We start from the raw sequence: 60,948 nt of genomic DNA, 5'->3' as shown, positions 1-60,948 counted from the left end.
TTACTGTGGGCTAGGTTGAATTGAGAAATTTCAGTTATGCTGTGCTATCAGACCTGTATGGGATAGGGTGATGTGGGATCACCCCCGGGTATGTGCATGGGAAGGTTACACAGCCATTTCTTGGCTTTTGGAACAACTCTCGGCACGTTCGAGGACGAACGTATTCCAGAAAATAAGACTCTAAATTACATTTCGTTTTTTCAGTTGTTTGCTGAGCTATTCAAAAGATTACAGTGATGCAAAATATATTATACAATTCGTAAATAGTTTGAACACTTGCCTCCAGACGTGGAGGACGCAGTACTGCAGATCAGACAACTTTATTTCGTTTGGAGTGAGTAAATATTGCACACAGCGGAAACAGATTGCTAGATTCATTTCAGTACCATGAATCCCTGACAAGCTCACCAGCACAACTTAGAAACAGAATCAATTTTGAAGAAAACAAAAAGCAAGAAGCGAATGAACATTTGTAACTAATGTAAAATATTCAGCAGGAAAATTGTGCTACAATTGTTCGCCAAGACCTTGATCTCATTGCAATAGCACTAGCATAATAGCAATTGCGTCTTTGTTTTCCCTCTTCCTAAAGGGTACAAAAGAATATGAAATTTTGTGAAGAAAAGAACCTTCTAATATAGACACTCCTCCATGGCTTAATACTAACCAGAATTTTATAATTTACAGACATTGGATAAAGGATAAAGCCAAGGACACAAGATGCAAAACATCACCAGATTTTGTCAACTCCATCTGCACTTTGATGTCATACCTGTGGAGGCTGGCCTGAAGAAGAGGAAAAGAGACCCTAGGAAAGCTTTAAATTGCTACAAGCAATGATATTTAATCAACATACAAGCACCTCATATTCAAATTTATACTAGTAGTAATAGATCACAATTAGTAAATTATTATTATGGATGTTATGATCCTTTACAGTATCCATTACTATTTTCATATGGTCAAGGGGGGTGGCATTGAGGAATTAAAAAAATTATGCCTGTAACTAGAGCTCATACACAAACTATTTCTTGTCAAAATGAAGAGTTACCAAATATTAGAAATGTAAGAGCAGGTGCTTCAAAGGAAAAAATGAAAAAGAGACAATGTTTCTATTCGTGAGTATTATTGTTACAAACTTCAAATGAGAAATAACGATAAAGATGATATTTTACACACAAGAAGACTATTTCAGCAATACTCTGTAGATGAGTATATAAAACTTGAAACACAAAGATTAGACTTTATGTCATTTAATCCAGACTTGTTCAAAGTCGATATGTTACAAGGGATTGTCGATGCTTTACGGCTTGGTGAGAGAGAAGCTGCTAACATTGGAAGGCAAAATTTCCTCCCTGTTATAATTATAGGTGGACCAAGAGATATGCGTCGACGATATATGGATGCTATAGCGTTAGTACAGCGATTTGGAAAACCTGATATATTTTTTACTATGACATGCAAACCATCCTGGTCAGAAATAAAAGAACATTTGTTGTCAACCGATGAAATTCAAAATAGACCTGACTTAATTAATAGAGTATTTAGAGCCAAAGTAGAAGAATTGAAAAAGGATATACTAAAACGAAACATATTTGGAAAAGTTGCTACTTTTATGTATACCGTGGAATTTCAAAAGCGAGGTCTTCCGCATGCTCATTTTCTTATCATATTGACTAACAAGTATAAATTACTGACACCTGACTCTTATGATAATATCATCAGTGCTGAAATACCCAATGAAGATATAAAACCAGATCTTTATTCACTTGTTCTTCAACATATAATGCATGGTCCCTGTGGAGAACTAAATTCTACGAATTCATGCATGAAAAAAAAGGATTGTTGTAAATCTAAATATCCAATATAGTACTTTGATCAAATGTCGAAGGTAAAAAACTCATACCCAATTTACAGGAGAAGAAATACCGGAGAAAAGGTAAAAGTTAGAGGATACTTTTTAGACAATTCTTAGGTTGTTCCCTATAATCCTTATTTACTTAATAAGTTCAATTGTCACATGAATGTTGAAATATGTTCAGATATCAAAGTCGTCAAGTATCTCTACAAATACATTCGTAAAGAGCATGACAAAATTATATTTTCTGTACACAATGTCACAACTATAGAAATAGATGAAATAAAAGAATATCGGTCAGCTAGATGGGTGTCCCCTCCTGAAGCTATGTGGCATTTATTTGATTTCTCTTTAAGTGAAATGAATCCAAGTGTTTACCATCTTTAGTTACATCTTGACGGACAATAATTTATTTCTTTTAAAAGCACTGCAAATATAGACACAATGGTAAACAACCCAATGATTAGAAAAACTATGTTAACTGGATTTTTTTATACGAATAAAACAAATGATGATGCTATTGAGATTAACTTGTTATATAAAGAATTCCCAGAACACTTTGTGTGTTCAGTAACTGAGAAAATGTGGAGTCGTCGCAAACTACAATGTACTATTGGACGTGTGGTAATGTGTCACCCTATTGAAGGAGAAAGATATTATCTTAGATTATTATTAATGAATATAAGAGGTCCAACATCATATGAAGATATACGAACAATGAATGGAGTATGTTGTGATACATTTAGAGAGGCAGCAGAGAAAAGAGGATTATTACATTCTGATAGTAATTTGATTGATTGCATGTCAGAGGCGGTGAGCTATCAGACCCCTTACCGTCTAAGACTCCTATTTTTCACACTATTGGTACATTGTTGTCCTACTAATCCAAAAGACTTATGGGAAAAGTTTGAAGATTCGATGTCAGAAGACTTTAAGATTTTGCCAAATCTTCCCGCGAAAGATATTCGACATAAAGTTTTGAGTCACATTAACGAAATTTTACATTCGATGGGACACAATGTTAATGAGTACAAACTTATTTCTGAAATTATCCAGACTTCTAGAGAAGCAAAAGAAGCAAGAGAAGTTCACTTTGAAAGAACAATTACTGTTTCTGACACTGATATATTGTTAGAAAAAAGGTTGAATGTTGAACAACGAAGAGCATGCAATGTAATTATTGGCAGAATATTTTCAAATAGAAGGCGAGCATTCTTTATTGACGGTCCTGGAGGAACAGGTAAAACTTTTTTATACCTTGCTTTGTTAGCTACCGTGCGATCTAAAGGATTCATTGTGCTAGCAACAACAAGCTCAGGTGTTGCAGCTTCTATCCTTCCTGAAGGACGAACTGCTCATTCACGTTTTAAAATTCCTATTGATATTGATCAAAACTTTAGTATTAACATTAGTAAACAAATGTCACTAGCATATTTAATTCGATATGCAAAACTAATCATATGGGATGAAGTATCAATGGTGAAGAGTAAGATGATTGAAGTCTTTAGTTTGCTTTTGAAAGATATTATGGATTCACATGCACTATTTGGTGGGAAAGTAATTGTGTTTGGAGGTGATTTTAGACAAACCCTTCATGTAGTTCGAAATGAAAAAAAGAAAGACTTTATCTGCGAAAGCTTGTTATATTGTAATATTTGGAATCGACTTGAAAAATTACAGTTATCTGAAAAAATACGTACCAAAACTGATCCCGCCTTTTGTAAATATTTGATGAGAATTGGAAATGGAACAGAAAAAGTCAATTGTGATAATAAAATTAAAATTCCAGATTCTATAGTTATTCCTTTTACATCTGAAGAAGAATCTTTAGATGAATTATTCAAGATCACATATCCAAATGTAAGTACATTCTTTTCTGATTCATCTTCAGTAACTTCTCATGTTATTTTAACAACAAAAAATGACTTTGTTGATGAGTTAAATGATATGCTCATTGCTAAATTTTCATTTACATCAAAGACATATGTTGCTATTGATGAAACTGTTGAATGCGCTGATCAAAGTCAGTTCGAAGATTTTCTGCATACTTTAAACCCTTCTGGCTTGCCTCCGTACAAGTTAACTCTAAAAAAACATTGTCCAGTTATATTACTGCAAAATCTGAATCCTTGTGAAGGGTTATGTAACGGCACACGATTAACATGTTGTGATTTTAAAACGCATATTGTAAGTGCTAAAATTGTCACGAGTGATTTTAAGGGTACACATGTATTTATTCCTAGAATACCACTGATATCGTCAAATGATGAAAAAGTCCCTATTTCATTCAAAAGATTACAGTTTCCTATACGATTATGTTTTGCAATGACTATAAATAAAGCACAATGTCAAATACTAGATTTTATTGGTATTTATTTACGTAAGCCTGTTTTTTCGCATGGTCAACTCTACGTTGCATTATCGAGAGCTAAAAGTTCAGAGTGTGTCAGATTGTTGATTCGACCACCTACATCAGATAATGATGATGACCATTCTACATATAATGTAGTTTACAATGAAGTTATTCGAAAAGCATTTTCATGAATTTAATAACCTAATAGAAAAGTAACATGCTTATGACATAAAAAAACAAAGATGTTACTTAAACTCTACAATACAGATTTGATGTAAACGATCAACGACATTTTGAAGTACGACACATGTATTTACTATCTCCTCCTTTGTATTTTGTTTTGAATAAATTTCTTTACTTCGCTTAAGTTTTATTTTTGTCTGAGAGAAGCACATTGTATTAAAAGACTATTCTGTAACATATTACTCAAATAAGCAATGTTGGGCTTATTCGACAACTCCATACTTTTATCTTCGACTGTTGCCTAAGTCAATCTTTATTTCAGGCGAACAACCCTTGCATAAAAAAAATAGATAGTGTGTGTGATAACTTCTTTGTCACCAATCTTTTAAAAAAAAATTTAACTCCAACTGTGTTTGAGTTATACTATAACACAACCAGTCCCAAGTCTGGTTAAAGGAACAGGATTTATTATTTATTAGATGTTAGTTCTCTAACTGCCTCATTTTCATTTCTTGATGATTTTATTTGTCTTGAATTTATTTTTCTCTGTTATATAATAGAGTTGCCTCTTATCCATCAAAGTCCTTTCCTGTTTAGTAGTAATAGCTTTACTACAAATTTTGCTAATTGCTGTTATTGTTTTCTTCTGCGTCTTGTAGTGAAATAGCTACATATACTACATTCTTTTTTTTTATAATGACTACATATACGACATTCTTAAGGGTGTACTTTTATTAGCAAACTAAACTGCATTGTAGGTGAAAGTATAGCACTGCTTAAATGAGTCAGCCAATATACATATTGAGTAACTGCAAAAAAATAATAATCTGCTCCTTCTTAGTATTATTCAGTTGTAAGGTACCTTTTGTTGATGCTAAATGCCAAGTAAATGTGTTGCCTTTTTATTACTTTATGCATCCTCTTGTAATTTTTGGTATTGTTGCCTAGAGATATACTTTCTATTTGTATTGATGTGTTTCATTATAGATCCTTCTCCCTTTCCATTCAAACACAACATCAAAGCAATAATCTGCATTCATATTATATACAGGTTTGATCGAAACTGATCCTGAAGGAGTACTTGAGGGTTTTGCTGAAGTAGTACGTATGGAACCTGAGAAGGCAGAGTGGTAAGGACTTGAAAATGTGTAAATCATCCCGTTATTCCTAGTAACTTTTTAGTGTGCTGCCCTGGGTGGTGTCTGGATAAAATTATTAACAAGTGTACTATATATTTGTGAAATCAGTTATATTCTCAGTGACTGGTGGATAGTGATGCGTATGTATCACACATATATAGGAAGCAGAATATCATTGGCATATTGAACCGACATTCAAATAAAAGTTATTTTTCTACTATAATAAACTATCAACCGGGAGAAGTGATAGTTCAAAAGGCTTGCAAATTCAGAGCCCGGCGTTGAAACTCACGTGGGGCCAAATTTCATCAAAGGCTGAAAAACAGAAGACATTAATTGAGAAGACACTGATGTTTTCGTCCATTCAAGACAAATATACATAAAAAAAATTATTCTTAAAGATATTCTGATCGCGTTAGAACTTCTGATTGATACACTTAGTAATATTATGAATTAAAATATTTAACACTTTTAATTTCACGTATTTCATAAGTACATCAATAGAAAATCGAAGATACAAGGTAATTTTCCAAACTGTCATTAATGGCTTCGTTTTCAGGCATACCATTTAACTATTGTGGTAGATTTAATCGTTTGTTTCTTTTCTCCTGCTACATTATATTGTCTTTGTTGTTTACCTTGATAATATTTGTGTGTTTACATACTAGAAAAGTGGAAATTGCTCTTGTATTTCTATTTATTGATCCTTATAGAGTGAAATTGAACCAGAAAATCATTTAGTAGCTGACTATTCTTTTCCTTACCCATTGTAGGTTGTTGTCACGACCCCAAATTTCCTCCGTAGGAGGTCGTGATGGCACCTAGTCTCTAAGACTAGGTAAGCCTATCAATGCGGAATAATCATAAATATCTGAAATAAATAAACTACAATTCAAATAATTACAACTCCCAAAATCCGGTAGAAATAAGTCACAAGCTTCTAAAAATTTATTCTCAATGTTTCTATGTATCAAGGTCTAAAGAAAAATAAGGAAGCAACATAAAATGATTGAAGGGGACTCCGGAGTCTGCAGATGCTGGCAGATATACCTCGAAATTTTCGTGCGCAGGTAACTCACTGACGTCTAGACTGGTAATATGTACCTGGATCTCCACAAAAAGATGTACAGAAGCGTAGTATGAGTACACCACAGCGATACCCAATAAGTGCCAAGCTTAACCTCAGTAGAGTAGTAACGATGTCAGGTCAGGCCCTACTGGAGAATAGATAATGACATGAAAAAATGTTTAAACAATTTAATAAGATAAAATGACTCTGGAAATGAATCAAATAGTATGTTACATTTAGTGACACCAAATAATTACAAATAATATCTCGTGGAATCAAAACAGAATTCCTTTCAACTATATGAAAATCACAACAATTAATCGAAGACAACTATGGCCATAAATCAATATCAACAAGGGCACTACTGAGGTACCACCTCGTAGTCCCAAATCATAAATAAATTCACAATATCTCATTTTCTTATATCACCGTGGGAGCCTTCACAATTTATTTAAAGAAAATATTTTTTCCGAAATAGCATCCCGCGTTTTAGCCACCCTTATTACACCGCATGACTTCTAGTAGTCACCCCTACTAGCCACGCGTATCAAGCCACCCTTATCTCACCGTATGCGTTTCAATACCCAGACCTTATACCATCGCATGCGTATCAATATCACAATATATCACAATTTGCACCTCAAGTGCCCAATATTTTAATTTTCCAAAAATAAATCATCAACAATATTTTTCAATAATAAAGAGCTCACGGCTCATACCAAAATAATCCAAAAATCTTACGAAATATTCAGGAATAAATAATTTAGGAAAATAATATTTCAAAATCTTTAATACGTTGCTTTAATATCAAATTTAGAAATGTCAAATACTTCATATTAATAATATTTAATTTAAAGAAAATCAACCTTCAAATAATGCACTGTATAAAAGAAACCAAGTTTCAATTAAACAGGTAAAATAATTAGCAGGAAAAGGTCAAGCAAATTTAAGGTATACAAATCAAATCAATAATGGAGAATATAATAAGATTTAATAATTTAATTAATATGCAATAGTGATCTTCATAATTTGAACACATAATCCTTCACATTTAGTCTGTGTACACACTCGTCATCTCGTGTACACGACTTTCATCACATTACATTTTATACCAATCCTAGGAGAATTTCTCCTACACAAGGTTAGACAAGTCACTTACCTCGACTTGCTCCAATTTAACCAAGTAATATGCATTTTCCATGATTTTTCGATTCCGGTCGACTCGTATCTAGTCATAAATAATTCGATACAGTCAACAAAAATTATAGAATTAATTCTATAAGAAAATACTATATTTTTCAATAAAAATCCGAAATAAACTCAAAAATGGATCTCGGAATCCGACGAAAGTTACGAAATATGAACGCCCATTCAACCACGAGCCTAATCATACAAAAATGACTAAATTCCAATAACAGTTCGACCCTCAAATCCTCAAATCTATCCAAGAGGGTTTTCGAATTTTTTTCAACTTAAATCACCAATTAATTGTTAAAAATAGTGATAGATTCGAGTAATCTAACAAAGATTGAGTTAAGAACACTTACCCCAACGTTTTCTCTGAATATTTCTCAAAAATTACCACAATCCGAGCTCCAAATCGTTAAAAATGGAAAATGTGACGAAGTCCCATTTTCTGAACTTAAACATTCTGTCCAGTGGTTTCTTCTTCGCGAACGCGGCCCTTGTCTCGCGTTCGCGAAGCACAAAAATGTGTTGTCCAACTTTTCTCTTTGCGAACGCGACCAACACTTCGCGAACGCGGAGCTTTACTAACTCAGACCTTCGCGAACGCGTCCCTTATCTCGCGAACGCATAGAACAAAAGACTGGGGTTCCCAGCTGCCTCGCTCTCCTTCGCAAACGCGACGCCACTCACGCGTTCGCGATGCACACACAAACCATACCTTCGCGTTCGCGTTCGCGTTCGCGTCCTCCCCTTCGCGAACGCGAAGAACAAAACCTCACACTCAGAAAATACTCTTCGCGAACGCATCCTGCTCCTCGCGTTCGCGATGCTTCCACTGACCACACCTTCGCGAACACGAAGAACAATCTTCTGCAACAAAAACCAGAAAAATCTGCTACTTCTCTAAGTCCAAAAATGACCCGTTGAGCATCCGAAACACACCTGAGGCCCCCGGGACCTCAACCAAACATACCAACAAGTCCTAAAAAATTATAAGAACTTAGTCGAATCTTCAAATCACATCCAACAACACTAAAAACACGAATCACACATAGATTCAAGCCTAATGAACTTTGAAACTTTCAATTTCTACAAACAACACCGGAACCTATCAAATCAAGTCCGATTGACCTCAAATTTTGTACGCAAGTCATAAATGACATAACGGAGCTATAAAAATTTTCAGAATAAGATTTCGACCCCGATATCAAAAAGTCAACCCCTCGGTCAAACTTCCCATAAATTTAACTTTCGGCATTTCAAGCCTAATTCTATTACGGACTTCCAAATAAAATTTCGATCATGCTCCTAAGTCCAAAATCACCATACAGAGCTGTTGGAATCATTAAAATTCTATTCCGGGGTCGTTTGCACATAATTCGATATCCGGTCACTATTTGAACTTAAACTTTAAAATTCTTTTCATCAAAATTCCATATCTCGGGCTAGGGACCTCAGAATTTGATTCCGGGCATACGCCCAAGTCCCAATTCACGATACGGACCTACCGGAACTGTCAAAACACTGATCCGAGTCCATTTGCTCAAAATGTTGACCAAAGTCAACTTAGTTGAGTTTTAAAGGTCTAATTCATATTTTAATCCATTTTCGCATAAAAACTTTCTGGAAAATTTTACGGACTGCGCAATGCGAGTAATGATAAATAGTATTTTTTTTCGAGGTCTTAGAACACAAAATTAATCATTAAATTTAAAGATGACATTTTGGGTCATCACATTCTCCACCTCTAAAACAAACGTTCATCCTCGAACGGAGTTAGAAAAAATACCTGAGCTGGTGAATAAGTGTGGATAACGGCTGCGCATATCATGCTCGGCCTCCCAAGTCGCCTCCTCGATCGGATGACCCCTCCACTGAACCTTCACAGAAGCAATGTTCTTTGACCTCAGCTTTCGAACCTGCCTATCTAAAATAGCCACTGGTTCCTCAACATAAGATAAATCCTTGTCCAACTGAACTGAAGTCTAACACATGAGACGGATCGCCGTGATATTTTCGAAGCAAAGAAACATGGAATACCGGATGAACCGCAGAGAGACTAGGTGGTAGCGCAAGTCTATAAGCCACCTCTCCAACTATTTCAAGAATCTCAAAAGGCCCAATATACCTAGGGTTCAACTTGCCCTTCTTCCCGAACCTCATCACACCCTTCATAGGCGAAACCCGGAGCAATACCCGCTCACCAACCATGAATGCAACATCACGAACCTTCTGATCCGCATAACTCTTCTGTCTAGATTGGGCTGTACGAAGTCGATCCTGAATCAACTTAACCTTTTCCAAGGCATCCTGAACCAAGTCTGTACCCAAAAGTCTAGCCTCGCCTGGTTCGAACCAACCCACTGGAGACCGGCACCACCTACCATATAAAGCCTCATACGGAGCCATCTGAATGCTTGACCGATAACGGTTGTTGTAAGCAAACTCTGCAAGTGGTAAGAACTGATCCCAAGCACCCCCAAAATCTATCACATACGCACGAAGCATATCCTCCAGTATCTGAATAGTGCGTTCGGACTGCCCGTCCGTCTGAGGGTGAAATGTTGTACTCAACTCTACCCGAGTACCCAACTCACGCTGTACTGCCCTCCAAAACTGTGAGGTAAACTGTGTGCCCCTGTCAGAGATGATAGATACCGGTACACCGTGAAATCTGACAATCTCGCGAATATATACCTGAGCCAGCTGCTCTGAAGAGTAAGTAGTAATCACAAGAATGAAATGAGCTGATTTGGTCAGCCTATCCATAATCACCCAAACTGCATCAAACTTCCGCTGAGTCCGTGGGAGCCCAACATCGAAATCCATAGTGATCCGCTCCTATTTCCATTCTGGAATCTCTAACTTCTGAAGTAATCCACCTGGTCGCTGATGCTCATATTTTACCTGTTGACAATTTAGACACTGAGATACATACCCCACTATGTCTTTCTTTATCCGCCTCCACCAATAGTGTTGTCTCAAGTCCTGATACATCTTTGCAACACCCGGATGAATGGAGTACCGTGAACTGTGAGTCTCCTGGAGAATCAACTTACGCAAGCCATCTACATTGGGTACATATAGCCTGCCCTGCATCCGTAGTACACCGTCATCTCCAATAGTGACTTCCTTGGCATCACCGCGCTGAATTGTATCCTTAAGGACAAGCAAATGAGGGTCATCATACTAACGCTCCCTGATACGATCATAAAGAGAAGACTGAGAAACAACACAAGCCAAAACTCGACTCAGCTCGGAAATATCCAACCTGACAAACTGGTTGGCCAAAGCCTGAACATCCAAGGCTAAAGGCCTCTCTGCTACCGGTAAATATGCTAAGCTGCCCAAATTCTCCGCCTTACGACTCAAGGCATCGGCCACCATATTGGCCTTCCCAGGATGATAGAGAATGGTGATATCATAATCCTTAAGCAACTTCAACCATCTCCGCTGCCGCAAATTAAGATCCTTCTGGTTAAACAGATGCTGTAAACTCCGATGATCGGTGTAGATCTCACAATGGACACTGTACAAATAATGCCGCCAAATTTTTAAGGCATGAACAATAGCTGCTAACTCCAGGTCATGTACAGGATAATTCTTCTCATGCACCTTTAACTGTCTGGACGCGTAGGCAATCACCCTACTGTCTTGCATCAATACTGCACCGAGACCAATACGCGATGCGTCACAATACACAGTATAAGATCATGTACATGTAGGTAATACCAATACTGGGGTTGTAGTCAAAGTTGTCTTGAGCTTTTAGAAGCTCTCCTCACATTCCTCGCTCCACATGAACGGAGCACCCTTCTGGGTCAATTTGGTCATAGATGCAGCAATAGAAGAGAAACCCTTTACAAATCGGCGGTAATACCCAGCCAAACCAAGGAAACTCCGGATTTCCGTAACTGAGGACGGTCTGGATCAACTTTGCACTGCTTCAATCTTCTTTGGATCTACCTTGATCCCCTCGCACGAAACTATATGACCCAAAAATCCCACTAAATCAAGCTAGAATTCACACTTTGAAAATTTTGCATATAACTTCTTTTCTCTCAAAATCTGGAGCACAGTCCTCAGGTGTTGTTCATGATCCTCCCGACTTCGAGAATACACCAGAATGTCGTCAATAAACACAATGATGAAAGAATCAAGATAGGGCTGAAATACACTATTCATTAAGTGCATAAATGCTGCTGGGGCATTGGTCAGCCCAAAAGACATCACAAGGAACTCGTAATGACCGTACCGAGTCCTGAAAGCAGTCTTCGGGATATCTGGCTCCCGAATCTTCAACTGATGATAGCCTGAACGCAAGTCAATTTTAGAGAATACCCTGGCACCCTGAAGCTGATCAAATAGGTCATCAATACGTGGCAATGGATACATGTTCTTCACTTTAACCTTGTTCAACTGGCGGTAATCAATACATATCTGCATAGAACCATCCTTTTCTTTACAAATAAGATAGGAGCACCCCAAGGCAATACACTAGGCCGAATGAAACCCTTATCAAGCAATTCCTGTAACTGTTCTTTTAATTCTTTCAACTCTGTTGGGGCCATACGGTATGGTGGAATAGAAATGGGCTGAGTACCCGGTAATAAATCAATACCAAAATCAATATCCCTGTCGGGTGGCATACTTAGAAAATCTACTGGAAATACATCAGGAAAATCCCTTACTACAGGAACTGACTCTACAGTAGGAGTATCAATACTAAAATCTCTCACATAGGCTAGATACGTATCACACCCCTTCTCAACTACTCGTTGAGTTTTAAGAAATGAAACAACCCTGCTAGGAACATGATCCGAGGTACCTCTCCACTCTAGCCGCGGTAGACCTGGCATAGCCAATGTCACCGTCTTGGCGTAACAATCAAGAATAGCGTGATAGGGGGACAACCAGTCCATGCCCAAAATAATATCGAAATCCACCATACTGAGCAATAATAAATCAGCTCTGGTCTCAAAACCACTGATAACAATTAAATACGACCGATACACACGGTCCACAATAATGGATTCAGCCACGGGTGTAGATACATAAATAGAAGGACTCAAGTAATCACGTGATACGCCCAAATACAGGGTAAAATAAGATGACACATAAGAATAAGTGGAGCCTGGATCAAATAAAACTGATGCATCTCTATGACAGACCGGAATAATACCTGTGATAACAAAATTGGATGCAACGGCATCTGTCCTAGCAGGAAGAGCATAATATCTAGCCTGGCCTCCCCCTCTAGGGCGACCTCTACCTGCCCAACCTCCACATCTAGCTGGTTGTGCAGGTGGAGTGGCAACTGGTGCAGTAATCATGGCCTGAGAAGCCTGAGGACCTTGTGGAATAGGTGGGGCCTGAGAAATTTGTGGAGGTGCACCCCTCCTAAATCTGGGGCAATCTCTCATAATATGATGAGTGTCACCACACTCAAAATAAGCCTCGGAGGACGTGGCTGCTGGGACTGGCTCGGGCCTGATTGACTAAACTGCCCACTGAAAGCACCCCGTACAGGAGGTACAGAAGACACTGGTGGTGCATAATATGGAACTTGAGGTCTGGGAGTAGTCGGAATACCACTGGAAGCTGGAAGTGCTGAATGAATAGGATGGCTCACATAACCTTTACCATGACGGGCTGCAAATGGGGCACGAGAATTATTATATGTGCCAGAATCTCGGGGTCTCTTAGCTTCCCTCTCTTCCCTCTCCCGAGTCTGCATACCTTCCAATCTCCTTGCAATTGACACCACCTGTTGGTATGTGATATCCATCTCTATCTCTCGGGCCATACTGTATCTGATACTAGGGTGAAGACCCTCAATAAATTTGCGAACCCGCTCTCGAACAATGGCAACTAAGGCTGGTGCATGCCTAGCCAAATCACTGAATCGGACTGCATATTCTGACACGGTCATAGAACCCTGGCGCAGCTGCTCAAACTCTGCGCGCCATGCATCCCTAAGACTCGGAGGAACATACTCCCTTAAAAATATATCTGAAAATTAAGTCCAAGTAAGTGAAGCTGCCCCAGCCGGACTATCCAATTCATATGCCCGCCACCACTGGTAGGCTGCTCCTCTAAACTGGAATGCCGTAAAAGAAACCCCACCGGAATCCACAATACCCATAGTACGAAGGATACGGTGACATTCCTGGCAGAAAACCCCGAGCATCCTCTGAAGCTAAACCGTTGAAAGTGGGAGGGTGGTACTTCTTATACCTCTCGAGCCTGAGCTGCCCCCTCTCTGAAACTGTTGTCCTAATCTCAGGCTGAACTGGGACATTTGGCTGCACTGGTATAACCTCTGGGGCATGGTCAACTTGGGCCCGTGGCTCTGGAGTACGGGCGGCGGGAGTCTGTGCTCCTCCCCCGACCTGAGATGTGGCAGGAGCAAGTGGAATTAACCATGCCTGAGCTAGAGTGACAAACATACTCAAAAACTGGGCAAGAGTCTCTTGAAGTGCAGGAGTAGTAATAGGCGTCTCAGGTGCCTGCTCTCCAACTGGAGCTACTGGTAGCTCTGGTACGGCGGCTCGTGCAGGTGCTCTGGCTGCACCATGTGGTCTTCCTCGGCCTCTGACTCGACCTCTGCCCCGTCCCTGGCCTCTTGCGGCTCCAACGGGGGGCGCGGGTGTCTGATCATCAGATCCAGTTGTGCGTGTCCTCACCATCTATGAGAGAATAGAAAGACAATTGTTTAGAACTTTGAAATCAACAAAGTTGCACGATAAGGAATCAAAGAAGTGAATATTTCCTAACAATTCCATAGCCTCCAGAAGATAAGTACGGATGTCTCCGTACCCATCCGCAAGACTCTACTAAACCTGCTTGTGACTCATAACACCTATGAACCTAGTGCTCTGATACCAACTTGTCACGACCTCAAATTCCCTCCGTAAGAGGTCGTGATGACACCTAGTCTCTAAGACTAGGTAAGCCTATCAATGCGGAATAATCATAAATATCTGAAATAAATAAACTACAATTCAAATAATTACAACTCCCAAAAACTTGATAGAAATAAGTCACAAGCTTCTAAAAATTTATTCTCAATGTTTCTATGTATCAAGGTCTAAAGAAAAATAAGGAAGCAACATAAAATGATAGAAGGGGACTACGGAGTCTGCGAACGCTGGCAAATATACCTCGAAGTCTCTGTGCGCAGGTAACTCACTAACGTCTAGACTGGTAAAATGTACTGGATCTGCACAAAAAGATGTGCAGAAGTGTAGTATGAGTACACCACAGCGATACCCAGTAAGTGCCAAGCCTAACCTCAGTAGAGTAGTGACGAGGTCAGGTCAGGCCCTACTGGAGAATAGATAATGACATGGGAAAATATTTAAACAATTTAATAAGATAAAATGACAGTGAAAATGAATCAAATAGTACGTTACATTTAATGACACCAAATAATTGAAAATAACATCTCGTGGAATCAAAACAGAATTCCTTTCAACTTTATGAAAATCACAACAATTAATCGAAGGCAACTATGACCATAAATCAATATCAACAAGGGCACTACCGAGGGACCGCCTCGTAGTCCCAAATCATAAATAAATTCACAATAACTCATTTCCTTATATCACCGCGGGAGCCTTCATAATTTATTTAAAGAAAATATTTTTTCTGACATAGCATCCTGCGTTTTAGCCACCCTTATCACACCGCATGACTTCTAGTAGTCACCCCTACTAGCCATGCGTATCAAGCCACCCTTATCTCACCGTGTGCGTTTCAATACCCAGATCTTATACCACCGCATGCGTATCAATATCATAATATATCATAATTTGTACCTCAAGTGCCCAATATTTCAATTTTCCAAAAATAAATCATCAACAATATTTTTTAATAATAAATAGCTCACGACTCATACCAAAATAATCCCAAAATCTTACGAAATATTCAGGAATAAATAATTCAGGAAAATAATATTTCAAAATCTTTAATACGTTGCTTCAATATCAAATTTAGAAATGTCAAATACTTCATATTAATAATATTTAATTTAAAGAAAATCAACCTTCAAATAATGCACAGTATAAAAGAAACCAAGTTTTAATTAAACAGATAAAACAATTAGCAGGAAAAGATCAAGCAAATTTAAGATATACAAATCAAATCAATAATGGAGAATATAACAAGATTTAATAATTTAATTAATATGCAACAGTGATCTTCATAATTTGAACACATAATCCTTCACATTTAGTCCGTGTACACACTCGTCACCTCGTGTACACGACTTTCATCACATTACAATTAATACCAATCCTAGGGAAATTTTCCCTACACAAGGTTAGACAAGTCACTTACCTCGACTTGCTCTAATTTAACCAAGTAATATGCTTTTTCCTCGATTTTTCGATTCCGGTCGACTCGTATCTAGTCATAAATAATTCGATACAGTCAATAAAAATTATAGAATTAATTCTATAAGAAAATATTACATTTTTCAATAAAAATTCGAAATTAACCCAAAAATACGAAATATGAACGCCCATTCAACCACGAGCCTAATCATACCAAAATGACTAAATTTCAATAAATGTTCGACCCTCAAATCCTCAAATCTATCCAAGAGGGTTTTCGAATTTTTTTCAACTTAAATCACCAATTAATTGTTAAAAACAGTGATAGATTCGGGTAATCTAACAAAGATTGAGTTAAGAACACTTACCCCAACGTTTTCTATGTAAATCTCTCAAAAATCGCCACAATCCGAGCTCCAAATCGTTAAAAATGGAAAGTCCCATTTTCTGAACTTAAACATTCTGTCCAATGGTTTCTTCTTTGCGAACGCGACCCTTGTCTCGCGTTCGCGAAGCACAAAAATATGCTGCCCAACTTTCATCTTCGCAAACGCGAAACTTTGCTAACTCAGACCTTCGCGAACGCGTCCCTTATCTCGCGAATGCGTAGAACAAAAGACTGGGGTTCCCAGCTGCCTCGCTCTCCTTGAAAGCGACGTCATTCACGCGTTCGCGATGCACACACAGACCATACCTTCGCGTTCGCGTCCTCCCCTTCGCGAACGCGAAGAACAAAACCTCACACTCAGAAAACACTCTTCGCGAACGCGTCCTACTCCTCGCGTTCGCGATGCTTCCACTGACCACACCTTCGCAAACGCGAGATCTTCTTCGCGAACGTGAAGAACAATCTTCTGCAACAAAAACCAAAAGAATCTGCTACTTCTCTAAGTTCAAAAATGACCCGTTGAGCATCTGAAACACACCCGAGGCCCCCGAGACCTCAACCAAACATACCAACAAGTCCTAAAACACCATACAAACTTAGTCGAATCTTCAAATCACATCCAACAACACTAAAAACACGAATCACATATAGATTCAAGCCTAATGAACTTTAAAACTTTCAATTTTTACAAACAATACCGGAACCTATCAAATCAAGTTCGATTGACTTCAAATTTTGTACGCAAGTCATAAATGATATAACGGAGCTATAAAAATTTTCAGAATTGGATTTCGACCCCGATATCAAAAAGTTAACCCCTCGGTCAAACTTCCCAAAAATTTAACTTTCGGCATTTCAAACCTAATTCCACCACGGACTTCCAAATAAAATTTCGATCACGCTCCTAAGTCCAAAATTACTGTACGGAGCTGTTAGAATCATCAAAATTCTATTCTGGGGTCGTTTGCATATAATTCGACATCCAGTCACTATTTGTACTTAAACTTTAAAATTTCTTTCATTAAAATTTTATATCTCGGGCTAGGGACCTCGGAATTTGATTTCGGGCATACGCCCAAGTCCCAATTCACGATACGGACCTACCGGAACTGTCAAAATACTGATCTGAGTCTGTTTGCTCAAAATGTTGATCAAAGTCAACTCAGTTGAGTTTTAAAGCTCTAATTCATATTTTAATCCATTTTTACATAAAAACTTTCAGGAAAATTTTATGGACTACGCACGCAAGTCGAGTAATGATAAATAGTAAAAACAATCGAGGTCTTAGAACACAGAATTAATCATTAAATTTAAAGATGATATTTTGAGTCATCACAGTTGTCTACCTGGAATGACTACTTACTCTGAAGATAATGGGTTTTTGAATACAAGGATGACTTAAAATTGTGATTTTAACAAATAGGTAAAGTTGTATTTGTCTGTTGACGCAGCAGATACTTTAGCTTGATTCAATAAATGGATTAATATTTCTCTATGCTTAAACCTTCAAATATGAAACACTTAGTGTCTAAGATAAGAGTTCTCATGACTTGCAGTTTTCACTATGAATGGATTTGAAGTTTCTTTGGTTGAGTGAAGTTATACAATTAAGTATTACAGATATTTTTAAAAACAGTATAATCTCCTTCACTTACACAAGATGAATCTCTCGAACCTTTCGCATTATGTGCACCCAGTCGTGACTAATTGATAACACGCAGAGAGATTTGAATATGATATTTACTTAGTATAAACAGAATTTAATCTGATGTGCAGGTTGTTTGGATGAAGTCTTAACTGCTCAAATTTATTTATAGGGTATTTTGAAGGGAATTGATAAGGGGGATGTTCTGAGTAGTGGAGCTCCGCACATTACTAAAGATAGAACATTAGATCGAAACTTTCAAGATAGTTGGTTTGTGCAACGGTTTTGATTCTCATCGTTGTTTTCTTCAAATGCTTAGGTAGCAGAGAAGATTTATCACCTGATGATTCAAGAGAAGAAAGTATTGACAATACCAAAAGTGGTTATTCGAATCTGTTTTCCTGCATATTACAGATACATTACCTTTAGATTTCATCTTTTGCAATTTCAAGATGATATTTCTTCTTTTAGGCTTCCACTGACTGTTCCATTGTATTTTCTTGTAAATGTGTTCTTCCTTCATATGAATATTCATGGAAACGACAAATTGGATACAACCTTGCCACTTTCTGTGCTCTCGGGTTTACGCAGTGTTTATTAGTTGGCACAAACCTTCATAATTTTTATAATGTCTATCCTCTTCTTCTGTGAACTTCATGAATTCATCTTAGTAGACTGCTGAAAGTGGAGAAAAGAATATATCTTATCTTTGGTAACAACACTAGCAGAATGTTAGATTTAGTTGCTACTTCTGCTATTTGTTTTGATAATTTCAATGGATATGAAAATGTTAGTAAATTTGTTAACGTGAAGTTTCACTCTAGTCGTTGGGCACGGGCATCATCTCACTAGTATATAATATAAGGCTCAACGCAATCCATAGAAGAGAGGTTGGTGGCGTGGCGAACTGTGGATAAGATATGTTATTACTAAACTACAAAATCTATATATCATTAAAATGAGAGGAAAAAGTTCTCTCCTTAAGCCAAGTGGCAGCCTAGAAAAATGCCACATGGCATAAGTAGTTAAAAATTAGTTATTTAGTTAGTAATTAGTTATTGGTTATTATTTTTTGAATTTAAATATCTATAAAATAAAAAAATATTTTATAATACAATATTTTATAATATAATAAAAAATTAAACAAAAGCTTTCCTTTCAAATTGGAGAGCATTTTCAAGTTGGAGTTCTTAAATTATTTTAAAATAAAATACTAAAATTACCATATAATAAAAAACTGCCAATTTAAAATATCTTTTTATTAAAAACAATTTTTGTTTTCTTTTAAATCAAAAGATTATTTATTCTGAAAATATTTTTGAGAATAATTGAATAAACTAAAAAATAAAAATATATGTATCTTCTATTTTATTATAAAAAGAAAGTAGCATACAAAAATTTAAATAAAGTAATATGCTACTAAAAGTTTTTATTATCAATGCAATAATACTAAATATTAAAAAATATATAATAAAAAAATACACAACAAAAAAGTTAATTGATTCCTATATAAGTCTTATTAATATAATAGAGATTTTATTCATTAAATTTCAGATAATATTATTCAGAACAATAGGATAAAATTTTAAATAAAAAAATATTTCAAGAGTAATAAAATATATATCTTCTATTATATTATAAAAATAAAGTAGTATACAAATATATTGAACAAAGTAATATGCTAATAAACGTTCCTATTAACAATGCAATAATACTAATTATTTGAAAATATAATAAAGAAAAATATAAAACAAAAAAGTTATTCAATGACTATACAACTCTCTTTAATATAATAGAATTTTTATTCATTAAAATTCAGATAATATTATTGAGAAAAATAGGATAAAATTTAAATACAAAAATATTTCAAAGTAATAAAATATATATATTTTATTATATTGCAAAAAGAAAGTAGTAGACAAAAATATTATATAAAGTAATATGCTAATAAAGATTTATATTAACAATGCAATTATATTAAATATTGGATAATATAATAAAAATAATACATAACAAAAATGTTATTCGATGACTATATAAGTCCCTTTAATTTAATAGAGATTTTATTCATTAAAATTCATATAATATTATTGACAACAACAGAATAAAATTTAAAATGAAAAATATTTCAAGATTAATAAAATATATATATCTTCTCTTATATTACAAAAAAAAAAAGCGTGCAGACAAAAATATTAATCAAAGTAATATGCTAATATAAATTTCTATTAACAATGTAAAAATACTAAACATTGGATAATAGAATAAAGCAAAATATAGAACAAAACAGTTATTCAATGATTATGTAAGTCCCTTTAATTGAATAACGATTTTGTTATTGGGTATATCACATTGACAAATAAGATAACAATTGAAATTTATTAAAGCAATACGATCTAATTTGTTCAAACAAACCCCATCACAATTTAATTAATATTTTTTAATATTGATCGCACATCGCGCGGGTACGCCTACTAGTGAATCTGTAAAAGTATAGAAGCATTTTGTCGAGTAACGTTAAGAAATACGAAATAAAAAAGAATTCCAAGGGAATGGCGTCGCCCAGACTCGAACCGGATTAGACTGACGTGATAACCAACTACACCACGACACCTTCTTCTGTGTGTTCTTGTGTATTACAATTATGTTCAATAATATTTCCTTTTTATTTTAGATGATAATGGACTTAAAACTAAATACCATATGCTATTTGTACAGACAGGGTTCTTCATCACTAACCTAAAGTTAGTCAATAAACAATAGAATTCAACAAGATAACAATAAAGACAAGAACGAAGAATTATATAGTAGTAGAATTTTAAGACGTGTGAGTATGACTTTTTAGCTGCCACACAACCACTGCATTATGATAGTGTTGTCCATTCAACTATTCACCATTGTTATTGCGATTTATAAGTCAAATGCACTTGTTTTTCTACAATAGAATACAAATTGAGTGTTTAATATGTGAAGATTATGTTCCCTATTGATGTTCTTTGAAAGCAATAATTTGAGCCTATTCATCTAAAAGACATTAAAGACCTTAGCTACTCAAAGGCAACTCAAGTGTCAATTCTAGATCATCTAATGCACTAAGTACAGAAAATTCAAATTTTTAAAATTCATAGTAGTTGGTTGAAAGAATAAAAGTGGACATTTAATTTACTACTAAGTGGGCGTTTGGACATAAGAACGGTAAGATTTCAAAATAGGTGAAAAAAAAAATTGAAGTGAAAATGGTATTTGAAATTTAGAGTTGTGTTTGGACATGAATATAATTTTGGGTTGTTTTTAAAGTTTTGTGAGTGATTTGAGTGAAAATTTTGAAAGCTTTTTGGAATTTTTTAAATTTCGAAAATTTTCAAAATGCATCTTCAAGTGAAAATTGGTAATTTTATGAACAAACGCTGATTTCGAAAAAAAATAAATTTTTTTTAGAAAAAGGGAAAAGTTTCTTTACGTATTAAGAGCAAAGGAACGTAAGCAGACCGGCAAATGACCATTTTATCTGTCCGACATTAACTACAACAGGGACTTTCTCCTACTTTCTGTTTTACCCATTAGTGTGACAGAAACAAAGACCAACCTAATGCAAAACGGCTATAAGTTACGGTGGGCGGATTTTACACTGTCACTATAATTTAACTGGATATAGCTCATTGCAATGACGAAGCTTGAAAGAAGTAGAAAAAATTCTTCGACAAAAGATATTCAATATATGTTATATACTTCTAAAATCTAATAATTTATTTATATATGTAGTATATTTTTTCGACGATATGTGGTCAATTAACCATCCTTAGGACAATGTAGCTTCGCCCCTGATTGTTATGATATTGAGAAGTTATCTATTGTTATAGGTCAAAGATGAAATAAAAAAACATACATATTGTCACTGCACAGAAGTTATGCAAAACATTAAAAAAGTATAATATTGCAATCGAAAAAATCATATACAGAGCCAAAGCTGGAATTTACCCAATGCAGGGTGAAAATAGTAAAGTCTTGATCAAGATTGAGAACATGTCTACGCCGAAGTACTTTCATGGTCCCAAAAACACCCTTATCTCTCCAAATTGTTAATTATGTGAGGCCCACAAATCTGATGTTTTAAATTACAAATAAAGATCTTCCTGGGAAAATGAAAGATATGCTTAAATAGGCTGGTGCCAGACTGCCAGTGATGAATTCAGTTCATGTTGGAGGGTTGAATCAATCAAAATCTCCCCAAAAAAATTATTAAATATAAATATATTTTGTTAAGGGTGATTGAAGGGCAGAGGCACTGATTTTTGTACCAAGTCATGCTCTTTTATAATTTTTAATTTAAGAAAATGATCTTTTTAAAAAAAAAAAATCTCCCACGTGTAAAAACGATGTAGAATTATAAAACTAAAAACAAATTTATAAAGAGCCAAAAAAATCAATTGACCGCCATTTTGGTTTACATTAATTTACAACCAAGAAAAATGGCAGTCCGGTGAACAAAACATCCCTAGTTACACAGAGTTCGGTGAATGGCCGCACCCAAAACTGATAAAATTGACAACACCCAATTTCATACAAGCTAACAAGAAAATAGAGTTAGAGCTATAACCAAGATATTGCATCTTTTTCCAGTTAAGATTTAGAACTGAACATAAATTGCTTAACATTAGCACCCTGGTTCCAACAAGGAAAATTCCTATGGTAAGACATTAAGGATATTTCATAATTAATTAGCTACATAAGTTAACATAATCAGATTTGATGAACAGTTATAGAATTAAACTGAAAACTTCAACTACAATTAGCTTAATATCTGTGCCGAAGACCACCACTGAATCCAGATGGATCTGCCCTAATAACAGGCATTCCAAGCCGGTCCAATCGACCAGAACCAGGATAAGCTTTACCAGTGAAGCTGGCATAAAAGGAACCCTTTTGTGAGTTGGTTCTTGACTCACTGTAACCGTGAATCGAATACCTTTTTATTGAGCTTGATCTCTCGTAATGAGGCCTTTGTTTCGGTGCACTCATTGAACGTACCTTGGCCTTGGCTGATTCGGTGTAAGACATGTAGTTAGGATGATCGGAGTATCCACTCAAGCAGCTTCTTGAACCGTCGCTCTTAGTTGGAGTAAACGGTCCTCTCTTTGAACTACCGCCTTTTGAAGAAGCCGAGTAAAACTGAGGGCTATTATCAGCAGTGCAGAAGCAGGCTTCCTCGAGTTCTTCATTGAACTTCAACGGGCTCAGGGGTTGATTTCCACAGGACGATGGACTGGGAACTGTTTGATGAGCTGTTGATTCCTTTGATGTTGTTAAGCTATAGCTGTATTGGTCAGAATTCAAGCTAAGATGTGAAGAGTGAAAAAGGTTCCTTTGTTTAGGCGTGGCATACGGTTTCCCAGTATCTATTTCGAGGATCTTGTCACTTTTTTCATCATCGAAAGAATTGGTTCTTGCAGAAGATCCTTGGGGTCTAATTCGTGCCTTTTCCGAATCAATCACCTTCCAATTTGATTTCAAGGTGTTCCTCTGCAATATTTTTACTTGACGTTAAGTCGTGAATAATAGAAATAGTTGCTGCATTTACCAAAACATAAAATACTCGGCCAATACCTTGAGCATAAATGTTTCGTCGTGCTTCATGCTCCTTTCTCGGATAACATGCTCGAATTTCTCAGGAGTTGTAGGACCCTACAAGTCATCGAACGTTTGATCAACCATAGGTATATCAGAACAAAGTAACACAGGTTAATTAGGACAAGATACACTGTTATGGAAAATTTACTTATGTTAATTACAAACATTATTATAATTAACTCATTTAAGAAAAATCCCCACATGAAATGCTTAGAGCTTTCACCAATATGTCAAAGAATGTTGGTGTCACATGACATGTTTATCCACTTTCCAAAAAGAGTGGCTTCTATATCAGGAAAAAAGGAGTGCCATCTTTTTACAATATAGATGAGAAAAAGGTGTGGGGACTGGAGTTGGATGTTTAAAGTATGAAGAATAGTCTTTATCAAAGTACAACTTCTAGAGTAGTATTAAAGACTGTAACTTTAGCATAGGAGGCTTTAAGAAAATAAGAATACTCAAATTTAAACAATTGGAGGGAAGGAAAATCTTTTCTCTTACAGCATGAAGAAACTGAACAGATTTGGTGCTCGAATGTGGGGATCCCGAGACCTGAGATCGCCCAGAACGAGCCCTCGACTGAGCTCTGATCATTGCTTGCATTTGCCGTAGATAATCAGCAGTTTGTTGCCTCACAATATGACCTCTCACCAATGCCTGAAGCTTCACAAGCCCCTTTAACGCTCGTAAAGCTCTCCTCGACTTCAAATTACAGATAAAAAAGATTAACTTCGTAAACTAATACTGTTTAAGTGAAATTAATTGGCAACGAAAGGTATAACAGTGACAAGACCTACTGTCAGGTGACACTAAATTCAGGTTGTACCAAAACTGAATATCAGTATCAAATGCACTAGTTTTAGATGATGTTTTATGGTATGGGCCACATAACACAAATGCATGAAATTTTCAAAGGTGATGGCGCCTTAAAACTTCATTTTCAAACCCCTGAACTACATTTCAGAAGATTAGGACATATGACTATTCACCAAACCTTCCAATAAAGAAAGAAAAGTAAACCATAAAAGCTTCTAACTTCAACTCTCTAAAGCCAAAGCAATGGTACGATAGAAAAGTTCTCTTCTATTTTTCCTCTATATATAATCCTCTTGGAAATGGAGGGAACAAAAATTCAGCTACTAGAAAAATTTAAAAATATACTATTTGTTTCTCATCATATTGGATTATCAACTAATTAACCAAGTGGTCCACAAAAACAGCTGAACTTTCATAATATTAAACCTTTGCCTCAGGGCACAGAAATTATGATGTTGAACTATACTGACATAAGTTACCTAACACTTACAATATTAATTGAGAGATATTAATACTAAGAACTTCTCATTGCCTACCAAAGGTAGAGAAAATTTCAGGTTCTAGTCATCATCTACAAGGGGCTAAAAATATCCAAAAATGGAAAGCAAATAAAAGAACAAGAAGTAAAACTCACCAAAACAAAGCATGTGTATTAATGGCTCAACCACACATGCATATTCCCATCAAGAGAAATTTTCTCTTTTTTACGATGATAACCAAAGAGAGTGATTGACCTTCTTGAGCCGAGGGTCATTCGAAAACAACCTCTCTACCTCCAAAAGGTAGGGGTAAGGCTTGCGTACACTTTACCCTCCTCAAACCCCACCCCATAATGTGGTATTACACTGAGTATATTGTTGTTGTTGTTAACCAAGAAAGTCATTGACATATGGTTCGAAAGTCGGTGGATGATGAACCCATCCATCTACCCTTCTCTGGTTAAATCACATGCTTTTGCATGCATGACTCAAACCCGTAACACTTTTACCACTAGACCAAAGTCTGGACGAACTTTGCACTAATTTTCCTATTCTAATTCTACATTTTACCTTTTGGTTTTATTATTTAATCTAGTTAACGTTCTCCATCATATAACAAATAAAAGAGTACTACATTACCAAATACATGCAACATTAACATCATAAAACAGTGCCTGTGACCTTAGCTGCTGGCTGTAACAGTAAACACCACAGTTGCACTAACGTACAAAAATATGATCAAAGTAAAAGAAAGAAAAGAAACAAGAGAGACAGACAGACTAGGAAACTACCCATCTTGGAATACACAAATTTGTTTCATTAATTTTTTGCAAAAAGTACACTTTAGCCCATTCCTTAAATTAAATGAATCTAGAAAACTACAAACTAACCACACTATTTCCATTATTAGATTTTCAGGTCCACACTGTTCGTACTTTCCCCTTCACCATGTTCTAACTCTTAACCCACCCACCCCCTTAATCCCCCTACCCCACAAAACAAATTAGGTTCCCTTTTTTAAAAGAAAAAAATATGCATAATAGAACACTGGAAACTACAATATATTGGTTACTGTTTAAGCTACGTCTGTCTGTTTATAACGGAATGACACATCAAAAGAGGACATCGGAAAACAACATTTGCTATACAACAGAACCTTCGGCACCCACAACTACGTCTTTACTCATAAAAAATTAATGAAGAACTTTTACGGTATTAGTTTATTCAAAAATTTATACTATTTGCATTAACTAGTAACCTTGAAAAATAAGGCATGTCCCACATGTTAAAAGAATTTTTTAGAGCTTAAAGTATATGTACTCATAGCTTAACCTTATTTGCAATATCATATGATTTATAAGATAATTATCAAGAAAACTTTATGCACTGATAGTGTTAAATAACACTGATGTAAAAGATTTATTACATTATTGATATAGTATATTTAAATCTATTTAAAATAGTTGCTAACCTATTATCATTATGCTAAACTACAATGACAATAATTTTTAAGAAGAAATTGTACAGCGTTCATGTATTAACTTTCTTTTTAAATTATTATTGTATAAAAGTTAAAACCAAATATATTATTATATAATAACTAACCAGATAAGCCCGGAAATGTGATTGTATGACGACGGCGGCCCAATCTTCTCGGCTGCCGGATTCTGCTCTACTTCTGTTAACAACCGCCGCAGAGGAGGCGGAGGAAGAGCTGACAGCAACACCATTCCACGTCATCACAGCAGCACCACCACCACTAGTACTGTTACTAGCAGCAGTACCTCTGCCGCTACTAGTGAGTTTCACAACCGCAGCGGCAGCTTGAGCGGCGGCGATAGCAGCTTCCGCCACAACAGCGGTTGCTTCCGCCACCGCAATCGCACGCTTAGTCGGATCAACACTGCCAATGGCGTCGGTTGAGACACCATAATTCGATTTATTATCAGCAGGTTTAATAAAAGAAGAATCTTTTTCTCTGTAAGATTTAACAAAGCTCCATTTTTTCTTAGTGGGTTTAGTTGGGTTTGGATTTGGATTATTTTGATTAGAAGAAGAAGATGATGGGTCGGTTTTTTTAAGGCCAAGAAGCCCTCTAAACCATTTGGATGCTTTGCCCATTTAGTTAAAATAAAAGTTTTGGGATTAAAAAGAACATTTTTCTTCTTTTCTTTGTTGTTGCAGAGAAATGGATGTGAAGAGAGTGAGTGAAAGGAGTGAGAGGGAAGAAGGAAGAGGAGACGTGGGAGAAGATGCGAGATTTGCGAGAAATAGAATAGGGGAGAAGTCAAAAATAATGTGCTAATACTGTGTACTTGTTCTACTTGGGATTAGAAGCTGTGTTAATTTATTGGGAACAGTGGAAGTAATATTTACTCCAATGCTGGGTACTGTATAATCGAATGACCAAATTGCCATGCTCAACTAGATATGCTAATAAACACTGTTAGGGGTCGTTTGGCATGAGGTATAAGAAGGTATAATGTTGGTATGAAAATTTAATCACTTTAATATTTTGTTTGGTTAGCAAATCCGGTATAAGTTATCCTGGGGTTAAAATTAGTATCAGGATAACTCATACCTTGTAGAGGGTGGGGTAAATAGTGACGGGATGACTTATACATTCTTCTTAGAAATTATACAATTGTCATTTTTAATACAACATACCAAATAGTGGATAAAAACAATACCAGAATAACTAATCTCAGCATAACTAATCTCAGTATAACTTATCCCAGCATAACTTATCCCGACATAAGCCGTATTCAAACCAAACGACCCCTTAAAGTAATAGTTTATATTTTTTTTATACATAACGGATGGCGAACAAGAAAATGGGAGAGGAAATTATAAGGTAAGAAATCGAATCTTCACAAATATGATAAAAATTTAAGTAACCAACCAACTAGATTATTAGAAAAATTCTTATAATCTAACTACGAATTGTGTAACTTGTTGAATATATAAAGATAGTTATACGCGTCGTATAATTCACCATTACTTCTTTTCATCCTTTCTTTAACTGATGGTTTATTAAAAATAGTTTATTTGCCCTTTTCAGGATAGTAGTAAGGTTGCGTACATTTTACCCTCTCCAAACCACACTTATGAAAATTCACTGGGTTTGTTGTTGTTGTGTGTGCGTAATGTAACCATGGGCGGATTCGACAGTTCATATATGGGTTCAATTGAACCCATAGCTTTTATCATAGACATGGATTTTTAGTATAAACTTGCTGAAAATTTTGAGCTATGAATCCACAACTCAAGCAATATATTAGTACAATCCAAATCTTGAACCCATAAAATTAAACTTCTGGATCCACCTCTGGTGTAACTTGATTGGTTGCAATAGATAAGCCTACCCTTGTTATACCAAGTCATTAAACCTAGAGTATAGGCACTAACCGACACCTTGATGTTTAAGTGACCTAACTGTATAGATCAAAATCTACCACTGAACATTTAGGGCAAAGAAGTATTGATGGAAGTATCAGCCGAGGTCGATCAGGAAACGACGAAGCTCGGGATCGGGACGCTTACAATGGTCGAGTACGAGATCCGCAAAAAGAATTGTAACGACTAGTTTTTAGAATAGAATAATAGAGAAAATATTCTGAAGAATATTCTCTACACATATACTATTAGGGTTTGCAAGGGGTATGTCCCATATAAAGAGGACAAAATATAAGGAAAAGAGATATGTAATATTGAGGTGATGAGAATAGATTTCGGAAAAAAGATTCTCTCTCTCTAGAAAATATATAAACATTACCTTTTCATCAAGATTCTTATTGGCATTATTCCATACTTTTCTATCAGATCCGAGAATAGTTCGAATATTCTAGACTTATCTGTCACTCATCTTTGTCAGGAGGAACAATCATCTAGTTCATTCTCCATTAGGTGAATCACCCCTCCTATTTACTTAAATGTCATTTATTGCTATTTATTGCTAGTTACTGCTCCATTATTGCTCATACTTTTTGAAATATTTAATGTTTTTTATTGTCAATCTCCTACTAGATATGTCCCACATTATCCACACTTTGAGGACCCGCATTTAGAGATATTATTATTAACTAGGTTTAACCCTTTATTATATAAATACAATAGTTTTAACCGAAAGTTATACTTTTTGGTCAAACAATTTGACCCCGTCTGTGGAGATTTCCTAGTTAAATTTTTAGTTTCCTCTAGATCTATAGCTAACACATATCGCTAATGTAAAAAAAGAAGAAGGGAGAAAACAAGAAAAAGATCCCATTTCTTTGTATGTGCAGATCTAATATGGCAGGTAACAGAGAAGAAAGAACGAGAATAATTAGTGATCTCCCAACTAACCTTATGAATATCATCAATGAGAGCTCTGGAGCAGTGGACGAGGATGCAACGCCCAATGCCTCCCCCAGGTGAAGTGGGTCACCCCCCTCCTCACTGTAGCATCACAAAATCTCTTAGTAAGGGAGCCTCCACATCCGTGGCATAGGAGACACCACCAACAGTAAAAAAGCTCCTTAAGTCTTGGCTAAATGACACGCTAACCGACATCCTCCATAAGCCCGTTCAGGACACAACTACAGAAAACGTGAGGACTTGCACTACACCACCAGCGGACGAGCAGTATGACCAAATTCCTCCTCATTTAAAGACATGTATTACTCACAATGTCGCTAATAGTGCAGGTGACGACACTCTCGCATCCATCCTAAAAAGGATGGGGGGGGGGGGGGAAATGCAGAATGAAAACAAAGTACTTAGGGACCAAATGAGAGAACACCAAGAAAGGGTCGATAAGATACCGGACACCCCTAAGCTCTTGCCGAAGAGAGATGCTGGTCGGTTTGTTGAGCAACCATATAGTGATGACGCCGTCCCACATGCCATACTAAAGACTTTTAAAATGCCGCCCTATCTGAAAATATACGATGGCATAACTGACCCCAAAGACCATGTGACTCACTACGTCACCGCCATAAAAGTCAATGATCTCGCCAAGGAACAAGTATCCTCCATTTTGTTAAAACAATTCGGCGAGACCCTCATGGGAGGAGCGTTAACATGGTATTCACAACTGTCTATGTGTTCCATTGAAACTTTCGAAGAAATGGCCGACAAGTTTGTAATGACCCATGTTGGGGCCAAGAAGGCCGAAGCAAGAGTAAATGACATATTTGCTATTAAACAGTCTCCGGGAGAGGGATTGAGGGACTTTATCGCCCGGTTCAACCGAGTAAGAATGACCTTGCCGAATGTATCGGAAGGGATATCGGTCGCAGCTTTTCAGAACGGGCTGAGCAGAAATGGTTTGAGGGAAACAAGAAAGTTACTAAATCAGCTTATGAAGCCCCCCCCCCCCAACTACTTGGGATGAAATACACAACGTATATTGTGCCGAGGTCCGAGCAGACGAGGACGACCTCAGTGGGCTGACTCATTGACTGACCTCGATACAAGCCGAATCCAGAAAAGATCGAAGAAATGATATCAGAAGGGACTTCGCAGCTCCGCGACCCAACAGGGAACGACATCTACCATATGTCAGAACCGCCATTGCATCCTCCTCCCGCAACGAAGAGGGCCCATCCCGATCAAGATCAGGGACTCACCGGAACGAGAGAGGTATGCCTATTTATTATCCGCTCATAATTTTTGTGGGTCACCTACAGAAATAGTCTACGCCTTGGAGAAGCTCAGACCAAAGGTGAAGTGGCCGCAAAAGATGAGGTCGGAATCGAGTACTAGATAGTCGGACGCCTTATGCGAGTTCCACCAAGAGCGCGGGCACAAAACCGAGGATTACATCGCCTTAAGACGGGAGGTCATAAATATGCTACGATAGGGACACCTCAAAGAGTTGCCGAGCGATCAAAAAAGTCTTCCCAAGGGTTGATAAGTGGGGATTTTGACGAATTATTAGCGCATTTTTGCTTTCGTTTTAGTCCAAAAGCGCTTAATTGTATTCCCGAAAACTAATAAAATATGCTTAATTGCAGGAATATTAGAAGATGAGCTCCAAATATGAAATCCACTTCAAGAAAGAATAATCTAAACTTAAGGACAAAAACATCACAAAAGCTCAAAGTGTGATCCGCAGAATACCATCTACAACCACATGTCATGAAGCAATTCCATCAGAGAAGATTGCAAGATGTGGACCGCACATGAAATTGTGCGGCCGCAGAAACTGTGTAAGAGCAAAAGTTAAGAGAACGTGCATTTCAAGTCAACAAAAGTGCGGATCACACAATTATTGTGCGGTCGCAGAAGAACAGTTATGCGGCTGCAACCACATTTGTGCGGACCGCAGAAGAGTAAGGTGCGTCCGTAGGCACATTTGTGTTGTCCACAGAAAGAGAGAAGTGCGGCCGCAGGTTTCAAATCCTGTCAGGCTGAAGCAGAGTGCGGACTGCACATGGAATTGTGCAACCGCAGAACCTCCGAAAGGGCATTTTTGTCCGAAAATTCCAACATTGTATAAATAGAAGAGTTTTACCTTTTTAGGTTAACTTTTGATATCAGCAGCCACACTAGACTGTTTCTTTTGCTCTTTTTAGTAGGTTTTGCTATTTTGAGCTTTTTGAATATTGATTTCATAATTTTAATTATCAATATGGGTTTAATTATCACTTATTCTTCTTTTTCTTCCACTTTAAGCATGAGTAGCTAGGATTTCACTAGGGTTGTGACCCAACCCTAGTGTGTAAACTTAATGGGTGTTTGATTTATTGCTTGTTTATGGTTTGGTGTTGATTATCTAGCCTAGTTCTTGCTTTTATTTGAATAATTAATGGTTGCAAACATTATTTCATGCATATTTGACTTGGTCTCTACTTGAGAAAGAGAGACTTAGTCTAGGAAAACTTGGCTAGCAAGAAATTGGGTCAATCGAGAGATTGATAAGCCCAATTAAAGGGTTGAACCTAGAGATAGTAAAATTCGACTTGAGCTTATTATCAACTGTTTTGTTCAATACATATTTGTACTTGAGAAATTCAAATTGGGCAAAATCACTCTCTGACCGAGAGGTAGTGAGTGGGTATTTAAGTGTTTATAGCTATAATACACCCTGACTAATAAAATAAGCTTTAAAGTTTACAACCCATTAGGCAAACGCCTAGGTGAAGGTCATAGCCCTAGGCCTTTTATATCATTTAAAAAATAACCAAAAACAATTTCCTAGTTTTATTTTTTTTTAAATTGCAATCACAGTTTAATTTATATTTTCAAACAAAACCAACTATTGCGGAAGTGAAAATTTAGATATACAAACTCACGCGCTAAGATATATATTACTAACATTCATTCACATAGCTCCCTGCGGAATTCGACCCCGACTCTTGTTGGGTATTACTATTGCATCGACCGTTTTTATATCCTAAAATAGAGGAGTGAAATTGGACGAGATCAATTTTTGGCGCCGTTGGCGGGGAGCTAAAAATGGTGTTAGCTATATATTTATGCGTGTTTTTGGATTATCTTCTTTTCCTTCCTTATTACTAACATGTAAGTATTGTAGGTGCAATCATGGCAAATAATAAGCTCGGAAACATAGTCGTGGGGGATGTGGACGTTGATGATGATGCAATGGATGAGGTCCCTCTTGAACCTCAAGCCAATAGACGAGGCCGACCGCCTCAAGACAATGTACCCGTTCCACCCCCACCTCTACCACGAGTCGCTCCACACCGGGTGTTGTCGAATGAAGGGTATGCAAGTGCTATAGTCCCACCCCGTATTAGGGCGGGCAACTTTTAAATAACCAACGTGATGCTCACTTTGCTCGAGCAACGAGGGTTTTTCACCAGTGCACCGGGGCAAAATGTATATAAACATTTGAAGGGGTTCGTTGATACGTGTTGGGGGAGAAAACAAATAAATATCTCTAAGGATGCTTTGAGGTTAGGGGTTTTTCCCTTCTCTCTACGGGGTAAAGCTTTAGATTGGTTGGAACATTTGCCAAATCATTCCATTCATACTTGGGATGAACTAGCAGAGAAATTCATTTCAAAGTACTTCTCTCCCGGGCACATGGCTATTCTTCGGGATGAAATTTTAGCATTCAAGCAAGAGCCCAATGAACCACTACACTAGATATGGGAAAGATATTGGACAATGGTGAAAGAGTGCCCCAACAATGATATGACGGAGAACATGATTCAACAAAATTTCTATCGGGGGATCAATACCACCAACCAATGTGTAGTGAATCAACTTGCCCGTGGGAACTTCATTGTGTGATATTTTGGATGAGATGGCAGATACTTCATCGTCATTGAAATCAAGAGCCAGTGTTCCACAAGGTGATCCAAATGTAATTCTTCTTCATAAAGAGTTACATGACCATGGGCAAGCCATAGCCGAGTTGACAACCACCATGAACCAATTGGCAAAAGCTCAACTTCAACAAGTGCAAAACCCGAGACAAGTTAATGATATGGATGGAGTCAATATGATGGTAAATAAGAGAAGAACAAGAAGTCCACAAGTGCAACAAATAGTGGACAATTTTGTGGAAGAAGATAATGGATTTGATCAAGGTGATTCTTACAATGATCAAGAAGAAGAGGTCAAATATGTGAACAACTTTCAAGGGCAAAGAAACAACTTCTAAGGCCCTAGTCAACAACAATGGAGACCTTCGAATAATCAAGGCAATTGGAATTCTAACAACCAAGGTAATTGGAATAGTGGAAACAATCAAGGCATTGGAACAACAACAATCAAGGTAATTAGAGTGGAAGCAATAACCTAAGGAATTGGCAAAACAATAATAACCAAGGAAATTGGAGAGGCAACAACCAAGGCGGGTGAAACAACAACCAAGGAAATCGGGGTCAGGTTTTCAAAGGCCCCCGATGTATCAACAACCGAGCAACCCACCTCCTTATCCTTCTCATGGTCATAGTTCCTCCAACAATGAAATGAGTCGTATTAAGAACATGTTCAAGCAAATGATAGAGAAGAATGTCGATTCTGATGCTCAACTTGCTTCACAAAACACATCAATCCGAAACTTAGAAGTGCAAATGGGTCAAATCTCTCGAGCTTTAAATTCTCGTCCTAAGGGGGCACTACTATGTGATACGGTGGTGAACCCGAAGGGTGGGAACAATACGGGGCATTCCATGGCTGTTACTACAAGAAGTGGAAGAGATGGGAATGTACCTACCTCAAGTCAAAAGCAACTTGTAGAAGATGAGAAAGTGGTAGAAGAAGAGGAGATCCCGAACAATATTGTGCAAGCAAATAATGAAGTGCGGATTGATATTGATGACATGGCAGAAGAGATTCAAGAGGATGTGAACCTATCCAGGGATCATGTAATTGATATACCGGAACCGGTAGTGCAAAAAGCTAAGGCACCATTGCCTAAGACACCTCCTCCCTATCCTCAAAGGCTAACTAAGAAAAATGGCGAGAATCAATTCAAGAAGTTCATTGATATGATGAAGAGTCTTTCTATAAATGTGCCATTAGTTGAAGCCTTGGAGCAAATGCCCGAATATGCAAAGTTTATGAAGGACTTGGTGACAAAGAAGAGATCGATAAATTTTGAAACTATCAAAGTCACTCACCAAGTGAGTGCAATTGTGCATTCGATGGCTCCTAAGTTGGAAGATCTCGGTGCTTTTACAATTCCTTGTACCATTGGAAGTACCGAGTTTGCAAAAGCTCTTTATGATCTTGGGGCGAGTATCAACTTGATGCCTTATTCGGTTTTCAATACATTGGGAATTGGGCAACCAAGACCCACATTTATGAGATTGCATATGGCCGATCATCCAATGAAGAGACCGTTGAGGGTGATTGAGGATGTATTGGTTCGAGTTGACAAGTTCATTCTCCCGGCGGATTTTGTTATTCTTGATTGTGAAGTGGACTATAAGGTGCCGATTATTCTTGGTAGACCTTCCTTGCTATGGGGAATTCTCTTGTTGATGTGAAAGCCGGTGAACTCACTTTTTGGGTGGGTGATGAAAAGGTGGTGTTCCACGTGTCCTAATCTATGAGGCAACCGAATAGCAATGAACTGTGTTCGTTCTGGACTTGGTGACCGATGTGATTATTGATGATATAAGTACCACGATTAATGTGGGTGGCATGTTGGAGGCCGTTTTGCTCAATTTTGATGATGATGAGATGGATGGCTTCATGAAATGTGTTAATTCTTTGCAAGGGATGGGGTCGTATAATTATGCACCCCGGAAACTTTTCTTGGATCTTGAGAATAGGAAAACTACTCCTACAAAGCCTTCAATTGAAGAGCCTCCTATCTTGGAGTTGAATCTATTACCTCCACATCTCAGGTATTAATTCCTTGGCCCTTGCTCTACTTTATCGATTATTCTTTCCTCTTGCTTGACTAACGTGCAGGTTGACTCTACATTGGCGGTGCTCCACAAGAGGAAGAAAGCTATTGGGTGGACTTTGGCGGATATTTGGGGAATAAGCCCCGCATTTTGCATGCACAAGATTAACTTGGAGAAATATTCCAAACCTTCTATTAAACATCAAAGGAGACTCAATGAAGCCATGCAAGACATGGTAAAAAAGGAGATCATAAAGTGATTAGATGTCGGGGTGGTCTACCCCATTTCTGACAGTTCGTGGACTTCTCCGGTGCAATGTGTTCCGAAGAAGGGGGCATAACTGTGGTCACCAATGATAAGAATGAGTTGATTCCAACAAGAACGGTGATCGGGTGGAGAGTGTGTATGGACTATTGGAAGCTAACACAGTCACCAGGAAAGATCATTTTCCATTACCCTTTCTTGACCAAATGCTTGATAGATTGGCCGGCCGGGTGTTCTATTGCTTTCTAGATGGATATTCGGGCTACAATCAAATCCTTATTACCCCGGAAGATAAAGAGAAAACAACTTTCACTTGTCCATATGGCACTTTTGCTTCCAAGCGGATGCCATTTGGCTTATGCAATGCACCGATAACTTTTTAACGGTGTATGATGGCGATCTTTACGGATATGATAGAGGACTACCTTGAAGTCTTCATGGATGACTTTTCGGTAGTCGGGGATTCCTTTGATGATTGCTTGGCAAATGTGGATAAGGTATTGGCTAGGTGTGAAGAAATAAACTTGGTATTGAATTGGGAAAAATGCCATTTCATGGTCGAGGAAGGTATTGTCCTTGGCCACAAGATTTAAAAGAAGGGAATAGAGGTCGACAAGGCGAAAATAGAGGTGATTTCTAAACTTCCACCTCCAACATCCGTGAAGGGCGTGAGAAGTTTCTTGGATCACGCGGGGTTTTACCGGTGCTTCATAAAGGATTTTTCCAAAGTGATGAACCCCTTGTGCAAGATTTTGGAGAAAGATGCTAAATTTCACTTCAATGATGATTGCATGAGAGCATTTGAATTGCTCAAGTTCAAGTTGACAACTACTCACATTATCACCGCTTCTAATTGGAGCATTCCTTTTGAGCTCATGTGTGATGCTAGTGATGTAGCGGTTGGAGCAGTTTTGGGGAAACATATCAATAAGATATTTTATCCGGTCTACTATGCTAGTAAGACCATGAATGATTCCCAAGTCAATTACACTGTTACCAAAAAAGAGCTCCTCGCCATTGTGTTTGCTATTAAGAAGTTTCGTCCGTACTTGATGGGTGCAAAAGGGATTGTCTACACGGATCATGCGGCACTTTATTATCTTATGAACAAGAAAGATTCCTAAGCCCGGTTGATGAGATGGGTGCTTTTGTTGCAAGAGTTTGATATAGACATCCAAGACCGGAAAGGGAGTGAAAATCAAGTGGCAGACTACTTGTCTCATTTGGAGGAGGAGGGGAGGCCGCATGATGGCCTTGAAATCAATGACTCTTTCCCTGATGAGCAACTCTTGGCTATTTCAATGAAATAGGTTCCATGATTCACAGATCTAGCAAATTTTCTTATAAGTGGTATCATTCCGGATGATTTCTCTTCAAACCAAAGGAAGAAGCTCAAATTGTTAAGACTATTATTGGTACGAACCGTACCTCTTCCGGATTTGCACGGATGGGGTAATTAGAATATATGTACCGGATGAAGAGCAAAATGTTATTCTTGAGGCTTGTCACTCTTCGCCTTATGGTGGTCACCATGGCGGAGCGAGAACGGCAGCTAAAGTGCTAAGTTGCGATTTCTATTGGCCCACTCTCTACAAAGATGCAAGTGATATGGTGAAACGTTGTGATGAATGCCAATGGGCCGGTGGAATCTCTAAGAAGAATGAAATGCCTCTCACTACCATTTTGGAGATTGATATCTTTGATGTGTGGGGTATTGACTTCATGGGTCCCTTCGTGAGTTCTTGTGGAAACACCTACATCTTGGTTGCGGTTGATTATATGTCTAAACGGGTTGAGGTCATTGCTCTACCCATCAATGAAGCGAGAAGTGTAGTGGCATTTTTGAAGAAGAATATTTTCATAAGATTTGGTACTCCGCGGGCTATCATAAGCGATGGGGGTCGCATTTTTGCAATAATGCTTTTGACACCTTACTCACCAAGTATGGTGTCACTCATAAAGTCATGAATCCCTATCATCCACAAGCAAGCGGTCAAGTAGAAGTCTTCAACCGAGAGATAAAGAATATTTTGTCCAAAACAGTGAATGCTAACTGGACGGATTGGTCAAAGAAGCTTGATAATGCACTATGGGCTTATCGGACTGCTTTCAAAACTCCTATTGGGATGTCTCTATACCGGTTGGTGTTTGGCAAAGCTTGTCATCTTCCGGTGGAACTCGAGCACAAAGCCATATGGGCTTTAAAGTAATTAAATTTTGATTGGGATGCAACCGCTAACTTGTGGGTTGCACAATTAAATAAATTAGATGAGTTCCGGTACTATGCATATGCATGTTTGTCCTTGTACAAAGAGAGAATGAAGTACCTTCATGACAAATACACCCGAAACAAGGAGTTCAAGGTGTGCGATCTTGTCTTGTTGTTCAACTCACGATTGAAGATGTTTACCAGAAAGTTGAAATCCAAATGGAGTGGTCCCTTTGAAATTGTGGGTGTGAAATTGTGGGTGTGACACCTTTTGGTGCATTGGACTTGAAGAATAAAAACAATGAGGTATTACGAGTCAATGGTCACCGGGTAAAGCATTATTTGGGACAAGCTTATTATGGCCACGTGGTGGCAGTGATTCATTTGAAGTGATGGTAATTTGCATCGTGCCGCGACGTTAAATCAGGCTCTTCTTGGGAGGCAACCCATGTTTGTTTTTCCTTTCCTTTTCTTCTTTTTTAGATAGGTCTTATTTTGTGCTAACTGGATTTGAAGTGTGTTGCAGGAATGAATGTCCTTTACAGGAACTGTGCTCAGAAAAATTGGCTAAGTAAGGAAAAAGTGCGGACCGCACAATTTTGAATGCTATAGCAGAAGGCAATTGCGGCCGCACAAATTGAGATGAAAAAATGCAAACTCTCTGAAGTTTGTTTGTCAAAGAAACAGTCAAAGTGCGGCCGCACGTCGAATTCTGTGATCTGCACCAAAATATGCGGCTGCACAGCTAAATCTGTGGACCGCAAATTATCAAAGGAAAGTGAACCTCCAGGTAGCAGAGTGCGGACCGCACAAGGAATTTTGTGGCCGCACTCGTCTCGTTGTTCCTTAGCCAAATCATTTTTGAATAAATAGTAATGTTAAGGCTACTGTACAACTTTGCACAAATCTCTTCACTCATCTACCACCTAGATACGCATCTATGATCATTCCTTAGCACTGCTTCATCACTGGTATGTTCAAATCATTTCTAGGATTCTTTAATTTTCTTAGTTTAGTTTACAATTTATTAGTTATTTTAGGCCATTTGTCATTAGAAGTCAATTTCCTATCCATGTAGAGTTTAAATTGTGTGGGTTAACTCCTAATTGCTATTTGGGGAATTGGTATCCTGATTATCATGTTTAATTGCTATTACCATGTCCAATTTGTGCATAAATCAAAACCCTTAAGGAATCTGCCCGACCTAATTTTGAAATATGCGCCCGCATAAGAAATTGTGTGGTCCGTAAAAGTGTTGACTAGGGCAGTTGGTAAGGAAATAATGTGCGGACCGCACTTGCAATTGTGAGGACCGCAGTAATCCATTGCGGCCGCAGAAATGTGTGTGCGACCGCAGATCATACCAATCTCTGTTTTCAGAGAGTTGTTATTTTGAGGTATCCAATATGCGGCCGTAATAAAATTTGTGTGGACCGCACTTCAGATGTGCGATCGCACTCAAAATTGTGCGGACCACAGTTTCATCACTGCAGCCGCACTTCCAAATTGTGCGGTCCGCACAATACAGTCTGCTGTTGCACTTGCAGTTGCGCGGACCGCACTTCCCTACCCCGCAAACATGTTTTGTTCTGTGAATGTCAATTTATCTGCACTTGAACCGGAACTGACTCCTGGTGCTATTTGTTACAGAAAATGGTAAGATCCCAAGGTCGTGGTGATACATAAAATAGGAGGGGTGAAGCTTCCAGAGGCAGAGGCAAAAGAAATTTACTCCTCGCCCTCCAAAGGGTAATCAGTAAGAAAGCCACAGCAGGTCGAGAAAGACAGCCCGAGACTTCCGAGTCTAGTTCATATGTCTCGTCTCGGGAAGCATCAAAGGGTGATTCATTGCAAGAGCAGTCTGTTGTTCAACAACAGCCACAAGGCAGATACCAACTTAGAGATGAGCCTTCCTCCTCTGAGAGCACTTCCGAGGGTTCGGAAGGTGACAGTCAGGCTTCAGAGCCCTTATCCACACATGCCCTCGACGCCGCTGCTACTACAGTGAATGTTGATGATATTTCGGATGATGGCTAAGGGGGTGATACTAGAGTTGCCGGCCTTGAGAGGTCAAAGAAGAAAGAGATTTAGGAAGATAGGTTTTTTAGTCTGGCTACTTTCACAAGCTTCCAAGGGTGGTGGCCAGTGAGATTGCTCACTCTTGAGCGTCAGTTCATGATAAAAGACCTTGACAAATATAACCCAGCAGTGTTGAAACAGTTCCAGAAGCAGAAGGGGTGGATGTGATTCACCAAAAGTGTGGTAGACGCCAAGAAATACTTGGTTCGGGAATTTTACGCCAATGTGACTCATATAAAGAAAGGGGCCAATGTAACAAAAGTGAGAAATCTAAAGGTGAGATTGGATCAGAGCACCCTGAACACGTATTTAAGGTTTGAGGATGTGGAGCCTGTGCAATACCTGGAAAAGTTAGCATTGGGAGATGCAGTTCGACCATGGTTAGCTGAGAGTCTTGCAGCTCCGGGGTTGCCTCAAGCATGGATCACAGCAGGGGTTGCCATTCAGCGGAACACCCTATATTTCCAGGCAAAGGGATGGCAAATATTTGTGTGTAGCAGACTAGACCCGTGCCAAAATGAAACAAATCTTCCAATTCAGCGGACTGTGCAAGTCGCTTCTATCATGGCCGGGTACCCAATCAATATGGGTGCCGTGATATCGGCCAACATGTTTGTGGTCGCCACACAAGGTGACACCTCCTACCCATATCCCAACACTATCACTGAGTACTATACGGATGCGGGGGTGGAGCCGAGAGATTTTGATACCAATGTGCGGGCGAAGAAGCCCTTCTCATGGTATTCTTTGATGGGTGGTGGAAACCCAAACAAAAAGGGTCAACCCTCTACTACTGCAGGCCAGTCTAATGATCCCGCCGGGGTAGCTGCTGAGACAGTTAACATGCCATCTACTTCAGCAGAGCCTTCTGATGTTGCAGCAGCTATGCCTTCACCTCCTTCTTCAGGCCCTTCAACATTAGTGCCTTCCACATAGGCTTTGAAGCCGGTGCCCATGCCCGCTCATCCACTATCTGCGTTGCGAGTCTCCGAAATACTGGCGAGCCTCAACAACTGGATACAGTCAACAACTAAAAAGCTATCTGACATATCTAGTGCTGTTGCAGCACAATCATCCACTCTGGCACCCCATATTCCTCCGTCAGTAGAGGATACATTGAAGAATATCTTGGAGAACCAGACCACCATCATGGACACCTTGGTAGCACATGGAACAGTGATTGAGGAGCTGGGGAAGCAGGTAAAGAAAATGAAAAAATCTCAGGCATCCAGGAAATCAATTGACAGGTTGAGGAGAGAGGTGACCAAGATAGAAACAGCTGGTGATCTTTCATTTGATATGCTCATAGGGTCAAACCTACCAGCACTAACAGGTCTAGCAGCACCATCATCTCTAGTGGCACCAGCTGGCCAGTCTGAGGAGCCAGACCTAGCTGTCGACACTGCTGAGGCAGTACGCCATATGTTCACCAACCCAGTTACTCCCAGAGCCGATGATGATGAGATCCAATTACAAGAGACTGAGGGCGGTGACGCTGCTATGGATAGGAGGTGTCCAAGGCCACATAGGGAGTCTTTTTCACTCTTACCCTTCTTTATTCTTATTTTGATTAAGCATTGGGGACAATGCTTATTTTCATTCGTGGGGTGGAGTTATTTGCTATTTGGATGACTTTTAGACATTTGGTTTGTAATAACTGATAATATTTTCTTCTTTCTCTTTATTATATATATATTCTCTCTGTTCTCTCTTGATGTATATATTCGCTCTTTTCCTCTCTCATTATATATATTTATTATGCTTTCAGTAGTTTGCTTTTTAGCTTCTTTATTCTATTTTCTTATTAGTCTATGTTTAATCTAGTAGCTTCTTTTTAATTTTGTAGCTTCTTTTTATGTTTTAGTGAACAATAAGCCTTTGGTTTTCTTAATGCCACAGTTCTTTCCAAAGGTAATTTTTATGCGAACCGAGTGACTCTTCCCAAAGATGGATGCCGTGACAACCTTCTTAAAGGATTGAGTCCGTTTTTGGTGTTTAGGCAACAATAGTAGTAATAATGAGTAAAAAGACCTAATTGAGTCAGGCTAGAAGAGTCAAACATGCTTCACTTGGTACCAACCTACTTAACTACGTGCTTATGGTTAAAAACAAAGTTTTTGGAAATAAATTACTCTAGTTAGTGACCTTGTAACTCTTGTATTGACTTAGGCAATCATCGAGTAGTTTAGTCGAACCATAGTGATTTTCAATCTTGAATATATTCGTTGTGGGCCCTCGACTCTATCCGCTTTAACAATCCAGTTGCGTGAGAGGTGAGTTGTTGTTAGTGCAAGTCCAAGTACCCGTGCAAATGGTCTAGAACTTGTCCCGAATGTGTTTCTAGGCAAAATTTTAAGTTTTACTTGACTTGAGAAGTGATTGTAGGCTCTCCTTGACCCGTTTGAAATTTTTCATGGCCCACCAAAGTTGTTATCCCTAGTAAACCCAATTGAGCCTAAAACCTTTCTCATTTGATCGCCATATTTTAAGCCTTTATCCGTTTTGTTGTGACCCTATCTTGAAAAAAAAAAGTATCAAGGCAAAAGAGAAAAGAAATGAAGAGAAAGAAAGGCAAGAAAAAAAAGAACAAAAAGAAAAATACAAAAAGAAAGTGAATAAGTTGAAAAGTTGAAGGGATTCAAAGAAAAGTAATGATGCAAAGCATGGAAAAAGCAGAAGGAGAAGATGAATAACATGGCCAAGAAAGAGTGATGTTAAGTCTCTCTAGTTCCCCTAAGGAAAAGAAAATGCTTCAAAGAGTTGGCAAAAGCATGAGTCAATAAAAGAAAATGGAGTGCTTAAGGAAAGATGAAATTATTCTATCATAGCCTATCCAACCTTATTCCAAAAGCCTTCATTGCATCCCGAAAAAGCCCTACGTGATTTTAAGCCGAGTAAGCTTACATTAGTGGTGATTCACATGAGGGGGTAAGCCTATGATACTTAAAACCGTACTTGCGACATTCTTTTGAGAGAGATGAGTGAACTTTTCACAAACCTATGAATTGAGTGTTATATTCTTAAGTGAGATAGGCAAAAGGAGAGTAGAGGAGGAGGAGTTTGAGATCCAAAATGACCTACATGAAAGAGCGAGCTTCCTTGATGAATAAAGTCAACTCTTGATGCTCAAATGTCACATTAGAACTATTCGTGCTTAAATGTTTAACTTGTTACATTGTTGATAATTCATAAGTGTCGTGGGTAATTGTTGGTCCCAATTGATGCGTGATTGATTCACATTTGATTAGCTGGAATGGCTCATAACTTGTGGAGGTGGGAATTACCTTATTTGCTTGAGGAGGACAAGCAAAAGCTTAAGTTTGGGGGAGTTGATAAGTAGGGATTTTGACTACTTATTAGCGCCTTTTTACTTTCGTTTTAGTCCAAAAGCGCTTAATTGCGTTCCTAAAAACTAATAAAATATGCTTAGTTGCAGGAATATTGGAAGATGAGCTCCAATGATGAAATCCACTTCAAGAAGGAGTAATCTGAACTTAAGGACAAAAACAACACAAAATCTCAAAGTGCGGTCCGCAGAATACCATATGCGGACGCAGATCATGAAGCAATTCCATTAGAGAAGATTGAAAGATGTGGACCGCACACGAAATTGCGCGACCGCAGAAACTGTGTAAGAGCAAAAGTTCAGAGAATATGCATCTCAAGTCAACAAAAGTGCAAACCACACAATTATGGTGCGGCCGCAGAAGAACAGCTATGCGGCCGCAGCCACATTTGTGCAGACCGAAGAAGAGCAAGGTGCGGCCGCAACCATATTTGTGCAGACCGCAGAAGAGCAAGGTGCGGCCGCAGGCACATTTGTGCTGTCCATAGAAAGAGAGAAGTGCGGACGCAGTTCAGAATTGTGCGGCCGCAGGTTTCTAATCCTGTCAGGCTGAAGCAAAGTGCGGACTGCACATGGAATTGTGCAACCGCAGAACCTCCGAAAGGGTATTTTTGTCCGAAAATTCTAGAATTGTATAAATAGAAGAGTTTTACTTTTTTAGGTTAACTTTTGACATCGGCAGCCACACTAGACGGTTTCTTTTGCTCTTTTTAGTAGTTTTTGCTATTTTGAGCTTTTTGAATATTGATATCATCATTTTAATTATCAATATGGGTTTAATTATCACTTCTTCTTCTTTTTCTTCTATTTTAAGCATGAGTAGCTACATTTTCACTAGGGTTGTGACTCAACCCTAGTGTGTAAACTTAATAGGTGTTTGATTTATTGCTTGTTTATGGTTTAGTGTTGATTATCTAGCCTAGTTCTTGCTTTTATTTGAAGAATTAATGGTTGCAAACATTATTTCATGCCTATTTGACTTGGTCTCTACTTGAGAAAGAAAGACTTAGTCTAGGAAAACCTTGCTAGCAAGAAATTGGGTCAATTGAGAGATTAATAAGCCTAATTAAAGGGTTGAACCTAGAGATAGTAAAACCCGAATTGACCTTATTATCAACTGTTTTGTTCAATACCCATTTGTACTTGAGAAAGCCCAATTGGGAAAAATCACTCTCTGACCGAGAGGTAGTGAGTGGGTACTTGAGTGTTGATAGCTATAATACACCCCGACCAATAAAATAAATTTTAAAGTTTACAACCCATTAGGCAAACACCTAGGTGAAGGTCATAGCCCTAGGCCTTTTATATCATTTGAAAAACAACCAAAAACAATTTCCTAGTTTTAGTTTTTTTAAAATCGCAATCGTAGTTTAATTTAGATTTTCAAACAAAACCAATTATTGCGGGAGTGCAAATTTAGATATACAAACTCACGCGCTAAGACATATACTACTAACACCCATTCACATAGCTCCTTGCGGAATTCGACCCCGACTCTTGTTGGGTATTACTATTGCATCCACCATTTTCATATCCTCAAATAGAGAAGTGAAATTGGACGAGATCACTTTGCCAGAGGTCGTGAATAATATTAAGGACCGCCAAAACCACCTTCGCCGACCCTCACTGTCCACATGATTATCGGTGGCGGTGACGATTCTTCCGTCAACAGTGTGAAGTTCACCACAACCCACAAGCTCAAATGGTCAATCACTCATGAACGGTATGATGAACTCGAAGAAAGTATCATCTTTGATAAATCAGATACCAACGGTTTGATTTTCCCTCACTATGATGCCCTTGTTATCACTTTACGAATTTTAGATATCGATGTGAGATGCTTTATGGTAGACGATGGGAGAAATGCGTGCATTATCCACCCTCGAGTACTTGCACAAATGAAATTCGAGGATAAGATAGTGCCACGCTGCATCACGCTAATAGGTTTTAACAATGCAGTTGAACGAACATCCGGCGAGGTCACACTCCCCGTCCTGGCTGGTGGCGTCACTCTAGAAGCCACATTCCATATCATGGACCAAGACACAACATACAACACCATAATAGGAGGACCATGTATATATACCATGAAAGCCATCCCTTCCAGCTGGTACAAAGTCATCAAATTCCCAACTCCATAAGGAATATTTGGTATACGAGGGGAACAACGTACATCCCGTGAATGCTACCGCATCGCTCTAGACTGCACGGTCACTCAACAAACGAAGGACAAAGAAAAAGAGGTATAGCAATCAATAGGGGTCGAGGTCGATGCGCGATGATAGCGAAAACGTCATCAGAGACCCCGATACGGTCGAAGCCGTGGGATCGACTGTAGAATACCTCGACCCCGTTCAATTAGACAGCAATGACCACAGCAAGAAAGATTACGTCGGCTGCAAGCTTTAGAAACTAGGTAAATTTTGTCAATTCTTAGCTGCTAACGCAGACTTGTTTGCTTTTAGGCATGTGGATATGCCAGGTATCCCGAAGCAAATCGCCACACACAAGCTGAACATAAATCCATTTCATCCCTCGAAGAGGCAGGTTAGGCGTAAGTTCAACTCCGCAATTAATGACGCGGTACGCGAAGAGGTGGAAAACTATTAGAAAATGGCTCCGTCAGGGAGTTGATATACTCCCAATGGGTCGCCAACATGGTCATGGTAAAAAGAAGAATGGGAAATGGAGGATGTGCGAAGACTTTACAGATTTGAACAAAGGATGCCCCAAAGATTCATTTCTGTTACCCCATATCGACCAACTCATCGACGCAACGGCCGAGCATGAACTACTGAGCTTCTTGGATGCCTACTCGGGCTATAATCAAATCCTCATGGAAGAAGAGGATCAAGAGCAAACCACTTTCATCACCCACCAGGGGACGTACTGCTACAGGGTCATGTCGTTCGGGTTGAAAAATGCAGGGGCAATTTACCAAAGGTTAGTGATGAGGATGTTAACAGACCAACTTGGCAAAACGATGGAAGTCTATATAGACGACATGCTGGTCAAGTCCAAAATGAGAGAGGATCACATCAATCACCTAAGAGAAACCTTCAACATAATAAGACGGTACAGAATGAAACTGAATCCCAAAAAATATGCATTCGAGTGGCCTCGGGAAAATTTCTAGGTTTCCTGGTGTCGCGCGCGAGGGATCTAGGTCAACCCTGATCAAATCAGAGCCATCGAAGGAATTCCAGAACACTTAACCACCAAAAACTAGGTTCAGAGGTTAACTGGCCTCATCGCCGCTCTTTCAAGATTTATTTTGCGATCATCGAATAAGTGTCATAGATTCTTTGGCGTACTCAAGAAGGATAACAACCTCCAATGGACTTCTGAGTGCATCTAAGCCCTGAAGGAATTAAAAGCATATTTGTCATCACCACCATTACTTTCAAAACCAGAGTCGGGGAAACGTCTCCTCGTCTACCTCGCCGTATCCAAAGTAGCTGTGAGCGCAGTCCTGGTCCAAGAAAATAAAGGTACACAGTCTCCCATCTATTACATTAGCAAAACACTAGTCGACGCCGAGACGAGATACCCTCACATCAAAAAACTGGCTCTGGCCTTAGTTGAAGCTTCGCGAAAGCTTAGACCATATTTCCAATGCCACCCCATCTTGGTCATCACGACTTCCCCCTAAGAACCATTTTGCATAAACTCGAGCTATCAGGAAGGCTGGCCAAATGGGCCATCGAACTGATCTAGCACGATATCACGTACCAGCCACGAACAATAATGAAATCACAATTGCTCGTAGACTTCGTCGCTAACTTCAGCGCAAAAGTAATGCATGAAGTTGAAAGAGAAATCGCACACGCTTCTCCCCAAACACAAGAACTCTGGGTCCTATACACTAACAGCGCATCCAACGCGTCAGGGTCTGGACTGGGACTCATACTCGAAATCCCAACCGGCGAAGTGATTAGCCAGTCCATAAGGTGTCCGGCCATGACTAACAATGAGGCCGAGTATGAGGCCGTAATTGCGGGGTTGAGACTAGCACTCAAATACGGGGCAAAACGGCTAAGACTATGTTGTGATTCTCAACTCGTTGTCAACCAAGTCACATGAACTTTCCAATCAAGGAACAAAGGTTGCAAAAGTACCAGACCGAAATCTGTAAGTTGCTGCCCGAGTTCGATGAATGCCAACTCGACCAAATCCCTCGAGCACATAATACCGAGGTGGATGGCCTCGCTAAATTAGCTACAGCCACCAAAAACATTGCAAGCAGAGACAGAAGTGTAGTCCACCTTCTTAACTTATCGATAGACCTAATCGAGGTAAGAACTATAAACCTGACTTGGGACTGTCGCAATCGTATTGTCACATATTTACAGGATGGCGTACTCCTAGATGATAAAAAAGAGGCCAAGAAACTGAGAATGCAAGCAGCCAGGTATAGCATCATCAATAACAACATGTATAGGATAACGTACGATGGCCCTATAGCAAAATGCATGGGCCCATGTCGGACACGACACATTCTTGAAGAGGCCCACGAATTGCGGAGCTCATTCCGGCAATCAGGCTTTGGTCAGATGCCTCATATGGGCAGGGTATTACTAGCTCACCATGAAAAAAAAGGCCGTGGACTTCGTGAAACAATTCGAGCAATGCCAAAAGTATGCCCCAATGATTCACCAAGCAGGCGAACACCTCCACTTAGTAACTTCCCCCTGGCCGTTCATCAAATGAGGAATGGACATCGTAGGCCCCCTCCCGGCAGGACGAGGTAACGTACGATTCCTTTTGGTTTTGACTGACTATTTCTCTAAATGGGTAGAAGCAGGAGCATTTGCCCAAATATGTGAGCAGGAAGTAATCGCCTTCATATGGAAAAACATCATATGCCGATTCGGCCTCCCCAAAGAGATCAGCTGCGACAATGGACCCCAATTTACATGAAAGAAGGTTGTTGAATTTTTTGAAAAATGGCATATCAAGAGAATACTCTCAACGCCATATCATCCCGCGAGCAACGATCAAGAGAAGTCCTCCAACAAGTCGATACTGAATATCGTGAAGAAAAAACTTGAAGACGCCAAAGGGTTGTGGCCGAAAATATTACCATAAGTACTTTGGGCCTACCGCACAACACCGAAGATGAGCACAAGAGAGACGCCTTACTCATTAGTCTATAGGATTGATGCAGTGATACTAGTCGAAGTCGGGGAGCCCAGCCTAAGATATTCCCACAAGAGCAAACCAAGGAACGATGAAAGTAGAAGGCAGGAGCTCAACGAAGTCGAAGAACAAAGAGATATGGACTACGTAAGGATGATCGCCCAAAAACAACAAGCAGAACGCTATTATAATAAAAAGGCAAAGGTCATGCCACTCAAAGTCGGGGACTACGTGTTTAAAGCTAAAACACAAGCAAGCAAAGACCCACAGGAAGGTAAACTAGGAACAAATTGGGACGGCCCGTACAATATCACGGCAATAATAAACAAAGGGTCGTTCCAACAAGAAACAATGGAAGGAAAGCTACTACCAAACAACTAGAATATTACCCACCTCAAGTACTTCAACTTTTAAGAGATAAAGTGTCCCCTAAGTCGTACTCTTTTTCCTCTCATTGAGTTTTGCCACAATTGGATTTTCTCAAGAAGGTTTTTAACGAGGCGACGAAGGGGACACTTCAGGTCGAAGTGCGCATAGATAGAGGCACATGATGACTAGCTTATTGCTCTACTTCTCAAGACCTCCAGGTCAACCAATGGAGGGACTAGAGAGACTTGGGCTGAAATGCCAGCCAACGCCCAGAAAAAAATGTAAATTTCTCTAAGTGTATGAATAAAGCACAAATGCATGAAGTTTATTTCTATTTCTCCGAATATACAACTAAGGCAACGTTGCCTTAAAGTTCACAACGTCATTGATCGAGGCCAAACCTACACCATTATAGAGTAGCAAGGATGGTCGATGCAGTTTTACCTAACGAGGTCGGGATCGATTTCCATAGGGAGTTAATTTGGCTTGGAGTTGGGTATCTAACTAATCTAGATGTGCGTGTTGTTCCTAATTGCACTTCCAAACATTGTTGCGATTGATTCTATTCTAATTTTATACTATTGTATGCTGAGTGTAAGCTAAGTACAATATTTTTTGTGAATGTTTTCAAGTGTTAAAAGGCACTAGGGAAGTGACTTCCGCCTAGGTGAGTATCTAATGGGTATCAAGAATCTAGGACAAGCTTGTTATGATTTGGGTCGTGATATAACCATCACACATAAGTGCTCACTCTATACCTTTTGGTAGTTTGAGTGACTTTGCCTGATTTGTCTTTCTCAAACCCAAATGGGTGTTCATACAATAGAAGTGAAATTGGCTCAAGTCGGGTACTACTATCTCTAGGTTTAACCCTTTAATTGGGGCTGTCAATCTCTTGAGTTCACCCCAATTCCTTGTTATCCTGATTTTCCTAGACTTAGTCCCTCTTTCTCAAGAAGAGCCTAAGTCATAAAGGCATGAGTCAGTATTTGCAACTACTAATTCTATAATTTTAGGATTGATAAAAGGATCTATTTATATTAGGCTGAAAATTCAGGTCAAAAATGCCCATGCGGATGTTTCGCGGACATGTAATTCTGACCGCGTCCGCGCTTGGGCATTTGCGGCCGCGTAATAGTGAGTGCGGTTCGCGTTTCTTCATATCTGGGCCTGGGTAGATCTTTGTTTCACGGACCGCATAATGTTCACAGCGTCCGCGTGAGATTCCTTCGCGGCCGTGTAATTTGGACGTGGATCGCCTTCTTCATTTATGCCCATCTTAAAAAGTCTCTGAACCTCGACAAACGCTGTCCGCTAAATTCCAACCGCGGTCGCGCCAGTCACTTCGCGGTCGTGTCTTTCTGCCGCTCTCAGCGCTTAATTTTAGTGCTCAAAACATCCTCTTTGAATCTCTATTTTGCAGTCCGCGAAATAATGGCCACCTCAGCAATGATAATTTCGTGGCCACCCTTTTCTATCGCGGTCCGCATTCCACAGTATTGGTCCAGACTCGGTTTATGTTCAAGTTTGACTCCTTTATGAGTTGGTTATGGCTTCTTTGGCTCATTTCGAACAAACCCGTGCAAGCAAGCACATTAAGTTGGTTTCTGGAATACCTTCATGCATTTTTGGCCCAAAACCTAAGTAAAAGAGAGCAAATAATAGGCTAAAATCGCTACTTATCAACTCCCCCAAACTTAAGCTTTTGCATGTCCTCAAGCAAACAAGGTAATTACCACCCCCACAAGAAAAATGAATGAAAATTTTAGTTGTCCTAAGGTGACTTCATCAAGCATCAATTGGGACTAACAATTACCCTCGACACAAATGCATTATCAACAACATCATGCTATGACTTTTTGAGTTCCATAGTTTTAATGTGACACAAAAGCATCAAGAGTTGACTCAATTCATCAAGGAAGCTCGCTCTCTCACGTAGGTCATTGTGGATCCCAAACTCCTCCTCCTCTTCTCTCCATGAGCAAATCTCACTTTATAGAATGTGACACTCAAAATAAGGATTGTAAAGAAGTGCGCTCATCACTCTCAAAGAATGCCACAAGTCCGGCTCTAAGTATCATAAGCTTGCCCCTTATGTAAATCACCACTAATGTAAGCTCACTCAACTTGTAATCATATAGGGCTTTAGCGGGATGTAATTAAGGCTTTTTGGATCAAGGTAGGACATAATGAACAATGATGGTTTCATCTTTCCTTAAGCACTCCATTTTCTCATTTCAGTTCATACTTTCTTGACTCTTTGAGTCATTTTCTTCTTCCTCAGGGGAACTAGAGAGACACATTGTCACTCTTTCTTGTTCATGACAATCATTTTTCTCCTTTTCTAATCATTCTATGCCTTTTAACATTGTTTTCTTTGAATCCCTTCAACCTTTTCTTTCTTTTTGACATATTTCTTTTTAACTCTTCATCCTTTTCTTTGCCTTTCCTTTTCATCAATTCTTTTTGTTCTTTGTACCTTTCATCACTTTGAAATTCTTCGTCTCTCCCCCAAACTTATGTTTTTGCTAAGTGCTCATCATGAATGCTAAGGAAAGATTGGGTGCCAAGAGAGGGTCATTATAAAACGGATGAAGGCTTGTAATGTGGCTATTGAATGAAAAAGGCTTAGGCTCAAATGGGTTGACTAGGGATATCATATGGTAGGCTACAAAAGCTTTCACAGTTCAAATAGGACCAAGGAGAGCCTATAATCACTTCTCAAGTCGAGCTACACTTAGAATTTTGCCTAGACAAACATTCAGGGCAAGTTCTAGACTTATTGGCACGGGACTTGGACTTGCAATTCAATACCTCACCTCTCTCTCAAGCTAATGGATTGTTAAAGAGAACAAAGTCGAGAGCCCACAACAACCCTAGCTAAGATTGAAGATCACATATGGCTCAAAGAAACCACTTGATGATAGTTTTAGTCAACTCAAGAGTCTAAAGGTCACAACTAGAGCTATTCTTTATCAATCAACTTGTTTCTAACCATGAGGTCGAAGGTAACTGTGTTAGTACCAAGTGAAGCCTGCTTGAGATACTTTTATTCATTACTACTACATATCAGAGCAAAAAGAAAAACAGACTCAATCCCTTAAGAAGGTTGTCACGCCATCCATCGTTGGGAAGAGCCACCCGGTTCACACAATATCCACCTTTGGAAAGAACCGTAGCATTAAGAAAACCATAGGCTTATTGATCACGCAAAAAATGTGAAAAGAAGCTAAAAACTCAAAAAGAAGCTACTAAAGGAAATAAGAAGCTAAGCTATTAAGGAAAAATACAAAAGAAGTTATAAAGTAAACTACGGAAAGTAAAATGAATATGTACAATAATGGAGTGAACCGAATATATACAAAATAGAGATGAATATATACATGGAATGGTAAAGTTAAATACATACCAAAAGTGAAAAATAATGAAAGTGAAAATAACGATAAGTAAAAATAAAGGAAAATAGTATCATAATTATTACATGCCAGTCATCAAATCAAAATAAGAACACCCCTCCCCCCCCTCCCCCAATAAAAGATAGCATTGTCCTCAATGCTAAAAGCAAAAATAATATTAGGGAAGGGATAGAGAGTAAATAAAACTCCCTATGTGGTCTCTGTCTGCATGGGGTCAGGCTCACTAGTGGGGACCTCGGACTGCATAGGATCATCAACTCCCTCCGGGTCCTCCAACTGTATCTCCAGGTCCTCTGACTGGGGCACCCTAAATCCTATCACCGGCTCTCTATCAACCTCCTGCTCTGATGCCTGTGTTGTCTGTGCTGCAGGGGAAGTCTCCTCCATAAGCAGGTCTAGTGGAATATCTCTGGTAGAAGTGAACTTCACTACCTCCTTCTTCAGCAGCTCCACTGACTCTTTTGAAGCTTGAGTCTTCTTCATCTTTTTGACCTGCTTGCCCAGTCCTTGATCACCTTCCCATGAGTATCTAATGTCTCCAGGATTTTCTTTTGGTTGTCTAGGAGCTTCTTCTTGTTGTCCAGAAGCTCCTTCAATGAATCCTCCACTGATGGAGGTACCTGAAGTTGTGCTGGGGCTGCCTGTGCTGCGACTGCACTGGATAAGACAGATAGCTTTGATGTAGCGGCCTGCAACCAGTTGTTGACACTGGATAGTATCTGAGAGGCGTGCAGTGAAGTCTGAGGATATGCGGAAGATGATGGCACATATAATGGGGCTGTGACAGATGCCCCGGATGAGGGAGGTGGCATAGCAGCCGAAGAACCCTCCGCTGTGAAAGGCTCGGAACCAGTGGCCACTATCCTTAGCTTTTCAGACTGGCCAGTGGAGGTAGTGGCTTTGCCTTTAGACTTCGGGTTGTCTGCTCCCTGAAGGCTGTACCAAGAGAAGGGCCATAGTGATTAAATTGGGGTTAGGGTAGGACCTTTCTTCCTTCCCGGTTGCCTTAGATATATTCTGGTCCATGAGGTTCCCTACATTTATTGGGTACCCCGCCATGATGGACGCTATGAGGATCACCCGGGAGAGTGGAATATCATTGTCATGCTGGCACGGATCAAGACGGCTGCAGACGAAGGTGCACCACCCTTTGGCTTCAAAGCTAAGGGTGTTTCTGGCAATTAAGACTCCCGGTGTAAGACATGCCGGTGTTGTCCCTGGTATGGCTATCACCTCTGCTACCCATGGACAAGCTACTTCATCTAATGCCAACTTCTGTATGTATAGAGCAACGTCTACATCATCAAACCTGGCATATGTATTCAAGGTTTTGCCATCGAACCGGATCTTCTTATTTCGTACCTTAGTCACATAGGTACCCTTTTTGATGTGGGCAACATTGGCGTAGAATTCCTTGACTAGGTACTCATTTGCTTCCGGCAACTTGCTAGTGAAGAGTTTCCACCCTACTCTTTCATAAAATTGTCTCTCCATATTCGGGTTGTGAGGGAGAAGGTCTCTTTCTATGAAATGTCGCTCAGGGGTGAGCGACCTTTATGGCCACCATTCCCGAAATTTGTGGTAGGCCTTCTCACTCACGAACCTATGTTGCCACACTGCAGGATTCCTTGATCTAATCAACCCCCCCTCATGGGTATCACCTCATGTCTCGTCATCCGGAACCTCTTCTTCATCATCAATGTCAGTAGGAGCAGCTGCTGAGGCTGGAGTTGCAGCAGGTTGGGGAGATGGTGCTGAAGTCTCACTACCTCCTTCTGAGCCATCAGACGACTCAGATGAGGAGGTGGGTTGATTGACGAGATAGAAAGGTTAAGATTGAGCCTAGGGTTATTGTGCAGATTCTCCCTCAGAAATCTCCCGGGAAGGGAGGTATTCACTAGTGTCCGAGGAGTCAGCCTGAGGTCTCACAGGTGGGGCCTTTTTGCTAATAATCTTTTGAGGTGCTAAGGATGCAATCTACTTCCCTTTGCCTCGGCCTCGGGAGGATTCTCCCCACTCTTTTGATTTGTCGGGACCACCATGAGATCTCACCATTATCTGCACACACAATTAGTGAAAGATCATTAGTATTGTGGTTCAATGAATCCTTAAAGAAATACAGATGAAATGAAACAGTGCTTCCCAAAACAGTGCACCGCGAACCACGGAAAAATGGGCGCGACCACGGAAGGGCTATCGCGGACCGCGTAAAAATGGGTGTGGCCGTGAAGAGGTTGGACTCAGACTACCAACTCTCTGATCATGGTCTTTCGCGGACCGTAAAATTTAGGACAAAGATCAAACACTGACCGCGTAAAAATGGACGCGGCCACGGAAGCAATTGCCAAACTCTCTGAAACTCATAAGCGCAGACCGCGAATTTTGGACGCGGCCGTGTAAGTTCAAATGCGGACCGCGGAAAAATCACCGCATCCGTGAACATGCAACCATACTCATCTCTCACAAATTAAAGAATGCCGACCGCGTAAAATGGACCGCGGTCCGCGGAGTTCAAACAAAACGGGCACTGGCACATTTGAAACTTAGGATTTTCACTAAGTGCAAAAATTAATGCAATTAATATGCCTAGTTAATAACCCTATCCCCTATTAGGCATGTAAAATAATTACCCACATGAATTTAAGTATCAATTAAGCATGATTTTGAGATTGTGGCATTTATTAAACCCTAACTAAAAAGAAAAATTAAAACTAGAAGAAAAGAAAAGAAAGAGATAAAATCAATGCAAAAATTTGAGCATACCAGTTGTGAAATTGTAGAGGAAAATGGATTCTTGATTGATATGAAATGAGATTGACAGTCAAAGAAGAGGAAGATGAACAGTGCTCTAATGTGGTGAAAGTTTGAGGTTCAAAAAGTGTAAAAGTCCTAAGAACTTTCTATTTATACCAAACCAATGGGGACCCACAAACTTACCTTAGCGCGGTCCGCGAAATTCGACCGCGGTCCGCGCTTTTTACCTTTCGAAGAGCTGCTGCAAAATCGGGCGCGTTCATCGGAAAAAACTAGGCGCGGTCTGTGGAAAACTGGGCGCGGCCGCGAATGTCACCGCGGTTCGCCAAATTATGAACGTGGACGCGAACTCAACTTCAGAGAGTTGATATTTTGGGCTCTTCAAGTATGCGTCCGCGGATAAAATGTGCCACCGCGAAATTTTGAGCGCGGTCCGCAAAATTCCCACACTTAGTCAGATTTTTCCCTGTCAAAGTCCTGCACTGCACAACCAATTCCTACACAAACTTCACAACTAGTTAGTCCAAAATAATGCCTAATCTAAGAAGAAAATCAAAAAGAAAGAAAAGAAAAAGAAAACGTCACATGGGTTGCCTCCCAAGAAGAACCTGATTTAACGTCGCGGCATGACACATGTTACCATCATCATGTGAAATTGATCAAGGCCACCACGTGGCTGTCATCAAACTTGCCGAGGTAGTGCTTCACTCGGTGCCCATTAACTCTGAAGATTTCACCATTTTTATTTTTCAAATCAAGAGCACCAAACAGAGTTACATGCACCACTTCAAAAGGGCCACTCCATTTTGACTTGAGCTTTCCCGGAAACAGTCGTAATCGAGAGTTGAATAGAAGAACCAAGTCACCCTCCTTGAATTCTTTGTTTCGAGCATATTTTTCATGTAAGTACTTCATCTTGTTGACCATGACATTTACCCCTTCCATGGCATTTACTTGCTTTGTCCCTTGAACTTGCTGAAGTTGGGCCTTTGCTAACTGATTCATAGTAGTTGTCAACTCGGCTATGGCTTGTCCGTGATCATGAAGTTCCTTGTGAAGATGGATGACATTAGGGTCACCCTGAGAAACATTTTCCCGACTCTGCCAAGATGAGGATGTGTCAGCCATCTCATCAAGTATGTCACAAGCATCAGCATAAGGCATTTTCATAAAATTTCCCCCAGCGACTTGGTTCTGGTTGGTCGTGTTGATGCCCCTATAGAATGTCTGCTGAATCATTACTTTAGTCATATCATTGTTTGGGCATTCCTTGACCATTGTCCGGTATCGCTCCCAGATTTCATGTAGGGGTTCATTAGGTTCTTGTTTAAAGGCTAAGATCTCATCCCTCAATGCTGCCATATGACCCGTTGAGAAAAACTTGGCTATAAATGTTTCTGCCAACTCATCCCACGTGTGTATGGAGTGGTTGGGTATCCTCTCGAGCCAGTCTAAATCTTTCCCTCTAAGTGAAAATGGGAAAAGTCTCAATCTCAGAGCGTCCTCCGACACGTTCGTCTGCTTGCTCCCCCAGCATGTGTCTACAAAACCCTTTAGATGCTTGTATGCGTTCTGATGAGGAGCTCCAGTGAAAAATCCCCTTTGCTTCAATAGGGTCAGCATGTCATTTGTAATTTGAAAATTGCCCGCCCGAATTCGGGGCGAGAAAATTGCACTTGTGTAACCTTCATTGGATATCACCCAGTGTGCTGCCCGTGGAGGAGGTGGGGGAGGGTTTGGAATATTGTCATTAGCCTGGCATTCTCTTCTTTGGACTTGAGGTTCTAGATTAACCTCATCCTCAACATTTTCATCTACCTCCTCCCCCGGAAGAACATGTCCAAGAGCATCATTATGAGCCATTTGGTACCTAAAGCGATTGATACACAAAAGTTAGAAAAACAGAAGGAAAGAAAAACAAGACACACAAATAATTAGATTGATAGCCTAAACCGTCTAACTCCCCGGCAAAGGCGCCAAAATGTGATCGAGGCCAAACCTACACCACTATAGGGTAGCGAGGATGGTCGATGCAGTTTTACCCAACGAGGTCGGGATTGATTTTCACATGGAGTTAATTTGGCTTGGAGTTGGGTATCTAACTAATCTAGATGTGTGTGTTATTCCTAATTGCACTTCCAAACATTGTTGCGATTGATTCTATTCTAATTTTATACTATTATATGCTGAGTGTAAGCTAAGTACAATATTTTTGGTGAAAGTTTTCAAGTGTTAAAAGGCACTAGTGAAGTGACTTCCGCCTAGGTGAGTATCTAATGGGTATCAAGAATCTAGGACAAGCTTGTTATGATTGGGGTCGTGATATAACCATCACACATAAGTTCTCACTCTATACCTCTCGGTAGTTTGAGTGACTTTGCTCGATTTGGCTTTCTCAAGCCCAAATGGATGTTCATACAATACAAGTGAAATTGGCTCAAGTCGGGTATTACTATCTCTAGGTTTAACCCTTTAATTGGGGCTATCAATCTCTTGAGTTCACCCCAATTCCTTGTTATCCTGATTTTCCTAGACTTAGTCCCTCTTTCTCAAGAAGAGCCTAAGTCATAAAGGCATGAGTCAGTGTTTGCAACTACTAATTCTATAATTTTAGCATAAATTAGGCTAAATATCACTAACCCATAAACAATTAAGCCCTAAAATTCAAAACCCATTAAATATCCACACTAGGGTTAGGTTACAACCCTAGCTATGGGGTCTAGCTACTCATAATAATAGCAGAAATCAAAGATAAAGATGAAATATAAGCCATAATATTAAAGTACAAGATAAAAATCTAAAGTTTGAAGGTAAATCTACTCTAAAATTGCCCAAAAAGGGAAAAACCAGTTGTTCACGCGCTCTGCTAAACAAAACTTAACCTAAAATTGATAAAAGGATCTATTTATATTAGGCTGAAAATTCCAGTCAAAAATGTCCCTGCGGAGGTTTCGCGGACGCGTAATTCTGACCGCGTCTGCGCTTGGGCTTTTGCGGCCGCGTAATAGTGAGTGCGGTTCGCGTTTCTTCATATCTGGGCCTGGGTAGATCTTCGTTTCACGGACCGCGTAATGCTCACAACGTCTGCGTGAGATTCCTTTGCGGCCGTGTAATTTGGACGCGGACCGCCTTCTTCATTTATGCCCATCTTGCAAAGTCTCTGAACCTCGACAAACATTGTCCGCTAAATTCCAACCGCGGCCGCGCCAGTCACTTCGTGGTCGTGTCTTTCTGCCGCTCTCAGCGCTTAATTTTAGTGCTCAAAACATCCTCTTTGAATCTCTATTTTGCAGTCCGCGAAATAATGTCCGCCTCAGCAATGATAATTTCGTGGCCGCCCTTTTCTATCGCGGTCCGCATTCCACAGTATTGGTCCAGACTTGGTTTATGTTCAAGTTTGACTCCTTTATGAGTTGGTTATGACTTCTTTGGCTTATTTCGAACAAAACCCTGCAAGCAAGGACATTAAGTTAGTTTCCGGGAATACCTTCACGCATTTTTGGCTCAAAACCTAAGTAAAAAGAAGCAAATAATAGGCTAAAATCCCTACTTATCAGTCGCCAAATACCGTACCTAGAGGCTTATCTTTCTAAACATAGGTTACATGCAACCTTGTTCGAATTAACACCTAACTAGCCCTCGGCCATAACTAAACATAGGTTACATTCAACCTCATTCGAATTAACACCTAACTGGCCCTCGGCCATTACTAAACATAGGTTACATTCGACCTTGTTCGAATTAACACATAACTAGCCCTCGACCATAACTAAACATAGGTTACAATCGACCTCGTTCAAATTAACACCTAACTGGCCCTCGGTCACAACTAAACATAGGTTACATTTGACCTAGTTCGAATTGACACCTAACTGACCCTCCGCCATAACTAAACATAGGTTACATTCGACCTTGTTCGAATTAACACCTAACTGGCCCTCGCCCATAACTAAACATAGGTTACATTCGACCTCGTTCGAATTAACGCCTAACTGGACCTCGGCCATAACTAAACGTAGGTTACATTCGACCTCGTTCGAATTAACACCTAAATGGCCCTCATGCATAACTAAACATAGGTTACATTCGACCTCGTTCGAATTAACACCTAACTGTCCCTCGGCCATAACTAAACATAGGTTATATTCGACCTCGTTCGAATTAACACCTAACTCGCCCTCGTCCATAACTAAACATAGGTTACATTCGACCTCGTTCGAATTAACACTTAACTGGTTGTCGGCCATAACTAAACATAGGTTACATTCGACTTCGTTCGAATTAACACCTAACTGGCCCTCGGCCATAACTAAACATAGGTTACATTCGACCTCGTTCGAATTAACACCTAACCGGCCCTCAACCCTAACTAAACATAGGTTATATTCGACCTCGTTCGAATTAACACCTAACTGGCCCTCGGCCATAACTGAACATAGGTTATGTTCGAATTAACACCTAACTGTCCCTCGGCCATAACCAAATATAGGTTATATTCGACCTCGTTCGAACTAACATCTGATGATCCTCAGCCGTAATTAAACTTAGGATTTGTTCATTCTTATCCGAGCTACGTGATTACGGCTAAGAAAATCAGAAAGCATACAAGCGCGAACCAAAGAAAACGAATTCAGGCATAAAAACCAAGAAATTATGCCATCATTACCCATCACTGGAATCGAAATGGCAGCCCCAACTAACAGTCGCACGAGAAACGACGCAAAGCACCGGAAAAATACATCATAGTGACGCATGATGTCATGACGTCATTCTAGTGCAGAAACGATGTAACCGCCAAAAGTTACAGCTCACGAAAGGCCACATTGCCAGCTCGTCTCAAACTTAACTGCTCGACCCACTCGTCCACTCTCCTCGACCATAGCCAACAAAGTCCGCTCATTCGAGGTCGTCTGAGGACGGTCTCGATAAGCGGGGGGACTAACTGTATAGGTCGAAATCTACCACGGAATATTTAGGGCAAGGAAGTATTGAGGGAAGAATCAGTCGAGGTCGATCAGGAAATGGCGAAGCTCGGGGTCGGGACGCTTACAATGGTCGAGTACGAGATCCGCGAAAAGAGTTGTAACGACTAATTTTTAGAATATAATAATAAAGGGAATATTTTGAAGAATATTCTCTGCACATGTAGTGTTAGAGTTTGTTAGGGGTATATCCCATATAAGGAGGACAAAAGATAAGGAAAAGAGGAGATATGTAATATTCATGTGATAAGAATAGATTTCGGAAAAAAGATTCTCCCTCTCTAGAAATGATACAAACATTACTTTTTCATCAAGATTCTTATTGGCATTATTCCATACTTTTTCATCAGATTCGAGAATAGTTCGAACATTCTAGGATTTATCTGTCACTCATCATTGTCATGAGGGACAATCATCTAGTTCATTCTCCATTGGGTGTATCACCCCTCCTATTTACTTAAATGTCATTTATTGCTAGTTATTCCTCCATTATTGCTCATACTTTTTGGAATATTTAATGCTTGTTATTGTCAATCTCCCAGTAGGTCTGTCCCACATCATCCACACTTTTAAGACCCATATTTAAAGATATTATCATTAACTAGATTTAACCATTTATTATATAAATACAATAATTTTAACCGAAAGTGATACTTTTTGGTCAAACGCTAACAAAGTGAGATTCTTCACATAACTACTATTGGTGTATATGTAGGTCAAAGAGACTCAATTCCCACTTGACCAAAAATATGTAAAGAAGGAATATCGAAGAACTGACATAGTGAAAGGTCGAAGCTAAGGTTCAAGAATTGCGACATGTTTTATATTATACCATTACTAATGCACGAGGAAAAGGAGCATATGAGCATTATTAACCATAGGTTGCCACTCTAAACCCTTTTCTCATGTACGGAGTAATTAAGGTTACCTGCCTCTTTGAAAATATTTTATGTTAGGGTACCTTCCTTACCTTACGTTGACTAATTTGATACTTC

At 39.3% G+C, this 60,948-nt stretch overlaps 3 protein-coding genes across 3 annotated transcripts; 2 read left to right on the top strand and 1 right to left on the bottom strand.

Annotated features, from left to right (window-relative positions):
* Nucleotides 1–1,279: 1,279 nt before the first annotated feature.
* LOC142177381 (uncharacterized) lies at nucleotides 1,280–2,245 on the top strand. Its single transcript, XM_075245863.1, has 2 exons — nucleotides 1,280–1,847; nucleotides 2,043–2,245. The coding sequence occupies exons 1-2, from the start codon at nucleotides 1,280–1,282 to the stop codon at nucleotides 2,243–2,245; spliced, it is 771 nt and encodes a 256-aa protein (XP_075101964.1).
* A 57-nt stretch (nucleotides 2,246–2,302) lies between these two features.
* LOC107811256 (uncharacterized) lies at nucleotides 2,303–4,402 on the top strand. Its single transcript, XM_016636143.2, has one exon. The coding sequence runs from the start codon at nucleotides 2,303–2,305 to the stop codon at nucleotides 4,400–4,402; it is 2,100 nt and encodes a 699-aa protein (XP_016491629.2).
* Nucleotides 4,403–22,770: 18,368 nt separating this feature from the next.
* On the bottom strand, nucleotides 22,771–27,371 carry LOC107781133 (protein IQ-DOMAIN 22-like). The gene is made up of 4 exons (XM_016601780.2): nucleotides 26,688–27,371; nucleotides 24,289–24,489; nucleotides 23,764–23,841; nucleotides 22,771–23,679 (listed from the first exon to the last, which is right to left on the bottom strand). Exons 1-4 carry the CDS (start codon nucleotides 27,201–27,203, stop codon nucleotides 22,954–22,956), a joined length of 1,521 nt encoding a protein of 506 aa, XP_016457266.2. The 5' UTR covers nucleotides 27,204–27,371; the 3' UTR covers nucleotides 22,771–22,953.
* Nucleotides 27,372–60,948: the final 33,577 nt, after the last annotated feature.

The sequence above is a fragment of the Nicotiana tabacum genome, chromosome 23 (genome assembly GCF_000715075.1).
Source record: "Nicotiana tabacum cultivar K326 chromosome 23, ASM71507v2, whole genome shotgun sequence".
Lineage (NCBI taxonomy): Eukaryota > Viridiplantae > Streptophyta > Magnoliopsida > Solanales > Solanaceae > Nicotiana > Nicotiana tabacum.
Note: the sequence above shows the minus strand (reverse complement) of the source record. Positions and strands in the feature narration are given on the sequence as shown.

What these genes read in the sequence shown, in the direction of transcription:
- LOC142177381 (XM_075245863.1), top strand. Translation starts at nt 1,280, where the DNA reads ATGTTACAAGGGATTGTCGATGCTTTACGGCTTGGTGAGAGAGAAGCT. An exon ending in CATGAAAAAAAAGGATTGTT is followed by an intron (nt 1,848 to 2,042) that starts GTAAATCTAAAT and finishes AAATATGTTCAG; the next exon opens with ATATCAAAGTCGTCAAGTAT.
- LOC107811256 (XM_016636143.2), top strand. Translation starts at nt 2,303, where the DNA reads ATGGTAAACAACCCAATGATTAGAAAAACTATGTTAACTGGATTTTTT.
- LOC107781133 (XM_016601780.2), bottom strand. Translation starts at nt 27,203, where the DNA reads ATGGGCAAAGCATCCAAATGGTTTAGAGGGCTTCTTGGCCTTAAAAAA. An exon ending in CACATTTCCGGGCTTATCTG is followed by an intron (nt 24,490 to 26,687) that starts GTTAGTTATTAT and finishes TGTAATTTGAAG; the next exon opens with TCGAGGAGAGCTTTACGAGC. An exon ending in CTGTTCAGTTTCTTCATGCT is followed by an intron (nt 23,842 to 24,288) that starts GTAAGAGAAAAG and finishes GATGACTTGTAG; the next exon opens with GGTCCTACAACTCCTGAGAA.